This window comes from Pelobates fuscus, chromosome 6, assembly GCF_036172605.1.
Source record: "Pelobates fuscus isolate aPelFus1 chromosome 6, aPelFus1.pri, whole genome shotgun sequence".
In the NCBI taxonomy this organism is placed as follows: domain Eukaryota; kingdom Metazoa; phylum Chordata; class Amphibia; order Anura; family Pelobatidae; genus Pelobates; species Pelobates fuscus.
In genome coordinates, this window is record NC_086322.1 from 22,380,850 (window position 1) to 22,452,772 (window position 71,923).

Below are 71,923 nucleotides of genomic sequence, written 5' to 3' on the forward strand. Positions count from 1 at the left end.
CTTAGTATTATCACACTTGCTGTGTTTCCTGGGCTATTCTCCCTACCACGATTTTACAGAATGGATAGTATAGTAGGTTTGCAGTCAGCTGCTGTAGATTCTTCCACCCAGCACCATGTGTGAAGGTAGTAGGGACAACGTTGCAAATTAACCCCCAAGCCAGAACCCTTCCCAATAAGGGACACAAGATGTGTGCGTGTGTGTATGTATATGTATATGTATATGTGTGTGTATGTGTATGTGTATATTATATATATATATATATATATATATATAGTGAAGATAGGCCTCAGCATTCACCAATAATTTAACTTGTTACTGTATATAATACATAACATGTCATTGCCAATAAATAACAATCCATAAATTAACACAATAATGATGATACCCCTCCCCATCGTCTTACCCTTGGTGATATCCACACCATTTTGAGATTTGGGGAGGGACAAACCCTACTATACCATCATATCCATTTAGTTCCTCTACACCCCACCCTACGCCCTGCTGTTTTAAACCTCAAGCTCCACCACCCAAGCTATGGCCTAGATTGATTAAGCCAATCTCTGTAAGATTAACACTATCACTGCTAAAATAAATGATCACATCCCTTCAAAACTGCAGTGGTTGACACATTTAGAAACCCTCTTATGGAGCTTGATACTGCAACTTTCTATAACCATTTGGCTATGCGCACACCTCCAATCATTTATGAGTACCACACCAGACCGGCAAGTATCGGGGAAAATAAGTACTAGGCGAGCTATGTCCTGCCTAAAACCAGGGCCGGACTGGCCCATCGGGATACCGGGAAATTTCCCGGTGGGCCGTCGGCACCTGGGGCCGGGCAGACACCTGGGTCTGCTGGCGGCCGCTGGGGAAGGTCTGCTGGCGGCCGCTGGGGAAGGTCTGCTGGCGGCCGCTGGGGAAGGTCTGCTGGCGGCCGCTGGGGAAGGTCTGCTGGCGGCCGCTGGGGAAGGTCTGCTGGCGGCCGCTGGGGAAGGTCTGCTGGCGGCCGCTGGGGGAGCTGCGCTGCTGAATGAGACTGGTGCCGGAATATGACGTCATATTCCGGCCCCGGTCTCATTCAGCTGCACGCTGGGGGAGCAGAGCCAGCGCAGCTCCCCCAGCGGCCGCCAGCAGACCTTCCCCAGTGGCCGCCAGCACAGGTGCCCCTGCCCCAGCAGCCTCCTGCACTACATGACCCCCTGGCAGGTAGGAGTAATGTGTGTCAGTTTGTCTGTATGTCATGGTGTGTGTGTCTGTCTGTGTCATGGTGTGTGTCTGTATGGTGTGTGTGTGTGTGTGTCTGTGTCTGTCTGTGTCATTGTGTGTCTGTCTGTGTCATGGTGTGTCTGTCTGTGTCATGGTGTGTCTGTCTGTGTCATGGTGTGTCTGTCTGTGTCATGGTGTGTCTGTCTGTGTCATGGTGTGTCTGTCTGTGTCATGGTGTGTGTGTGTCTGTGTCATGGGGTGTGTGTCCGTCATGGGGTGTGTCCGTCATGGGGTGTGTGTCTGTCTGTGTCATGGTGTCTGTGTGTATGGTGTGTGTCTGTCATGGTGTGTGTGTCTGTCTGTGTCATGGTGTGTGTCTGTCTGTCTGTGTCATGGTGTGTGTCTGTCTGTCTGTGTCATGGTGTGTGTCTGTCTGTCTGTGTCATGGTGTCTGTCATGGTGTCTGTCTGTCATGGTGTGTGTGTGTCTGTCTGTCATGGTGTGTGTGTCTGTCTGTCATGGTGTGTGTGTGTGTCTGTCATGGTGTGTGTGTCTGTCTGTCATGGTGTGTGTGTCTGTCATGGTGTGTGTGTGTGTGTGTGTATGTCTGTGTCATGGTGTGTCTGTCCGTCATGGTGTGTGTGTCTGTGTCATGGTGTGTGTGTAATGGTATATGTGTGTGTGTCTGTCTGTGGCATGGTGTGTGTGGGTCTATCTGCATCATGGTCTGTCATGGTGTGTGTATCTGTCATGGTATGTGTGTGTTTCTGTGTCTGTCATGGTGTATATGTGTGTTTAAAAATAGTGTTTTTGCTCACCTTTTTTTTTTCCACGCAGCGAGCTGGTCTCCCCTCGACTGGCCCTGCCTCTCTGGCTGAGATCATCAAGCTTGATGATCTCAGCCAAACCAATGCTTTGCCATTGGATTGGTTGCAAAATGTTACACCAATCAGCCTCTCCTCATAGAGATGCATTGAATCAATGTATCTCTATGGGGAACGTTCAGCACCTACAGAGTGTGGAGGCCCTGAATGTAGGTGCACTGACACAGGAAGCACCTCTAGTGACCGTCTGAGTGACTGTCACTAGCGGTGTCACTTTGAAGCAATGTTAGCACTGCCTTTTCTCTAAAAAGTCAGTGTTTACGTTGAAAAGCCTGTAGGGACATGCATATATATATTACTCAATCATCTGTCATAGCAAGACATAGCCTTACATGTTACACGCGACAATATATGGCGCAGTGACTTATGGGGCTGGCATAATTTTTTTATCCAGGGCTGCTTTGTATCCCCAGTCCGGCCCTGCCTAAAACTGTCAGCCAGTGCCCAAACGGGAATATTACCGAGATCATTCCCTGCCTGGTGAATAACATAAAGGTCTAGCATACCCAATAGCCTGGATAACAGACAGGCTTGGAAGTTGAGCCCAATAAGTACATTTTAATACATAGGAGTGGCTGATCAGCCACCCCTCTGGAGGGGGTAGAACCCAGGAAGGGAAAGCAAACAACCCAGATAGGTGTACAAAAGACTGAAACCTCCTCGATTCCCACTTCCAATCTGATGTATTATCCCAATTGTAAATCCAATGCTTAATGCTTCTGTTGTCGTTCCTATCCAGAAAGAGTGGCCCCTGAAGTTCCATCTGCAGATACCCATGGCATATGTAGTTTTCCGGAAGACACTAAGAAAGTGTAATCTGGCTAGTCAAAAGGGGGCCATTCTGATGAGTGAACATAAGGGGGGCCCTAGAACCTCAGATGGACATGACAAAACAGGTCCCTGGGCATACTGACCCCAGGATGTCAAAATCCACCACCTATGCACCATTGCCCAGTACGTCAGTTTCGTAATGGTGCATTAGGAAGCGGACAAACCCAGGTTCCCTGGGAACTCCAGTAAACCTCAGCCCCCTCCAAGGACTTGTGTGCTAGGGCTAACCAAGTCACCCACCTCATGACTCCAGAAAGGCAAGAGAAAAATCTCCTCAAGGCATGTTTTCAAACCCACTGACCTACAGCAGTCCTCGACCCAGTCAGGGCTTGCCAGATCATAAACTCTTAGTGACATCCAGAATGCTGAGAAATTTAAACCAAAAACAACCTGATAGCATTGTAGAAACCAAACACTCTGCTAAAGACCTTGAAACCTCGTCCCATCATCCTGGAATCCGTATGACTCTTGTGGGGTTCCAGTTAATATTGGGGCTGCTTTTGAGGTGTTCGAAGAATACGGTTTCTCTGTAATGTAGAGATAATTAAGTTAGTGTGACCCAATTATCTCCCAGACACAGGTAATGTTTGTAACGGATCACTTGGCACCCCAACTGGGTACCTCCATTGAAGGATGCTCCTAGAGCTTACAGAGGGCTCCAAGCGCTCCACCAGACAGCACAACCACCGCCGCAGCTTGGTTGGGGTCTCACCGTCTCCTACCCACCCTGGACCTACGGCAAGGCTCCAGGTTCCAGTGGGAGAACCTCTGCAAGAGAGTGAAGCAGGAACAAGCTTTTACAAGAGCTTAGAAGTGATTATCCAAGGGAGCATGCAGAGCATAGCAATCCCTTGTAGTGATATAGCAATTCCCCCAATAAGAGACAGGACTCTAGATTGAGGGTGAAGAAGAAATCTGGTTTAATGACACACTCTGCTTTTATGCAATTCTCCCATGCAAGGGAGATGCCCACAGACAATTATACATTAGCCAATCACACAATGGTTACATCCCACACATCTCCTCTTAGCCTGAGAGGTAACCCAATTATCCATACAGTTTAAAAACATGCTTTTTACCTAGCTTTCATAACTCTAAAACTATACATTCACTCTTCAGCACACTTTACTTACAAACATATCCAAAATTCAACCAATTCCATCCAGGGGTTAAAGAGTTAGCTGGAAGTCTTTATGACCGACTGCAAGCACATTTTCCTGCCCAAAACAGTTCCATAGATTTGGGCTGTGCGGTCGGTCAATTCCACACTGAAAAAACTTACTAAGTCCCATTCGAACGTACGTTCGAATCTTCGAACGGGTCTTAGTCTCTGTGGCTTAAAACTCGGTACAGGAGAAGGCAAGGGTCAGCGGGGTTCGTTGAAATGTGTAGCCGATTTCAGTTCCATGGATTTGGCTACACATACCGCTGACCTCGTTCGAATGAACAAAGATGGCCGCCACGTGTGTGTTTGTCGAATGGCGGCCACTTCGGCTGTATCCGAAGTGCCAATTTAGATTTGCAACACTGCTCCAATGTAATTAAAGGGCCAGGAACAGCATTATAAAAATCCATTATGCCCAAATACAGTTCTTAAAGGGTCAGTAACAGTATAATATCAGTCCATAAGCCCCAACTCAGTTCCTTAAAGGGCAATACATCTCAGGGCCATAGTCGCAGGGCAGGAGGCTGGCAACCAGGCCCCTCCAAAAACAGTGGCGAGGTTACTTTCGCCACAATGTCTTGTTATGTTTTGGTATGGAGACCCCCTGCTTGGGGTCGGAGTATAAATTGAGAGGGTCTGACCTGAATAATCCAGATGACTCCCAGAACCATGTTTTGGTAAGTTCCTGCGGGAATACAAGCTTAATCACAGTGGTTACAATCTGGCTAAGAGGAGAACTAGCTAGCCAGTCACCCAGAGTCCACCACACAGAAAACATGCCCTGGCGATCGATCACAAGAAAACCCAGACAGGCAGTGGGCCCCTTGGTCAAGTCAGGGACAAGGGAACACCAAAGATAGGGTGACTCCCTGAATTGAAGGGGGCTCTAAAAATTAATGCAGAACCAGGACAATAAGTAGCCGCCCTTCTGTTCCTATAATGCTTAGCTAGGCATCCACATTTCCCTTGTTCCCTGGCCTGGTGCACCTGGATATGGTTTGAGAGCTACCACACTCCAAGCACTAGTGTTTGAATGTGGCTCTAAATTTAATCTTCCTGGCGTGACATGGGTTGAGTCATAATGGCTAACCAGAGGAATACAGTCATCTGGTGCCAACCCATGGATGGCCGCACAGCCATCCTTTGGAGGAATTACTTGTCATCATAGGCGTGCGCAGCCTATTGCATTAGGGTGTGCACCCTAAAGCACAAACACACACGCCGTATATATATATATATATATATATATAGACAAAATTCCAAAGCCAGGCACTCCTCCGTTCATATAATATTGAAGTATTATGGGCCCAGGTGCAATCCCGCGTTATATATATAGATAAGTAATGAAGGGAGCACACTAGGTCTTGAAAATCGTGCAAAATTATTTACTGCATTCAAAAGAATACATCGCTGTGGTATACAAAACAAATCAACGTTTCGACCCTGCTGGGTCTTTATCAAGATCACAGTGCAAACTGAAAATTACTGGCAATTTATACATAAACATATGTTAAGCTTACCATTAGGATGATCGGACAGCCTGTAGACTGAAAACCCGGAAGTGAGAACCACCACGTGACATCGTGCATGTGACGTATTGCGTATTGCGTGAATAGCGTAGTTACTAGGTAACTACGTCTAAGGAGTGAAAGCGTATTACATATTACGTAAATAGCGTAGTTACTAGGTAACTACGTCCGAGAAATAAAAACAAATGCCCGAAGAGGGCAAAACGAAAACAAAGAGGCTACACCAGCCTACCAGCTTATATATACAGAGACCTTAAGCCCATGTCCCAAGAGTCCACATGTGTACATCTATGTGTGTACTGAAATTGGGTGCAGTGAAACAAAAGTGTAAGAAAATCAAAGTGCAAATCTTAAAATGTGCGAACAGTGTACATTTAGTATCACATGTAGATAGGGATCGGGCTAGATCATATATCACAGGTTAGTTACAAGGTCACATTATGGTATCTACCAGTACAAGGTATATGGGCATTGTAATATATACCCCTCCAGGGTGTATGAATTTAATCTTTATTGCTGTACCATAATGTAGGCATTGAGCTGGAAGCATGACATTTATACTGTCACTAATCTTACTATATTCATATACGTGTATATAATTATATCCCACATACAGATCTATTCTGTGACGATCTGGACCTATTTTTACTTAATCTATGATTTCTGCCCTCTAAGTTAGGGACTCTTTACTAACTCGCATTTAAATCTATTCCGTGTATGTAACCGTCAAGGATCAGACTGTGGTAACTGGTTTACTTATGGCAGAATAGATTGTGTGGGATTTTTTTCATTATAAACTAGTGAATTGTTCTATCGTATAGAGATCGGGAATTACAGCTTAATTATCCAGTTTAATGTACAGTGTACTATGGGGCTGCAGTAATGATTTTTAACATACTAGATGATATCCTATATGAGCATAATTCAATTTATAGCTATAGAAATCCTAATTTAGAGAAACATGGACAATACAAGATGTTCATTAAGTCCATTCGGGGTCACTGTGTTGAGGTGATGAATCCAATAGGCCTCGCGTTGTAGAAGCAGCTTGGATCTGTCACCTCCTCTCGGTTGTGCCGGGACATGGTCAATTGCAATGAACCGTAATAAAGGTAAATGATGGTTACTGGCCAAGAAATGTTTCGCAACGGGTTTTACGGTCCGTTTGTCTCTGAACGCCGTCATTATTCCGGACCGGTGTCCCCTAATCCGGTTTCTCAAAGTCATATCGGTTTTGCCGACGTACGAGAGTCCACAGGGGCACGTGATCATATATATGACGTGTGTGGTCATACACGTAATATAATGTTTAATTGCCATTCTTTTGCCACTATGAGGATGAGCGAATGTTGATCCTGTTAGCATATGGCTGCAGGTAACACATCCGCTACATTTAAAACAGCCTTTTTTGTGGATAAAAGGTGGTTTGGCATAGCAGTGCCGAGGGTCGTTCCGAACCAATAGGTCCCTTAGATTACGGCCCCGTCTGTAGCTGATCATAGGACTCTGTTTAAATTTTTTAGGGAGGTTTGGATCCGATTGAAATATATTCCAGTTTTTATATATGGATTTTTTAAGTGACAAAGTTGCCGTGTTGTATGTCAGAGGAAGAAAGAGCTTATCCTTTGTATTTGACTTGGTAGTTTTGGCTTGTTTAAATTTACTCAAAGCTTTATCCTGTGCGGTGTCCAGTGTCCTGGGATGGAATCCCCTTGCTAAGAAGCGGTCACGGACTTCTTGTAGTTGCTCTTCGCATTTACTCGAGTTACTATTAAACCTTAGCACTCGTAAGAACTGTGATATGGGTAGAGAGTCCTTGATATGTTGAGGATGGAAGCTGGTAGCCGATAGTAGTGTATTGCGGTCAGTCACCTTTCTGTATAAGGTGAACCCCAGCCGGTTCTCCTCCTTAAAGATAGAAACATCTAGGAATTCAATGTTAGTATTATGCCAGCTCAGTGTAAGCGTTACCGGTATTGGTAAGATGTTGATATTTTCCACCATCTCCTCAAGTGTGGTGGTGGTCCCTTTCCAGATTATGAAGATATCGTCCACATATCTCAGGTATTTAATTATCTGGTGTTGGTATTTAGGGAGAATATACGTGTTCTCAAACCAATACATAAATCCATTGGCATATGCCGGTGCCATGGCCGCCCCCATGGCAGTACCGGAGGTTTGCAAATAGAAATGCTCCTCGAATTTAAAGTAGTTGCAAGTTAGAGCAATATCAAGCCATTCCATTAAATATGGAATCGGAGGGCCTTGGTATGTCTCATCTTGTTGTAGAATTTCACTGATGGCTTCCATACCTTCCTTTTTTGGTATTATGGTGTAAAGACTTTTGACGTCCATAGTAGCTAAAATGATTTCTGTATTAGTTAGCTTTATATTTTCTATCAGACTGATGAAGTGCTGAGTATCAAGTAAGCACGTCGGTAATTTTCTTATACTGCTGTTAATATGAAAGTCGATGAATTGAGCAATGGGCTCTAGTAACCCTTCTTTCGCCGACACAATGGGCCGGCCCGGTGGATGCTCAGCATCCTTATGTATTTTTGGTAGGGTGTACATCACCGGGTGTTTAGGATGTTTTACATATAGGAATTCAGCAGTATATTCATCCAAATAGCGATGTGCCAATCCTTCCTCAATCAATGCTGTAATCCTCTTCTGGAATTTCAAAACTGGATCAAATGTGAGTTTAAGATATGTTGACTCCTCTTGTAGTTGTTGTAGAATTTCATTCCTGTAAAACCTCATAAGCTTGGATTACCACGGCACCACCCTTGTCCGCAGGTCTAATTATTATTTTGGGATCTTGCATTAGGTCTTTGAGTGCTGTATGTTCTTCTGGTGACAAATTATCCCGATGGAGAGATGGTATGGTGCATGGCAATGTAATTTCATGTCGTATAGTTTGCATGAAGGTTTTAATTGAGGGATTAGGTGTATATATGTCTTTTTTGTTCCGTGTTGGGAACCCATATGCTTTACTTGTAGGCCTCTCTTTCATGATCTCGTTGCTATAGAGAGTTCTTTGAAGTTTATACAAATCGATTGCCATCTCGAATGGTTTCGGGTGAGTAACTGGTATAAATGTAAGTCCTTTCTGTAGAACCGAGAGATGATTATGGTCCAATGTTTTCTGGGATAGATTAAATATCGGTATTACCTCCGTTGTCTGGGAGGTTTTCCCATGTTGCCTGTATTTCTTGTGACCCTTTTGTCCACGTCTGGGGTGTCTCTTACGTCTCTTCCTTCCCGTCTGTTGGTATTGTATATCCGTGGTGGATCGTTTGAGTGTTCTCCTGTTTTTAAAAAAGTAACCTGTTTCGAAGATTGTTGATCGATACGGGTATCACCATCCGAGGCTGATTCCCCTGAGCTTACATCTACCGTTTGTAGTGATGGCTTCCTTATGCGTGTGCGAAATCGTGGAGGCGGATTGCGCATGTTTGAATCGGAACCGCTGAGCCAGCGGTAGACCTGATGAAACTTATAATCATGGTTTACCTTTTCCAATTTTACCTTCTTAAAGCGGATCAACTCATCCTGGTATCTTTGTATATCATCCTGGAGTTTTAATACAAAATCTGTAGACGGTATGGACTGTAAGGCGCTTACATGTGTAAGTTCAAAGTCCTGTATAGATTTTTTTTAACTTGCACGAGTTCTGTTCCAACTTCTTCAATTACAATCACTAACCAATCTAAAGAACATTTATTGGAGATGTTCATCCACTTTTTGCAGAATTCAGGGTTTTGTCTCCCTATAGTGGGAGCATTTTTAATACGAAAGCCCCTGGGGATCCGTTTGGATCTGTAATAGTCCGACAAGAACACACCATGCAGGTCAAGGTCCACCTCTCGTTTTTTTAGTCTGGATAAGTCGTTGTAGAGATCTTTAGCTGTATGTCTATGTGGTAAATCCTGTGAGCTGCGTGGCCATAGTACAGATTGAGCCTTTTCGTCTGTAATGGATAGTGTTTCCGCTGTCTCTGTTAATGCCCCAGCTCTTTGTAGAAAATCCTCCATGTATATATATATATATATATATATATATATATATATATATATATATACACACACACACACACACACTACAGTGTGTAGGGGGTACAGTGTGTGGGGGGGGTACAGTGTGTGGGTGCAGGGGGTACAGTGTGGGTGCATATAGGGTATAGTTTATAGTATAGAAGGGCTGGATAGGGTTAAATAATAAATTTTGATTGTTTTTTTTAAATAAAATAACCCTACACATTTACTCCCCTTTCCCCTTGTTACCTTACTTTGCAGGGTAAGATGGAGCACGCTGCTGATCATCCCTGGTGATCCAGTGGACTAGTGATGTGGTCTGTACCTCCGCAGGGTACAGACCATGCGTTCCTCTCGCGAGAGCTGGAGTTTCAGAGCGTTGCCATGGGTTACCACGGCAACGCTCTGAAAATATCGGAGATCGCGAGAGGGCTGCCCTGCGTGCAGCCTGGAGGCTGTTAGCTCCGTATCCAAACAGAACTGAGCTCTTCAGAGCCTCTCTCGGGGCTAATTGGTAAGCTTGAGCCGGCAGGGAGATTTTTTTGATCTTCCCTGCCGGCCTCGATCCATATGCGGCGCGTGGGGATTAGGGTGTGCCCAGGCATACCCCGTGTGCACGCCTATGCTTGTCATACTGCCATCAGCTTAAACCCCACTAGATGTTACATGAGGTCCCGGTAACTGATAGTTGAAGTAACTTTCCCCACTAAGGGTCGCCAGGATCACAAAGTCCAGAGCCAACACCCAGACATCGTAGGGATCTTCCCGAACCAGAGTTTCTTTGTCCTTATTGGACTCCTTCCCCTCCTCAGGGATGCCAATGAGGCAAAATATATTTCTAAAACCTGACAGTTTAAAATCTTGCCCTTCTTTTCCTGCTTTAAATGCCAGCCCAGAGGGCCCGCTCAGCACATTATAGGCTGCCCCATGAGCAACATTCTTTGCTATAAAGAAGGACTGAGCCACATTGTACCCACCTGTCCACATTGTACCCGTAGTGGGAGGAGGGAGTACAATCCCAGAAACAGTCCCAGGCAACAAGCATAGCCACCTGGTCTTAATATGGTTATCCACTGAATGTGCTGAAGTTAGAGCCCTTTAAACACATTCCCATTGTGGGAAGATAATTTATGCATGGTCCCAAGTAGGCTGCCCAAGTGCCCCTGTGCAGCTTGCAAAGGATTTGATGTTGTATAAACATCGCAGAGGGCCCTGCAGGACAGGAGAGCAGAGTAGGATCAAACGTGCTGGATATGCAGGACAGGTCTGGAAATCTGCAGTGAAAGGATCCTGATTAGAGGAAGCCAGCCACCAGGAGGGAGGTGCTGTGGAATGCAGCAGATGCTGTCGTAGGTAGCATTGCTGCAGTGGAAGCCTGCAAGTGCACCATCTGTACCTGCCATCATCATGCAGTACCTTAGCCCTCAGGGCAGCATGCATGCTTCCTATGCCAAGGAGGCAGTGTGATTATATACTCCAACAAAGCCAAGAGCTGTTGCTGAGTAGATTATGGAAGTAAAAAAACCTGTAAGAAACACCCTTATATATCCTGAACCTAGCTCCCAGCCATGCACTTAACATTAACTATTCAGTGCTCCCCCAAAAGGGACTTGACCTTCCAGCTTTGCTTCCCTCCCAAGGGTCAAACCTGTAACAGAGCACGAGTCTACTGAGGAACATTCATATAGCCAGAATGTGGTAGATTCCATATAGACAAGCATTTCAAAGTTAGAGACAGACTGAAGATTCTAAAACACATTTTATTAACCAAAACATGACGACATTTCAGATAGACGTTCACATTCTACCATGAACAGAACTGTTGCCATCATGCCCGGATCAGGTTCCATGCAGGAGGATCCCATGGCAGCATTAGAAGTCGTATCCATCTCATGGTTTGTAGTCTTCCTGGCTAACCATCAGATTATAGTAAGTGACCCCTTTCCATGTTCCCTGGATGGATGTCTCATAACCAAACAAGGTGCGGATCTTGGCACGGTATGGCACATCCATTTCTCCCTTTGTCACGGATGCCACCATACGTATTGAATGCCCACCTGGTACCGCCACATCTGTGCTGGAGGTGAAGGTAGTCTGCAGAAGTCAGATATTTGACACAGTTTTAGGACAAAGACATTTAATATGAGGTCATCTTTCTATATTTGAAAATGCACAGAAGAGTTATTAGCTAGATCCTGGATTTCATGCAAGACATTCTAGGCCTAAGACCCATGAAGAATTTGACAAATATCAGACCATTGTTGTTCCATATGCATCTTCAAACTGCACAAGAGAAACTGTTCTGAAGTCAGTAGAATATTTTGATGCCATTTACCCACACAAGACCATATAGATTCACATCACTGGATTACATGTCTGACAACCTGTAGGAACACTTGACTAAAAGCCTAAACACACCACATTGATTGTCAATACTATGGTGGAGAGGTATTACAGCCATCTTTCATTTGGGAAGTCTTCCGTAATTTAGATCCAGTTATTACAAAGGATGCTACATTAGGGCACTGAAACATTGCACATGCAAAGTTCTTAATTATGTGCTGGGGCTAGTTGCACTCTGATCTGGACTGCTGAATGTCAGTTTGATGCATGAAAAACAAAACATCTGTCACCAGTGTGTTTTGCTGACAGATGTAAGAGTCTTGCACACAAGCTGAGTGGTGAAACAGACCAATCACAAGCTTCTCTATTGGACGTGCCAGAAGCTTCACCTTGTGCTGGGTTCAGCAAAGTTTAACCTTTTTTAAAAGGCATTACCCATTAGTCACGTCAGTGATTTTGTAATAAAAAGTATATTTTTATTATGGAGTAACCTTTCAGTCATACCAGATGTCCTTCCATTTTGATTTCTTGGCCAATAATAGCAGCATTTCTAATGCATAGCTCCACCCTCACCCAGATCAGGAAACAATTGAACAACTAGACTGTAGGCATCAAAAGGTCCCTCCTCCTTACAAACAGTCGTTCTGTCCGCAGTCAGACAACAGGAATTGTATTATATAATGAGTTTTGCTTTAATTATTCTTCCTGGCTATTTATCATGACAGAACCAGATATCCGGCCTGGGTGTTATCTGAGCTTTTTTTAAGTGGACTGAAGTTTGGAAGGAGGGCATTGAAACACATTATCATCGCCATTTATATAGCGCCAACAGATTCCGTAGCGCTTTACAACACTTGCAAAGTTCATGGTTAATTCTTCCCTGTCCTGATCCGGCTGAGGGTGAAGCTACCCATAAGTGATGCTTCCATGATAAATAGCCAGGGAAAGAAATCTACTGGCAAGTATGAAATACCATTGTGGTATTGTTAGTCATTTAATACAAGATTTTTTTAATTAGCTATCCTTAAGTGGAACTAAAATATACAAGAAGGAAAATATGGGAGACACCAGCAAATAAATGCCCTCTCCTAAATTTGCTCAATTAGAGACCCTAAATACTAGCCTTATGAAAACAATTGATTGGAACAAAACAAAGTGCATATGTCCATCTCCATACATTCAGAGTATAAACTCTTTACCTGGGTTTCATTGGTCTTGGAGAAGTTCCAGGTATGAGTTGTGCTTGTGTTGATGGAAATCTTTGACTCTGTTTCTCCTATGAATGGGACTCCAGCTTTAAAGCTCATCTCTGCACCAACAGAGATTGTGAATCCATGTTGCTGGCTGAAGGTGCTGCTCTCAGTCATGGTCTTTGAGAACCTAAAAGCAAGAATGCACATAATGCCCCCCATCCATGAATGATTCATGCCCCACAGGGTGAGTGGCATGGTTGGGGGGGGAGGATTATGACAGAATTGGAGGGGTTAATGTGATCGGGTGAGTGACAATGCTAGGGAAGGGGAGTGTTCTAGGGAGAGTATGGCATGGGTGAAAGACAGGATTGGGGAAATTAGACAGTTACACCATATAACATGCACACATACTGATACAGACAGACACGTCATGACAAGCATTTAGATGCATAGCATGACTCATGCAGATACAGTGACAAATACAGAGCATGGGTCACCTGATCGGCTCTTGAACACGCTGCCTAGGTTGTTGCACCATGCAAGCTGCAGTGCACCATATGGCAGTCATACACCCCAGTCACAGGGCGGCATGGTAGGTCCACCACTGCATGGGGCAGCAGTTCATGCACTCTACATATTTCCCATTATATGGTTATACTCACGAGAAGGTGTGCTTTAATGGGGTGCTGCTCTTGTTCACATAGATCTGGCTCTGCACCACCTCTGTGCCTTGGGATAGGACTTTCCCTGAATCTGGAAGGAATTCAAGGCTCACAATGCTTTGGATGGTTTTATCAATTGCGAAGGAAAGGAGGGGGTATTGATTGTAATCCCAGCCCAGATTCTGTGCATTCTTCAGATAGCTGGTATTATCAACGGTCGGGGCTCGACCTTTATAGATGTTGCCATTCATTGAATCCACACACCACAAGTCAAACTCTGGGGAGAAAGCCATGAAATGTGTCAGAATCCGCCAGCCTCCATTTCCAATAGTTGTGCTGGATCGAAGCCATTCATCATTTGCTTTGGTTGGAGGGCTTCGCATCACAAGCTTGTCATCCTTTGTCACTGCATACAAGATGCCTTTAGGGTCAAAGAAAAGGGCGTAAAAGTCATTCCATCCGTCGGTTCCTATTTTGGTGGCTTGGCCATAAAGCCAGGACACATTTTCATTGCTTGGTGCTGGACCCTTGTAGAACTCCCCATTCTTGGTAGCTGCATACAGAAGACCATTTGGATCAAAGAAGACAAATTTAAACCTATCCCAGTCAGATTTGCCAACTCTCTGGGCAGTAGAGAACCAGTCCAGGTTTGGATTTGAAGGCATAGCTCCCGTGAAGAGTTCTGTACCACGCACAGCAAACAGCACCCCTTCTGGGTTAAAGGCAAACTTACTGACATTATTCAGCTTCCCTACAATGTTTGATCTGGCCCCAAAGCTATCCAAGCGATCTTTAGGAGGTAATCCAGCTCTGGCAACATAATCCTTCACAGCAAACAGGAGGGTATCTGGAGGTCAATAGAAGGTTATAGCCACTATCAGACAGTTAATAATACAACAGTATGAAAGTACAACATGGGGTTTGTGCCATAAAATATTGTAATCTTTGGCACTTCAGATGTTATGGAGTGCATTTCCCAGAATGCTGGCAGAGCATCAGGGGAGATTTAATCTCCAACATCTAGAGTGCTGTAGTTTGCCTATCCTGGTTCTAGAGGAGTGATTATATAGAGTTTGATTCTTGAAGAGCAAGTTTTTAGATGACATTCTTAGAGAAAGTCTATTGCGAGATAATATCAAGATTGACAGTGATGCAGACAAGACTAAATTCATATTTACAGAACTGAAGGTATCTATCTGGAAGTCTATTTAGCTGTCACAAGTCTGAAACAGAAAAACACACTATTCCAGTTCGAACACAAACTTCACATGTGGAGAGAACAGAGTACATAAGAGGCTCCCAATTCCCATTAGGAGAGCCTACAATATTATTTTGCTAATGTTAGACCGAGGGATTTGAGAAACCACTTGAGGCTCCAGGCACTGTGTTAGTAACACACCTGGCTAGCAGTCATTTCACAGCCAATATAGTATTGACAACACTCCCACCTGCAGTGATGAGAAGTAGTTCCAGCATGAAGAATTTGCATTTCAACCCTACATTTCCCATATGTCCCAACAGGCCAAGGCTCTTTTAACCCCTTAAGGACACATGACATGTGTGACATGTCATGATTCCCTTTTATTCCAGAAGTTTGGTCCTTAAGGGGTTAAAGTCCTATCCATGGGTGTAGGAACCCCCCAAAAATCTGGCGGGGGGAGATAGCATTTTTACTCGCCGGGTATATTCTTATTCCGTAAACTAGGAGTTTGTCCCATTGTACAGCGTTACAGAATTTGCAGTCGCTATATAAAATGATTAAATAACATTAAAGGGGTTTTACTTACCCAGATACAGAGCCGGGATCCTCCTGATGCTGCGCCCCCTATTTAGTCAAAAGGACGAAATAGGAGGATGCGAGCAGGGAGCAATAAAACACTTCTATTCAGAAGCGTCATTGCTCCCTGGTGTGCATGCGCAGCTTTGCCGCACATGCACAGATACTTCATAGGGCGGCATTCATGTCTCGACTAGAAAGCACCCATAGTGGCCATCTGAGTGTCCACTAGAGGTATTCCTCAGCAGTATTGTAAATACTGCCTTTTTACGAAATGGCAGTGCTTACATTAAAAAGCCTGCAAAGACATGCTATAGACACCAGAACTACTACGTTTAGCTGTTGTGATATATTTTGAATATAGAGAAGAAAAAAGAATCATCACAAAATTTAAGAAATAAGATGTCTATCATTATTCTAAAAATTAAAAAAGTGCACATTCCTAGCTTAATTTTTAGCATGACGCAAACATTTTGTACTTTGTAGATTACGTTTTATATTTTTTTTTATACAAGGTGCTCCCCTTCCCAGTCTACAGTGCGTGTGGTTCCCTGATGGAGCCGCACGCAAGCTGAGGGCACCCAAGGCCGGCAGAGCTGGGGGGGGGGGGGGGGGGGATTTCTCTATAACCTGTCCCCCGCATGATTTGCTGGGGGGGGGGATGCGTCCCCCTCATCCCCCCAGTTCCTACGCCCATGGTCCTGTCCTAGTATCGCTTCCTGGCATCCAGAAATTACTCTGCATGCGGTTCAAACTCCGCTTAAAGAGAGACATCAAGCAGCAAAACCAATACACCAGGCTGTGTTAGTTATGGTGTGTTCCTTTAAAAGGTTACACCACCCACCATGACCACTTCAGTGATTGCGATGATAGAAGCTGAATACCACCCACCATTAGCAATCCCAGAATAGGACACTGGTGGGAGTGGAGTAATTTCATTACTGACTACACTCAAGTGGCAGGGCAGGACCCGAAATAAGTACACAGTTTTTCTAGAGTCGTGACAGTTAGGAGGCATGGAGGAAATATTTCCAGCATTTCAGTTTATTTGTAAAGTGAGAGCAAATGCTACATTTAAGAAAGCCAGACAGGAAAAGGGCTATGGCATTAACGGAGATTCCATATTGCTACTATTGAAAACATGAATTGCAGACAGTTGTCCCTTCAGTTAGTAAACCTATACGATTAATTCAGAGAGTTTGTTTAGTATCCTGGATGACATTCTTCTAACAAACAGTAGCAGAGAGTCAGCGAGGAGCTACAAAGAATGTTACAGAAATGGTCAGCTATAAAGAGAAACAGGAGGATTTGATTCCTCAGCACCTCAATATTATAAAACACACAATTTAAGAGTAAGTGGAAAAGGTCAGTGAGGAAAGACTTCTAATCCATGGAGAAACTAGCAAACATTATTCTCTGCTCAAAATCACCACAATTAGAGAGTAGGCTTGTTTAGCATCCCTTACCTGGTGTATCCATTATAACAGAGAGATCAGAAATCAAGCTCCCAAATCTCTTGTCTCCCAGAAAAAAATCCTTCTTGTTTCCTCTAGGAGTCTCTGGCTTGTGTAGATCAGGTATAAATTGATCTGCCTCGGTGCATTAGCTTTATAGCCAGGAACCCTCCCTAAACACAGCTGTACCTGGTTAAATGAGTGTGAGAATGATTATCTGGCAGGGCAAGAGTTAACATTTTACACATGTGTGAAGTCATCCCATTACAGCTAAACTCATTTGGGAAGATATGTATAAAAAATACTTCATTGTCTTCATTGTCTTCACTGTTGCTACAGATTTAGCGAATACATCTATTTCTTAAAGGAACACTTCACAGTAAAAAAAAGTTAAACCATTTAAAAATTGCTATGTAGTGGATATACTTCCAATGATTAGAGTATACCTTAAAAGAGCTTGCGAAAGTTATTATAATTGGCTCACCTTTCAGAGTTAATCCATCCATGAATGGTTTAACCCCTTAAGGACCAAACTTCAGGAATAAAAGGGAATCATGACATGTCACACATGTCATGTGTCCTTAAGGGGTTAAAGGAACACTATAGTCACCTAAATGACTTTAGCTAAATAAAGCCGTTTTAGTGTATAGATCATTCCCCTGCAATTTCACTGCTCAATTCACTGTCATTTAGGAGTTAAATCACTTTGTTTCTGTTTATGCAGCCCTAGCCACACCTCCCCTGGATATGATTGACAGAGCCTGCATGAAAAAAACTGTTTTCACTTTCAAACAGATGTAATGTACCTTAAATAATTGTATCTCGATCTCTAAATTGAACTTTAATCACATACAGGAGGCTCTTGCAGGGTCTAGCAAGCTATTAACATAGCAGGGGATAAGAAAATCTTAATTAAACAGAACTTGCAATAAAGAAAGCCTAAATAGGGCTCTCTTTACAGGAAGTGTTTATGGAAGGCTGTGCAAGTCACATGCAGGGAGGTGTGACTAGGGTTCATAAACAAAGGGATTTAACTCCTAAATGGCAGAGGATTTAGCAGTGAGGCTGCAGGGGCATGTTCTATACACCAAAACTGCTTCATTAAACTAAAGTTGTTCAGGTGACTATAGTGTCCCCAAGGTCTGTGTTCCAGTTCCAGAACTCTCAGCCAATCTGTCCTTCCTCTTGCTCACATTCTGGGCAGTGATGCATTGATTGGCTGAGAGTGGCTAGAAAATCAGTGAGTCCCCATTCATAAAACCGGTTTGAAAAAGGTACATTCCTTTTCATGCTATTTTTATGAGAGAACAGTTTAAACCTTAAAGGTTAGTAAGACCCAGGGACATCCTGGCACCATAACAACTTCAATTCAATTAACTTGCCCAAACTGGTCCTATAATAGGAAAAAAATAATGCATTTAAAAAAATATATAATATGAACTGTGATGGAAATTGTGGTGGAAAGGGACTGTTACACCTCTTTTTTTTTACATCAACAACCCCCACTATTTCAACTGACGGTGAGGGATGGTGGGGGACGAGCCCACACATGCCAGGAGCGTCTTAGCCCTGGCAGGAACTCTACTGATTCTGGAACAAGCAGCAGATCTGGCGCGGCACAAGGCCACATAGCAGGAGGCCTGCACAATGGCCACACATCTCTGCCTCTGAGATGCAGTGGACAGTGGAACAGGGGGCGGCATGATCGGAGGCCAGGTGGACGGGAAGTGCAGCTCCGGCCCCCAACAGACCTGCACCTGGTGTGCAGGCTGCCACCGTCAGCAGCGCTGGCCTGGGACAAGGCCACAATTCAGCACTGCGCCCCCTGGCAGTGGATGAAGGAAATTGAGTGGGGTTCAGTTCCTCTGCGGCCCAGTGGGCTGAGTACCTCCCCAGTAGTGATGTCGCGAACACGGATTTTTCGGTTCACGAACGGCGAACGGGAACTTCCGCAAACGTTCGCGAACCGGCGAACTGGGCGAACCGCCATTGACTTCAATGGGCAGGCGAATTTTAAAACCCACAGGGACTCTTTCTGGACACAAAAGTGATGGAAAAGTTGTTTCAAGGGAACTAACACCTGGACTGTGGCATGCCGGAGGGGGATTCATGGCAAAACTCCCATGGAAAATTACACAGTTGATGCAGAGTCTGGTTTTAATCCATAAAGGGCAGAAATCACCTAACATTCCTAAATCCTAATGGATATGGATTGACACCTGACATATGACATATTGACACCTTGACATATGGATTGACACCTTGACATATGGATTGACTCCTGTCCTCAGAGACCCTGATACACACTGACACAGAGCAGAATAGGGACTGTTCCCCCTACATAGGGTCACTTGGCAGATATGGATTGACACCTATCCTAAGGATCCCTGATACACACTGACACAGAGCAGAATACAGACTGTTCCCCCTACATAGGGTCACTTGGCAGATATGGATTGATACCTGTCCTCAAAGCCCCTGATACACACTGACAGAGAGCTGAATAGAGACTGTTCCCCCTACATAGGGTCACTTGGCAGGTATGGATTGACACCTGTCCTCAGAAACCATGATACACACTGACACAGAGCAGAATAGAGACTGTTCCCCCTACATAGGGTCACTTGGCAGATATGGATTGACACCTATCCTAAGGATCCCTGATACACACTGACACAGAGCAGAATAGAGACTGTTCCCCCTACATAGGGTCACTTGGCAGATATGGCGTGGTCGTGGGAGGAGAAGGATGACTTTCACCTCTTCCCCTGTTAGATTCCCGTTGAGCTGTGACATCACCCTTATACGCTGTGTAAAGCATACTTTTTAATTTATTTTGCAAATGCTGCATCCTTTCCGACTTGTAATTCGGTAACATTTCCGCCACTGTCTGCTTACACCGGGGGTCTAGTAGCGTGGACACTCAGTACAGGTCGTTCTCCTTCAGCCTTTTTATATGAGGGTCCCTCAACAGGCACGACAGCATGAAAGACCCCATTTGCACAAGGTTGGATGCCGAGCTACTCATTTCCCGTCCCTCCTCCTCACACAGAGCACAATAGGGACTGTTCCCCCTACATAGGGTCACTTGGCAGATATGGATTGACACCTGTCCTCAGGGACCCTGATACAAACTGACACAGAGCATAGTAGGGACTGTTCCCCCTACATAGGGTCACTTGGCAGATATGGATTGACACCTATCCTAAGGATCCCTGATACACACTGACACAGAGCAGAATAGGGACTGTTCCCCCTACATAGGGTCACTTGGCAGATATGGATTGACACCTGTCCTCAGGGACCCTGATACACACTGACACAGAGCAGAATAGGGATGTGGAATAGTACCTGGGGAGCTGGGGAGGTGCCGTTGATGTGGAGCAAGACGCAGCAGCAGAAGAGGACTCAGCCGAGGAGGTTATGGAAGAGGATGGAGTAGGAGGAGTAGAGGAGGTGGCAGCAGGCCTGCCTGCAAGTCGTGGCGGTGTCACCAACTCCTCTGCAGAGCCACGCATTCCATGCTTGGCAGCCGTCAGCAGGTTTACCCAATGCACAGTGTAGGTGATATACCTGCCCTGACCATGCTTTGCAGACCAGGTATCAGTGGTCAGATGGACCCTTGCCCCAACACTTTGTGCCAGACATGCCATTACTTCCTTTTGCACAATCGAGTACAGGTTGAGGATTGACTTTTGTGAAAATAAATTTCGTCCGGGTACCTTCCACTGCGTTGTCCCAATAGCTACACATTTTTTGAATGCCTCAGACTCCACCTGATTGTATGGTAAAAGCTGGCGGGCTAGGGGGGCGTGTCCTAACTACTGAAGCGAGAAGTCGCCATGCGTACGCCAGGCATACCGTACAATTTCGATGCCCAGAAAGCTCAAGCACGTGACCGGACCCACCGTCTTGTCGTGCGCCAGCGGGACCCCGAAGCGCTGAAACACCTCCCCGAGAACCCGCAGCAGGAGAGCACAGACGTGCGACTCCGCCGGGCCTACACACAGGAAATCATCCAGGTAGTGCAGGAGGGAAGCGACCCCCGCCTCCCTCCGCACCACCCATTCCAGAAAAGTGCTAAAGCACTCAAAATAAAAACAGGATAGCGAGCAACCCATGGGGAGGCACATGTCCACAAAAAACTGGCCCTCAAAGGCACACCCCAAAAGATGATGGCAATCCGGATGCACCGGGAGCAGCCGGAAAGCGGATTCCACATCCGCCTTAGCTAGCAGCGCCCCCGGGCCCGCTGCTCTCACCATGCGAACCGCCGCATCAAAGGATGCATAGGAAACCCTGCAAAGTTCCGTGGAAATGTCGTCATTCACCGATCCACCACGAGGGTATGACAAATGGTGAATCAAACGATATTTCCCGGGGTCCTTCTTGGGCACCACACCCAAGGGAGAAACCCACAAATTCGCCATCGGTGGGGTGGAGAAGGGGCCGGCCATCCGACCCAAGGAAACCTCTTTATCCAATTTTTCCCGCACCACCTGGGGAAAAGCCCGCACGGACTTGAGGTTCCGGACGGAGAGCATAGGAGGGCGCTCCGCGAACGGGATCCAAAACCCCTGCTCAAACCCCTCCACCAAGATACGCGCCGCAGCCCGATTCTCATAAAGGTCGAGCCACGGGCGCATCGCGTTTACGAGGACCGGTGTCGTCGCCCTTTGCCCCCATGTCCCCTTTCTCCCCCGTTTTGCCCCGCTTGAAACAGCGGGAGGCAGGATGGGCCCCACCGCAGCCGGAGCATTCGTGCTTAAACCGGCACGAGGACCCCCACTTACAGAGACTGTCATTAAATTTCCAACAACAGCCGGACCTCGGACTGGAGGCCGATGAGGAGGAGGATGCGCCCCCACCGGCCCCCCCGAGAAAAGACAAAAACGCACCCTGTTGAGGGGCAGGACGAGTCATGATGGAAAGCCATAGACCGATATCCATCTGGTCCCATGACAGCGAGGGACGCACTGCCAGCCGCTGTCGAAACTGCTCGTCGTACCTCCACCAACCTAATCCCTCATAGGTGCGACAAGCGTTCCAAATCGTGTCCTGATAACAGAACAGAGCGGAACACTTCTGGGAAGACTTCTCTCCCACCACGCTGGCCAAAATAGAGAAAGCCCGAATCCAGTTCCCAAAGTTTTTGGGAATTTTGCGATAACGGTACTTCTCCCTATCCTTTTCTGACTCCTTGCTGTCCTTGTCTGCCACGGGAGGAGCCTCCTCCAGCGGCAGAAGGGAAAATATTTCTACAAACTCCCCCTTCCAAATTTTTTCCTTAGTCTCCTGCTTCAAGTGCAAGCCCAGGGGGCCGGACCAGCACATGTAAGCAGCACCCCGCGCCACGTCCGCGACCGCGAGACAAGCATCGTCCGCGGCGGAACCAACACTGGCCACCGTGGGCGCCGGGGAACCCAGAGGCACCGCACCGCCACCAGACCCGGGAAGGGACCCAGTAGTAGGAGAAGACTGAACCTGAGGAGGGAGCAGGACAGGGGACCACGCTGACCGGAGCTGACCATCAATAGCATTACCGCTAACCGCCACCCCCTTCTCCCACTGATCCAAAAAAACCCTAAGACCTAAGAGGAACCTCCCCAACCTGGGACCCGCAGCGCCAGAAACGGAAGGAATAAGGTACTCACCGGTCGCAGACTGGAGATCCAAGCCCGGTACTGCGCTCACAGAAGGCTGAGGCAAGGAAACTGCAGTTCCAGCATCCACTGAAGACGTCAGCTGGGATCCAGACGCCACCTGCTGGACGGATCCATGAAGTGCAGCAGTATCCTGAGAAGAGAGCAGCAGAGAGGACGTGAGCCCATGCCCCAGCGGAGATGGCCGAGGTAAGTGACTTGCAGGGGGGGGAGGGGGGCCAGGCAGGGCAGAGGAGGCAGGATAGGAAGGAGGGGGGATAGACAGGGAGGAATGGGAACCAGAAGGAGGGGAAGAAAAGACAGGAGGAGCAAGAAAAGAGGGGGGAGGGGTAAGAAAAGAAGGGAGAGGGGGAGGAGGCCCCCCAGAGGAGGAAAGGGGGGGCAGAAACCGGGCAAGAGGGAGGGGGACCAGGGGGCCCAGGAAAGGGTAGACTGGGCCCCCTGGAAGAGACAGTGGAACGAGCAGAGGAAGGAGGGGAGACAGAGCCCTGGGAGCCTTCCTCACTGGCAGAGGAGGCTCCCGACGGGCAGGGAGACCCCCCACGGACCCCCAACGGCGGTACAGAGGTACCCCGTGCGGCCCGCGAGGGCCTACTCACTGCCCTACCGCCCCGCCGGCCGCGGGGGGACCTGGATCATTGCCGGGCGGCCGCCTGCAGCCCGGATGGTACATTCCGCCGCCCACCGCCCCCGGACCGCAAACCAGCACAGGCGGCCGGGGCGGACGGTGTAGAGGGGGATCCACGAGTAGGCCGCGCGGCACCCGCACCAGGGGGCCGCGCGGCGGAAGCAGGCCGCATCCCCGGCCTAGTAGTGATAGGCCGCGCGGCTGCGGAGGCAGCAGGCCGCGCGGCGGACGTAGGCCGCATCCCCGGCCTCGAGGTAGAAGGCCGTGCGGCAATAGAGGCGGCTGGCCGCGCGCCAGTGGCAGGCCCCGTGTCTGAAGGCCGTGCCATGCGCGCGGCCGCAGAAGGCCGCAAAACGCTCCTCCTAGTAGTAGGCCGCGTGTCTGGAGCCCCAGACACGCGGTTCCGGCGATGACTCGGGCCCGGGCTCCCAGTCCTCAACCGGGCCCGAGGAGTAGGATCAGGGGAGAGCCTGGCAGGCGGCCGGGAACGCCTGCCAGTGCTGGTGCGGCCCCCAGGGGCAGGGACCGCAGAAGGAGCAGCAGGGGGGACCACAGAGGATACCCCAGGGGAGGGTAGGCCACGGGGGATGCCCACACCGCTAGCCATACCTCCAGTAATGTTGGCAAATTGCTCCCTCAGTTGCCGGCCACCATCCAGCGCAGCAGCAGCCCTGAGGGACGACAGGATCGCCTCAACATCCATCCCTCAAGCTGTGGAGACTAAAGGCCCAGGCAAACAGGAGCAAGAGACAGGAAGCTGTTCACTGGCCCGAATCCCAAGTGGCACTGAGGTAAGACCTCCCCCCTGCTAGCTCACATAGCCCTAACCCCACCCACACAATACACCCACTATCAAAGACCCTCCCCTGCATCTATCCCCACACTCCTACATGTGCCCTTGTCCGCTTAGCTGCGCTATCTCCCCAGGGCCTTATCAACGAAAAATGCTTTTCCTAGCTGTTATGGTATTGAAAGCCAGCTGTGATTTCCATATGCACAATTAGCAATGCTAACTGCTGTATGACGCCCCTGGCTGTGTACACATAGTTTAACTTTTATAAGTTTTATTCCAACTAGGTACTACTATACTAATCATCAGTCAGCTGTTAATTACTTTTCAATGATTTTCCTGTGCCTAGTCAGGGTAACAAGATCTTTGAATATTTTATACTATAGTTAGCGATGTTACATTTGTATTCAAGTGTCCTAGATCAGTTAGATAATCCAGTGCCTAGATTGAATGCTCCATAAAGTTTTGTACCGACAAGCAGGGGCGTATTAGCCGCGAGGCAAACAAGGCATTTGCCTTGGGCGGCATTTTCCAGGGGGCGGCAAAAAAAGCCGCCCCCAAATGCCCAAGGCAAATGTCTTGTTAGCCTTGCGGCTAACAGACATGCCGGCGGGCTACTGGGCGATCGGGCGGCACTGCCTGGCTGGCGGGCGGCCGGCCGGCGAGGGAGCACTTCCCCTGAGCTGTCTGCTCAGCTCCCTCGCCAGCCGCAGAGTGAGGCTGGGAGGCGGAGCCGGAATATGACGTCATATTCCGGCTCCCAGCCTCACTCTGAGGCGCGCGAGGGAGCTGAGCAGACAGCTATGGGGAAGTGCTCCCTCGCCGGCCGGCCGCCCGCCAGCCAGGCAGTGCCGCCCGATCGCCCAGCAGCCACTGGACCACCAGGGAGAAAGAGACACCCCCCTCCCCAGCATTCCCAAAGGTAAGGAGGCTGGGGGGGTGTTAACTGAAAAAAAAAAAAATGTGTTAAAAATAAATTTTAAAAAAAATGTGTTACAAATAAATTTAAAAAAAAAGTGTTAAAAAAATAAATAAAAAAAAATGTGTTAAAAATAAATTTTAAAAAAATGTGTAAATGTGGGTGGGTGAGTGTGTGTCAGTGTGTGTGTCTATTAGTGTTTGTGTCTGTGTCTGTTAGTGTGTGTGTCTGTGTCTGTTTGTGTGTGTGTCAGTGCCTGTTTGTGTGTGTGTGTCAGTGTGTGTGTCTGTTAGTGTGTGACTGTGTGTGTCTGTTAGTGTGTGTTTGCCTGTGAGTGTGTGTGTCTGCTAGTTTGTGTCTGCTAGTGAGTGAGTGTGTGTCTGTTAGTGAGTGTGTTTGTTAGTGAGTGTGAGTGTGTCTGTTAGTGTGTGTGTGTTTCTGTTAGCGAGTGTGTGTGTATTTAGAATGCGGGGCGGGGGGAAAGGTTGGGTGGGGGTGGCGCGGGGGGAGGGGGGGGGGCGTCTGAGTTTTGTCCTGCCTAGGGCAGCACAAAACCAGGATACACCACTGCCGACAAGGTTTCGTTAGACCTGCTCAGCTAAACTAGGACCACATTTTAATTGTATACTCAGTGTAATGTGTAAACGTGGACAATCTCGACATAAATAACTAAAAAATGTGCACGTATTTATGAAAAAAACAATTGTTAAAAATGTTGATGCGTGAGGAATGCTATTGGGGCACCACACGCCTGCTGTTATGATTTTTTGCACTGCAAAAATAAAGAATAAAAAAAAAAAAAAAAAGCTGGCAGGCTAATAGTTCGGACAAGCCAGCTGTCAGACGCTGGGCAAGGGGGTGACTTTCTGACATTGGCTTCTTACGCTCAAACATGTCCTTGACAGACACCTGACTGTGGGCAGATGAGCGGGAACTGCTCAAGCCGAGAGACGGAGTGGCGAATGGTTGAGAGGGGGCAAGGAGGACAGCAGTGGTTGACGTGGCTGAAGATGCTGGACCAGGAGGAGGATGGCGGCTTTGAGTTTGTGTGCTGCTTGTACACATGTGTTGATCCCATAGGCGTTTGTGATGTGCGATCATGTGCCTACGCAAAGCAGTTGTACCTAGGTGGGTGTTGGACTTCCCACGACTCAGTTTCTTTTGGCACAGGTTGCAAATGGCATCGCTGTTGTCAGAGGCAGACACACAAAAAAATGCCACACTGCTGAGTTCTGCAATGACGGCATTCTGGTGGTGGACACAGCATGCGTTGATTGGCGTGCTGTCGGGCTGACCCCGGGTGCCGATGCATGCTGTCTGACTGTGCCACTAGCTCCTTGCGACGACCTCCCCCTGCTTCCAACTCGTCTCCTCCTCCTCCTCCCTGTCTCCCCATCTGAACTTTCGTCCTGTTCTTCTTGCCGAGCGGGCACCCACGTGACATCCATGGACGCATCGTCATCATCAACCGCTTCACTTGTATCTGACAACTCAGCAAAGGAAGCAGCAGCGGGTACAACATCATCATCATCACACCGTACGTCCATGTGTGTAATGCTGCCTGCCTGAGACATAGACCAGATATGAGTGGCACTGTGCAGTGGCAGAGGTTGGCAGAGTACACGCTGTTGGCCTGACACACCCGCTTGAAGACAACTAACTGCTATTCAATCTATAACAGTGAAAAAAGTTTTTTGTTTTTAAATGCACGCTATTGTGACAACAGATATGAGTGGCAAAGTGGACTGGCAGAGGTTGGCAGAGTACACGCTGAAGGCCTGACACACCCGCTTGAAGGAAACTGACTGCTATTAGCTTACAGTGAAAAACTTTTTTCTTTTTAAAGGAGCGCTATAGTCACACCAGATATGAGTGGCAAAGTGCACTTGCAGAGGTTGGCAGAGTACACGCTGAAGGCCTGACACCCAGACGCTTGCAGACAACTAACTGCTATTCAATCTATTACAGTGAAAAAAATTGTTTTCTTTTTAAATGCAAGCTTAAGCTATTGTGACACCAGATATGAGTGGTGGCACTGGGCAAGTGGGCACAGTATCCACTGTGAGCCTGACACAGAAGCTGGCAGACAACTAACTGCTATTCAATCTATTACAGTGGAAAAACTTTTTCTCTCTTTAAAAGCACGCTATTATCACACCTGATATGAGTGGCAAAGTGGACTGGCAGAGGTTGGCAGAGTACACGCTGAAGGTCTGACACACCCGCTTTAAGGACACTGACTGCTATTAGCTTACAGTGAAAAACTTTTTTTCTTTGTAAAGGCACACTATAGAGACACCAGATATGAGTGGCAAAGTACACTTGCAGAGGTTGGCAGAGTACACGCTGAAGGCCTGACACCCAGACGCTTGCAGACAACTAACTGCTATTCAATCTATTACAGTGAAAAATATTTTTTTCTTTTGAAATGCAAGCTTAAGCTATTGTGACACCAGATATGAGTGGTGGCACTGGGCAAGTGAGCACAGTATCCACTGTGAGCCTGACACAGAAGCTGGCAGACAACTAACTGCTATTCAATCTATTACAGTGAAAAAAAATAATTTGTTTTTAAATGTCAAGCTTAAGCTATTGTGACACCAGATATGAGTGGTGGCACTGGGCAAGTGGGCACAGTATCCACTGTGAGCCTGACACAGAAGCTGGCAGACAACTAACTGCCATTCAATCTATTACAGTGAAAATAAAAATTTTCTTTTTAAATGTCAAGCTTAAGCTATTGTGACACCGGATATGAGTGGTGGCACTGGGCCAGTGGGAACAGTATCCACTGTGAGCCTGACACAGAAGCTGGCAGACAACTAACTGCTATTCAATCTATTACAGTGAAAATAAAATTTTTCTTTTTAAATGTCAAGCTTAAGCTATTTTGACACCAGATATGAGTGGTGGCACTGGGCAAGTGGGAACAGTATCCACTGTGAGCCTGACACAGAAGCTGGCAGGCAGGCAACTGCAAATACATTACACAGGAAAAAAATCAGACTGATGTTCTAGCCCTAAAAAGTGCTTTTTGGGGTGATGTTCTTACAGCAGAGATCAGATGAGTCCTTCAGGACTGTAGTGGACACTGAATACCCTAGCCTAGCTATCAATTTCCCTATCTAATGAGCAGCAGCTACACTTTCCCTCCTCTCACTAAGAATGCAGCTTCAGAATGAATCTAAAATGGATGCTGTACAGGAGGTGGGAGGGTCTGGAAGGGAGGGTCTGCTGCTAATTTGCTGGAATGTGTCTGCTGACCGTGAGGCACAGGGTCAAAGTTTGCTCAATGACGACGAATAGGGGGCGGATCGAACCGCGCTTGTGTTCGCCCGCCGTGGCGAACGCGAACACGCTATGTTCGACAGGAACTATTCGCCAGCGAACAGTTCGGTACATCACTACTCCCCAGTATTTCAACTGGGCAGTGGAACAAGGGATGCTGCGGAAGGAACCTTAACCGGGGGTACCTTCCCAATATCACAACCAGGCAGCAGAAAAAGGGGTGCTGTGGGGAGACGCTCGGAGGTGGGCGGTAACGGGTATTGTGCCCAGGGTAGTGTTCTGACGGGCGCCTTAGCAGGTCAAGAAGGTGCGCTCAGTGAACGAACTCCAGGATTCCCATGCTGTGACAAGTCGTGTATGGACGGGAGTGGAGCAACGGGCCCCTATATGGTGGGCTGTATGGCACAGGGTGGAGGACCCTTCTGCTCCACCGTTCCCCAAGGAGAATACTCCTCAGAGGGATGGTGATGGTCCGCAGGTTTCCAGGTGGCCGTTTGAATGATCACATAGTGAAGTTGGCATACCGGACATAAAGTGGGCTTGTATGGTGGACGTACGACAAGCAATTTCGGCAGCGGCTGTCGTCTAACCCAGATATGAGGTGGGCCAGTTACCGCTATTACCGATATTGTGGCTAAGCCACTACAGTAACAAGGAGGATGCAGAATTGCTGAAGTTGACTTTCCTGCAGGGGGATTTTATTCCTATTTGGCAACAGGGAGTTTGAGAGGGTGGGTTTCGGAATTTAAAGTCCATTTTGGAGTTAGCTGGGTTGGTGTGGGATTAGGTCTTGAAGGAGGGGGAGTTGTGTAGGATGGAAGGTCCCTTTCGGGACCCCCCCATTGGCTAGGCTGAGGTGGTCACCACTGGGGATTGTGCCGAAGAAGGAACAACAACACATGGCATATTACACCGTGTCATGATTTATTTTACAAAAGTAAAGCCAAAACAGAGACGACATGCGTGAAAAACACCTTGTGATTATATAGGTTGTAGACCCACCTTCCTGTCCCTAAGCAGAGGCCCCCAAAGCGAGAGAGCCACAACCAGCGGGAAAAGTTTGAGAAATGCCAAGTTGCACATCACTGGATTATCCAACCACAATGCCAGTCATGATTCTGCACAAGACCTGCCTCCGAAATACACATTTTTGAAATGTTTTAACTTTTTTTTCTGTGGAGTGTTCCTTTAAGAAATAGATGTATTCGCAAAATCTGTAGCAACAGTGAAGACAATGAATTAATTTTTATACATAACTTCCCAAATGAGTTTAGCTGTAATGGGATGACTTCACACATGTGTAAAATGTTAACTCTTCCCCTGCCAGATAATCATTCTCACACTCATTTAACCAGGTACAGCTGTGTTTAGGGAGGGGTCCTGGCTATAAAGCTAATGCACCGAGGCAGATCAATTTATACCTGATCTACACAAGCCAGAGACTCCTAGAGGAAACAAGAAGGATTTTTTTCTGGGAGACTAGAGATTTGGGAGCTTGATTTCCGATCTCTCTGTTATAATGGATACACCAGGTAAGGGATACCTGTAGAATAAAGTGAATTTTAAGGGATGCTAAACAAGCCTACTCTCTAATTGTGGTGCTTTTGAGCAGAGAATAATGTTTGCTAGTTTCTCCATGGTTTAGAAGTCTTTCCTCACTTACCTTTTCCACTTACTCTTAAATTGTGTGTTTTATAATCTTGAGGTGCTCAGGAATCAAATCCTCCTGTTTCTCTTTATAGCTGACCATTTCTGTAACATTCTTGGTAGCTCCTCGCTGACTCTCTGCTACTGTTTGTTAGAAGAATGTCATCCAGGATACTAAACAAACTCTCTGAATTAATCGTATAGGTTTACTAACTGAAGGGACAACTGTCTGCCATTCATAATGTTTTCAATAGTAGCAATATGGAATCTCCGTTAATGCCATAGCCCTTTTCCTGTCTGGCTTTCTTAAATGTAGCATTTGCTCTCACTTTACAAATAAACTGAAATGCTGGAAATATTTCCTCCATGCCTCCTAACTGTCACGACTCTAGAAAAACTGTGTACTTATTTTGGGTCGGGCCCTGCCACTTGAGTGTAGTCAGTAATGAAATTTACTCCACTCCCACCAGTGTCCTATTCTGGGATTGCTAATGGTGGGTGGTATTCAGCTTCTATCATCGCAATCACTGAAGTGGTCATGGTGGGTGGTGTAACCTTTTAAAGGAACACACCATAACTAACACAGCCTGGTGTATTGGTTTTGCTGCTTGATGTCTCTCTTTAAGCGGAGTTTGAACCGCATGCGGAGAGTAATTTCTGGATGCCAGGAAGCGATACTAGGACAGGACCATGGGCGTAGGAACTGGGGGGATGAGGGGGACGCATCCCCCCAGCAAATCATGCGGGGGGACAGGTTATAGAGAAATCCCCCCCCCTTCCCCCCCCCAGCTCTGCCGACCGCGGGTGCCCTCAGCTTGCGTGCGGTTCCCTGATGACTGGGAAGGGGAGCACCTCACCCTCCGTGCCGGGTGTCACGTGACTACCCGGCACTCAGTCTGACACTGCCCGCCAGACGTCCAGAGGTACCCCTGATATGTCAGGTAAAAGGGGGGACAACAGTTTGTAGGGGGGAGAAAAGAAAAAAAAAAGCTGCCTGATTTTTATATTTTTTTGTGTTCATTAATGGAAGGGTTAAAGAAAGGGGGAGAGGGGGAGGTAGAAAAAGGAATGTAAGCGGTTAAGGGGGCTACTAATATGGATGGGAAGTAGAAAAATTATTGGAAGGGGTTAGGGGATACTAATATGGATGAGGGAGAGGGGTAGGGTGGGTTCTAATATGCAAGGAAGGGTGGGGGGGGGGTTAATATACATGGAAGGGGTGGTGGGTTAATAGGCATGGAAGGGGTGGTGGGTTAATAGGCATGGAAGGGGTGGTGGGTTAATAGGCATGGAAGGGGTGGTGGGTTAATAGGCATGGAAGGGGTGGTGGGTTAATAGGCATGGAAGGGGTGGTGGGTTAATAGGCATGGAAGGGGTGGTGGGTTAATAGGCATGGAAGGGGTGGTGGTGGTGGGTTCTAATAGGCCTGAAAGGGGTGGTGGTGGTGGGTTCTAATAGGCCTGGAAGGGGTGGTGGTGGTGGGTTCTAATAGGCCTGGAAGGGGTGGTGGTGGTGGTGGGTTCTAATAGGCCTGGAAGGGGTGGTGGTGGTGGTGGGTTCTAATAGGCCTGGAAGGGGTGGTGGTGGTGGTGGGTTCTAATAGGCCTGGAAGGGGTGGTGGTGGTGGTGGGTTCTAATAGGCCTGGAAGGGGTGGTGGTGGTGGTGGGTTCTAATAGGCCTGGAAGGGGTGGTGGTGGTGGTGGGTTCTAATAGGCCTGGAAGGGGTGGTGGTGGTGGTGGGTTCTAATAGGCCTGGAAGGGGTGGTGGTGGTGGTGGGTTCTAATAGGCCTGGAAGGGGTGGTGGTGGTGGTGGGTTCTAATAGGCCTGGAAGGGGTGGTGGTGGTGGTGGGTTCTAATAGGCCTGGAAGGGGTGGTGGTGGTGGTGGGTTCTAATAGGCCTGGAAGGGGTGGTGGTGGTGGTGGGTTCTAATAGGCCTGGAAGGGGTGGTGGTGGTGGTGGGTTCTAATAGGCCTGGAAGGGGTGGTGGTGGTGGTGGGTTCTAATAGGCCTGGAAGGGGTGGTGGTGGTGGGTTCTAATAGGCCTGGAAGGGGTGGTGGTGGTGGTGGGTTCTAATAGGCCTGGAAGGGGTGGTGGTGGTGGTGGGTTCTAATAGGCCTGGAAGGGGTGGTGGTGGTGGTGGGTTCTAATAGGCCTGGAAGGGGTGGTGGTGGTGGTGGGTTCTAATAGGCCTGGAAGGGGTGGTGGTGGTGGTGGGTTCTAATAGGCCTGGAAGGGGTGGTGGTGGTGGTGGGTTCTAATAGGCCTGGAAGGGGTGGTGGTGGTGGTGGGTTCTAATAGGCCTGGAAGGGGTGGTGGTGGTGGTGGGTTCTAATAGGCCTGGAAGGGGTGGTGGTGGTGGTGGGTTCTAATAGGCCTGGAAGGGGTGGTGGTGGTGGTGGGTTCTAATAGGCCTGGAAGGGGTGGTGGTGGTGGTGGGTTCTAATAGGCCTGGAAGGGGTGGTGGTGGTGGTGGGTTCTAATAGGCCTGGAAGGGGTGGTGGTGGTGGTGGGTTCTAATAGGCCTGGAAGGGGTGGTGGTGGTGGTGGGTTCTAATAGGCCTGGAAGGGGTGGTGGTGGTGGTGGGTTCTAATAGGCCTGGAAGGGGTGGTGGTGGTGGTGGGTTCTAATAGGCCTGGAAGGGGTGGTGGTGGTGGTGGGTTCTAATAGGCCTGGAAGGGGTGGTGGTGGTGGTGGGTTCTAATAGGCCTGGAAGGGGTGGTGGTGGTGGTGGGTTCTAATAGGCCTGGAAGGGGTGGTGGTGGTGGTGGGTTCTAATAGGCCTGGAAGGGGTGGTGGTGGTGGTGGGTTCTAATAGGCCTGGAAGGGGTGGTGGTGGTGGTGGGTTCTAATAGGCCTGGAAGGGGTGGTGGTGGTGGTGGGTTCTAATAGGCCTGGAAGGGGTGGTGGTGGTGGTGGGTTCTAATAGGCCTGGAAGGGGTGGTGGTGGTGGTGGGTTCTAATAGGCCTGGAAGGGGTGGTGGTGGTGGTGGGTTCTAATAGGCCTGGAAGGGGTGGTGGTGGTGGTGGGTTCTAATAGGCCTGGAAGGGGTGGTGGTGGTGGTGGGTTCTAATAGGCCTGGAAGGGGTGGTGGTGGTGGTGGGTTCTAATAGGCCTGGAAGGGGTGGTGGTGGTGGTGGGTTCTAATAGGCCTGGAAGGGGTGGTGGTGGTGGTGGGTTCTAATAGGCCTGGAAGGGGTGGTGGTGGTGGTGGGTTCTAATAGGCCTGGAAGGGGTGGTGGTGGTGGTGGGTTCTAATAGGCCTGGAAGGGGTGGTGGTGGTGGTGGGTTCTAATAGGCCTGGAAGGGGTGGTGGTGGTGGTGGGTTCTAATAGGCCTGGAAGGGGTGGTGGTGGTGGTGGGTTCTAATAGGCCTGGAAGGGGTGGTGGTGGTGGTGGGTTCTAATAGGCCTGGAAGGGGTGGTGGTGGTGGTGGGTTCTAATAGGCCTGGAAGGGGTGGTGGTGGTGGTGGGTTCTAATAGGCCTGGAAGGGGTGGTGGTGGTGGTGGGTTCTAATAGGCCTGGAAGGGGTGGTGGTGGTGGTGGGTTCTAATAGGCCTGGAAGGGGTGGTGGTGGTGGTGGGTTCTAATAGGCCTGGAAGGGGTGGTGGTGGTGGTGGGTTCTAATAGGCCTGGAAGGGGTGGTGGTGGTGGTGGGTTCTAATAGGCCTGGAAGGGGTGGTGGTGGTGGTGGGTTCTAATAGGCCTGGAAGGGGTGGTGGTGGTGGTGGGTTCTAATAGGCCTGGAAGGGGTGGTGGTGGTGGTGGGTTCTAATAGGCCTGGAAGGGGTGGTGGTGGTGGTGGGTTCTAATAGGCCTGGAAGGGGTGGTGGTGGTGGTGGGTTCTAATAGGCCTGGAAGGGGTGGTGGTGGTGGTGGGTTCTAATAGGCCTGGAAGGGGTGGTGGTGGTGGTGGGTTCTAATAGGCCTGGAAGGGGTGGTGGTGGTGGTGGGTTCTAATAGGCCTGGAAGGGGTGGTGGTGGTGGTGGGTTCTAATAGGCCTGGAAGGGGTGGTGGTGGTGGTGGGTTCTAATAGGCCTGGAAGGGGTGGTGGTGGTGGTGGGTTCTAATAGGCCTGGAAGGGGTGGTGGTGGTGGTGGGTTCTAATAGGCCTGGAAGGGGTGGTGGTGGTGGTGGGTTCTAATAGGCCTGGAAGGGGTGGTGGTGGTGGTGGGTTCTAATAGGCCTGGAAGGGGTGGTGGTGGTGGTGGGTTCTAATAGGCCTGGAAGGGGTGGTGGTGGTGGTGGGTTCTAATAGGCCTGGAAGGGGTGGTGGTGGTGGTGGGTTCTAATAGGCCTGGAAGGGGTGGTGGTGGTGGTGGGTTCTAATAGGCCTGGAAGGGGTGGTGGTGGTGGTGGGTTCTAATAGGCCTGGAAGGGGTGGTGGTGGTGGTGGGTTCTAATAGGCCTGGAAGGGGTGGTGGTGGTGGTGGGTTCTAATAGGCCTGGAAGGGGTGGTGGTGGTGGTGGGTTCTAATAGGCCTGGAAGGGGTGGTGGTGGTGGTGGGTTCTAATAGGCCTGGAAGGGGTGGTGGTGGTGGTGGGTTCTAATAGGCCTGGAAGGGGTGGTGGTGGTGGTGGGTTCTAATAGGCCTGGAAGGGGTGGTGGTGGTGGTGGGTTCTAATAGGCCTGGAAGGGGTGGTGGTGGTGGTGGGTTCTAATAGGCCTGGAAGGGGTGGTGGTGGTGGTGGGTTCTAATAGGCCTGGAAGGGGTGGTGGTGGTGGTGGGTTCTAGTAGGCCTGGAAGGGGTGGTGGTGGTGGTGGGTTCTAGTAGGCCTGGAAGGGGTGGTGGTGGTGGTGGGTTCTAATAGGCCTGGAAGGGGGGGGGTGGTGGTGGTGGGTTCTAATAGGCCTGGAAGGGGGGGGTGGTGGTGGTGGGTTCTAATAGGCCTGGAAGGGGGGGGTGGTGGTGGGTTCTAATAGGCCTGGAAGGGGGGGTGGTGGTGGTGGGTTCTAATAGGCCTGGAAGGGGGGGTGGTGGTGGTGGTGGTGGGTTCTAATAGGCATGGAAGGGGTAGGGGGGGTTTCTAATAGGCCTGGAAGGGGGGGGGTGGTGGTGGTGGGTTCTAATAGGCCTGGAAGGGGGGGGTGGTGGTGGTGGGTTCTAATAGGCCTGGAAGGGGGGGGGTGGTGGTGGGTTCTAATAGGCCTGGAAGGGGGGGTGGTGGTGGTGGTGGTGGGTTCTAATAGGCCTGGAAGGGGGGGTGGTGGTGGTGGTGGTGGGTTCTAATAGGCATGGAAGGGGTAGGGGGGGGTTTCTAATAGGCATGGAAGGGGTAGGGGGGGTTTCTAATAGGCATGGAAGGGGTAGGGGGGTTTCTAATAGGCATGGAAGGGGTAGGGGGGGGTTTCTAATAGGCATGGAAGGGGTAGGGGGGGGGTTTCTAATAGGCATGGAAGGGGTAGGGGGGGGTTCTAATAGGCATGGAATGCATTTCTGACAGTGTCACTGAATGGCAGCTAGGAAATGTGGTCACCCTAACTCAGGGGCAGTATTACACAATCTGTATATGTATAAAAAAAATATAAAAAGTAATCTGCAAAGTACAAAATGTTTGCGTCATATGTCGTGCTAAAAATTAAGCTGGGAATGTGCATATTTTTTTTTAAATTTTTAGAATGATAGACATCTTAATTCTTAAATTTTGTGATGATTCTTTTTTCTTCTCTATATTCAAAATATATCACAACAGCTAAACGTAGTAGTTCTGGTGTCTATAGCATGTCTTTGCAGGCTTTTTAAAGTAAGCACTGCCATTTCGTAAAAAGGCAGTATTTACAATACTGCAGAAGAATACCTCTAGTGGACACTCAGATGGCCACTATGGGTGCTTTCTAGTCGAGACATGAATGCCGCCCTATGAAGTATCTGTGCATGTGCGGCAAAGCTGCGCATGCACACCAGGGAGCAATGACGCTTCTGAATAGAAGTGTTTTATTGCTCCCTGCTCGCATCCTCCTATTTCGTCATTTTGACTAAATAGGGGGCGCAGCATCAGGAGGATCCCGGCTCAGGCCCTGGGGAGATAGCGGACAAGGATGCATGGGAGTGGTTTGGAAAGTCTGTGGGTGGGATTATGTTCTGTGTGGGGGAGGTCTTACCTCAGTGCCACTTGGGATTCGGGCCAGCAAACCGCTTCCCTCCCGCCCGCCCTATTAGTATATTTAGTCACAGCTAGCCGGGGGTATGTCCTTGCCAATTGAGTTTGAGGTTACGTTTAAGTATATGGAATGAGATGAACAAGTTTTTAAGGTCTCAAACCTCCCCTGCTTCAAAGGTTAAACTTTAGGTTGCCTGAGGTCTCGTGCCCATCGAGCGTGGATAAGGTCGGCTGATGGCAGGCATTGGAAGGATTTTTTTATGACGAGGGGGGAGGTGAGAGGAAGTGGTGATTAGGAACCACTCTATGGTTTTATTGGCCAGAACGGTTGGGTCACTGTATAACACTATGGGTGGAGTTATATATGTATATATGTTAATTTATGCTTATTTATGTCTAATGTTTTGGTTACAGAAAGGTAGAGATTTAATAAATAAAGTTATGGATGTGTTATGCAGTAATTTGGTTTGTGATAATAAATGCTGTGGCCTGGTTCATCCATACTAAGTGGTCTGTCGTTACTGGGGGGTTGAATGGGGTTAGATTTTGTTCTAGGCTGCATCGCGATTCCCCACTACGTACATGCATGTATCTGGTTAAGTAAAACCCCTTTAATGTTATTATTTAATCATTTATATAGCGACTGCAAATTCTGTAGCGCTGTACAATGGGACAAACTCCTAGTTTATGGAATAAGAATATACCCGGCGAGTAAAAATGCTATCCCCGCAGATTTTTTGGGGGGGTTCCTACACCCATGGATAGGACTTTAACCCCTTAAGGACCAAACTTCTGGAATAAAAGGGAATCATGACATGTCACACATGTCATGTGTCCTTAAGGGGTTAAAAGAGCCTTGGCCTGTTGGGACATATGGGAAATGTAGGGTTGAATTGCAAATTCTTCATGCTGGAACTACTTCTCATCACTGCTTAGTTGTTATAACTGCAGGTGGGAGTGTTGTCAATACTATATTGGCTGTGAAATGACTGCTAGCCAGGTGTGTTACTAACACAGTGCCTGGAGCCCCAAGTGGTTTCTCAAATCCCTCGGTCTAACTTTAGCACAATAATATTGTAGGCTCTCCTAATGGGAATTGGGAGCCTCTTATGTACTCTGTTCTCTCCACATGTGAAGTTTGTGTTCGAACTGGAATAGTGTGTGTTTTTCTGTTTCAGATTTGTGACAGCTAAATAGACTTCCAGATAGATACCTTCAGTTCTGTAAATATGAATTTAGTCTTGTCTGCATCACTGTCAATCTTGATATGATCTCGCAATAGACTTTCTCTAAGAATGTCATCTAAAAACCTGCTCTTCAAGAATCAAACTCTATATAATCACTCCTCTAGAACCAGGATAGGCTAACTACAGCACTCTAGATGTTGTAGATTAAATCTCCCCTGATGCTCTGCCAGCATTCTGGGAAATGCACTCCATAACATCTGAAGTGCCAAAGATTACAATATTTTATGGCACAAACCCCATGTTGTACTTTCATACTGTTGTATTATTAACTGTCTGATGGTGGCTATAACCTTCTATTGACTTCCAGATACCCTCCTGTTTGCTGTGAAGGATTATGTTGCCAGAGCTGGATTACCTCCTAAAGATCGCTTGGATAGCTTTGGGGCCAGATCAAACATTGTAGGGAAGCTGAATAATGTCAGTAAGTTTGCCTTTAACCCAGAAGGGGTGCTGTTTGCTGTGCGTGGTACAGAACTCTTCACGGGAGCTATGCCTTCAAATCCAAACCTGGACTGGTTCTCTACTGCCCAGAGAGTTGGCAAATCTGACTGGGATAGGTTTAAATTTGTCTTCTTTGATCCAAATGGTCTTCTGTATGCAGCTACCAAGAATGGGGAGTTCTACAAGGGTCCAGCACCAAGCAATGAAAATGTGTCCTGGCTTTATGGCCAAGCCACCAAAATAGGAACTGACGGATGGAATGACTTTTACGCCCTTTTCTTTGACCCTAAAGGCATCTTGTATGCAGTGACAAAGGATGACAAGCTTGTGATGCGAAGCCCTCCAACCAAAGCAAATGATGAATGGCTTCGCTCCAGCACAACTATTGGAAATGGAGGCTGGCGGATTCTGACACATTTCATGGCTTTCTCCCCAGAGTTTGACCTGTGGTGTGTGGATTCAATGAATGGCAACATCTATAAAGGTCGAGCCCCGACCGTTGATAATACCAGCTATCTGAAGAATGCACAGAATCTGGGCTGGGATTACAATCAATACCCCCTCCTTTCCTTCACAATTGATAAAACCATCCAAAGCATTGTGAGCCTTGAATTCCTTCCAGATTCAGGGAAAGTCCTATCACAAGGCACAGAGGTGGTGCAGAGCCAGATCTATGTGAACAAGAGCAGCACCCCATTAAAGCACACCTTCTCGTGAGTATAACCATATAATGGGAAATATGTAGAGTGCATGAACTGCTGCCCCATGCAGTGGTGGACCTACCATGCCGCCCTGTGACTGGGGTGCATGACTGCCATATGGTGCACTGCAGCATGCATGGTGCAACAACCTAGGCAGCGTGTTCAAGAGCCGATCAGGTGACCCATGCTCTGTATTTGTCACTGTATCTGCATGTGTCATGCTATGCATCTAAATGCTTGTCATGACGTGTATGTGTGCATGTTATATGGTGTAACTGTCTAATTTCCCCAATCCTGTCTTTCACCCATGCCATACTCTCCCTAGAACACTCCCCTTCTCTAGCATTGTCACTCACCCGATCACATTAACCCCTCCAATTCTGTCATAATCCTCCCCCCAACCATGCCACTCACCCTGTGGGGCATGAATCATTCATGGATGGGGGGCATTATGTGCATTCTTGCTTTTAGGTTCTCAAAGACCATGACTGAGAGCAGCACCTTCAGCCAGCAACATGGATTCACAATCTCTGTTGGTGCAGAGATGAGCTTTAAAGCTGGAGTCCCATTCATAGGAGAAACAGAGTCAAAGATTTCCATCAACACGAGCACAACTCATACCTGGAACTTCTCCAAGACCAATGAAACCCAGGTAAAGAGTTTATACTCTGAATGTATAACCATTCACCTTTTTCACAAAACCACCAAAACTGTAAACTCTGATGCTTTGTGACCCACTACAAAGATTGAGCTCTCCCTTTAAGGAATCCCCCAGCTCATTCGCTTGCCTACTAACCTTCCTACCAGAGATGGTAATGTGGCCACCAATGTTCTAATACAGCAGTAGGTAACCTTCAGCACTCCAGATGTTGTCGACTAAATTTCCCCTCATTTGCAAGCAATATGTAGTCCACAACATCTGGAGTGCTGAAGGCTGCCTACCCCTGCTATAAATCATGCTCCCACAAAACCAATTGGACCTACATTTTCCAAGCACTACTGGAAATGAGGGCAGTCTCTACATTTAAATAAATGGAACCCCATATCTTTAAGTACTTCAAAAGTCTTTAAATAATAAACCTGTGTTCCTGACCAAATCTCTTGGCATGTGTGCATAATGTATGGAGATGGACATATGCACTTTGTTTTGTTCCAATCAATTGTTTTCATAAGGCTAGTATTTAGGGTCTCTAATTGAGCAAATTTAGGAGAGGGCATTTATTTGCTGGTGTCTCCCATATTTTCCTTCTTGTATATTTTAGTTCCACTTAAGGATAGCTAATTAAAAGAAATCTTGTATTAAATGACTAATAATACCACAATGGTATTTCATACTTGCCAGTAGATTTCTTTCCCTGGCTATTTATCATGGAAGAATCACTTATGGGTAGCTTCAGCCGGATCAGGACAGGGAAGAATTAACCATGAACTTTGCAAGTGTTGTAAAGCGCTACAGAATCTGTTGGCGCTATATAAATGGCGATGATAATGTGTTTCAATGCCCTCCTTCCAAATTTCAGTCCACTTAAAAAAGCTCAGATAACACCCAGGTTGGATATCTGGTTCTGTCATGATAAATAGCCAGGAAGAATAATTAAAGCAAAATTAATTGCTGCAAAACTCATTATATAATGCAATTCCTGTTGTCTGACTGAGGACAGAGACTGTTTGTAAGGAGGAGGACCTTTTGATGCCTACAGTCTAGTTGTTCAACTGTTTCCTGATCTGGTGAGGGTGGAGCTATGCATTAGAAATGCTGCTATTATTGGCCAAGAAATCAAAATGAAAGGACATCTGGTATGACTGAAAGGTTACTCCATAATAAAAATATACTTTTCATTACAAAATCACTGACGTGACTAATGGGTAATGCCTTTTAAAAAAGGTTAAACTTTGCTGAACCCAGCACAAGGTGAAGCTTCTGGCACGTCCAATAGAGAAGCTTGTGATTGGTCTGTTTCACCACTCAGCTTGTGTGCAAGACTTTTACATCTGTCAGCAAAACACACTGGTGACAGATGTTTTGTTTTTCATGCATCAAACTGACATTCAGCAGTCCAGATCAGAGTGCAACTAGCCCCAGCACATAATTAAGAACTTTGCATGTGCAATGTTTCTTTCCCTAATGTAGCATCCTTTGTAATAACTGGATCTAAATTACGGAAGACTTCCCAAATGAAAGATGGCTGTAATACCTCTCCACCATAGTATTGACAATCAATGTGGTGTGTTTAGGCTTTTAGTCAAGTGTTCCTACAGGTTGTCAGACATGTAATCCAGTGATGTGAATCTATATGGTCTTGTGTGGGTAAATGGCATCAAAATATTCTACTGACTTCAGAACAGTTTCTCTTGTGCAGTTTGAAGATGCATATGGAACAACAATGGTCTGATATTTGTCAAATTCTTCATGGGTCTTAGGCCTAGAATGTCTTGCATGAAATCCAGGATCTAGCTAATAACTCTTCTGTGCATTTTCAAATATAGAAAGATGACCTCATATTAAATGTCTTTGTCCTAAAACTGTGTCAAATATCTGACTTCTGCAGACTACCTTCACCTCCAGCACAGATGTGGCGGTACCAGGTGGGCATTCAATACGTATGGTGGCATCCGTGACAAAGGGAGAAATGGATGTGCCATACCGTGCCAAGATCCGCACCTTGTTTGGTTATGAGACATCCATCCAGGGAACATGGAAAGGGGTCACTTACTATAATCTGATGGTTAGCCAGGAAGACTACAAACCATGAGATGGATACGACTTCTAATGCTGCCATGGGATCCTCCTGCATGGAACCTGATCCGGGCATGATGGCAACAGTTCTGTTCATGGTAGAATGTGAACGTCTATCTGAAATGTCGTCATGTTTTGGTTAATAAAATGTGTTCTAGAATCTTCAGTCTGTCTCTAACTTTGAAATGCTTGTCTATATGGAATCTACCACATTCTGGCTATATGAATGATCCTCAGTACTCATGCTCTGTTACAGGTTTGACCCTTGGGAGGGAAGCAAAGCTGGAAGGGCAAGTCCCTTTTGGGGGAGCACTGAAGAGTTAATGTTAAGTGCATGGCTGGGAGCTAGGTTCAGGATATATAAGGGTGTTTCTTACAGGTTTTTTTACTTCCATAATCTACTCAGCAACAGCTCTTGGCTTTGTTGGAGTATATAATCACACTGCCTCCTTGGCATAGAAAGCATGCATGCTGCCCTGAGGGCTAAGGTACTGCATGATGATGGCAGGTACAGATGGTGCACTTGCAGGCTTCCACTGCAGCGATGCTACCTACGACAGCATCTGCTGCATTACACAGCACCTCCCTCCTGGTGGGAGGCTTCCTCTAATCGGGATCCTTTCACTGCAGATTTCCAGACCTGTCCTGCATATCCAGCACGTTTGATCCTACTCTGCTCTCCTGTCCTGCAGGGTCCTCTGCTATTTGTATACAACATCAAATCCTTTGCAAGCTGCACAGGGGCACTTGGGCAGCCTACTTGGGACCATGCATAAATTATCTTCCCACAATGGGAATGTGTTTAAAGGGCTCTAACTTCAGCACATTCAGTGGATAACCATATTAAGACCAGGTGGCTATGCTTGTTGCCTGGGACTGTTTCTGGGATTGTACTCCCTCCTCCCACTATAGGGGGACAGGTGGGTACAATGTGGCTCAGTCCTTTTTTATAGCAAAGAATGTTGCTCATGGGGCAGCCTATAATGTGCTGAGCGGGCCCTCTGGGCTGGAATTTAAAGCAGGAAAAGAAGGGCAAGATTTTAAACTGTCAGGTTTTAGAAATATATTTTGCCTCCTTGGCATCCCTGAGGAGGGGAAGGAGTCCAATAAGGACAAAGAAACTCTGGTTCGGGAAGATCCCTACGACATCTGGGTGTTGGCTCTGAACTTTGTGATCCTGGCGAGCGTTAGTGGGGGAAAGTTACTTCAGCTATCAGTTACTGGGACCTCATGTAACATCTAGTGGGGTTTAAGCTGATGGCAGTATGACAAGTAATTCCTCCAAAGGATGGCTGTGCGGCCATCCATGGGTTGGCACCAGATAAATGTGTTCCTCTGGTTAGCCATTATGACTCAACCCATGTCACGCCAGGAAGATTAAATTCAGAGCCACATTCAAACACTAGTGCTTGGAGTGTGGTAGCTCTCAAACCATATCCAGGTGCACCAGGCCAGGGAACAAGGGAAATGTGGATGCCTAGCTAAGCATTATAGGAACAGAAGGGCGGCTACTTATTGTCCTGGTTCTGCATTAATTTTTAAAGCCCCCTTCAATTCAGGGAGTCACCCTATCTTTGGTGTTCCCTTGTCCCTGACTTGACCAAGGGGCCCACTGTCTGTCTGGGTTTTCTCGTGATCGATCGCCAGGGCATGTTTTTTGTGTGGTGGACTCTGGGTGACTGGCTAGCTAGTTCTCCTCTTAGCCAGACTGTAACCACTGTGATTAAGCTTGTATTCACCCAGTAACTAACCAAAACATGGTTCTGGGAGTCATCTGGATTATTCAGGTCAAACCCTCTCAATTTATACTCCGACCCCAAGCAGGGGGTCTCCATTCCAAAACCTAACAAGACATTGTGGCGAAAGTAACCTCCACTGGTTTTTGGAGGGGCCTGGTTGCCAGCCTCCTGCCCTGCGACTATGGCCTGAGATGTATTGCCCTTTAAGGAACTGAGTTGGGGCTTATGGACTGATATTATACTGTTACTGACCCTTTAAGAACTGTATTTGGGCATAATGTATTTTTATAATGCTGTTCCTCGCCCTTTACATTGGAGCAGTGTTGCAAATCTAAATTGGCACTTCGGATACAGCCGAAGTGGCCGCCATTCGAGACACACACACGCGCGGCCATCTTTGTTCATTCGAACGAAGTCAGCGGTATGTGTAGCCAAATCCATGGAACTGAAATCGGCTACACATTTCAACGAACCCCGCTGACCCTTGCCTTCTCCTGTACCGAGTTTTAAGCCACAGAGACTAAGTCCCGTTTGAATGGGACTTAGTAATTTTTTCAGTGTAAAATTGACCGACCGCACAGCCCAAATCCATGGAACTGTTTTGGGCAGGAAAATGTGCTTGCGGTCGGTCATAAAGGACTTCCAGCTAACTCTTTAACCCCTGGATGGAATTGGTTGAATTTTGGATATGTTTGTAAGTAAATTGTGCTGAAGATTGAATGTATAGTTTTAGAGTTATGAAAGTTGGGTAAAAAGCATGTTTTTAAACTGTATGGATAATTGGGTTACCTCTCAGGATAAGGGGAGATGTGTGGGATGTAACCATTGTGTGATTGGCTAATGTATAATTGTCTGTGGGCATCTCCCTTGCATGGGAGAATTGCATAAAAGCAGTGTGTGTCATTAAACCAGAGTTCTTCACCCTCAATCTAGAGTCCTGTCTCTTATTGGGGGAATTGCTATCACTACAAGGGATTGCTATTCTCTGCATGCTCCCTTGGATAATCACTTCTAAGCTCTTGTAAGAGCTTGTTCCTGCTTCAGTCTCTTGGAGAGGTTCACCCACTGGAACCTGGAGCCTTGCCATAGGTCCAGGGTGGGTAGGAGACGGCGAGACCCCTACCAAGCTGCGGCGGTTTGTGAGGTCTACGGTGGTTGTGGTGTCTGGCGGAGCGCTTGGAGCCCTTTGTAAGCTCTAGGAACATCTTTCAATGGAGGTACCCAGTCGGGGTGCCAGGTGATCTTTTACAAACATTTCCTGTGTCTGGGAGATAATTGGGTCACACTAACTTAATTATCTCTCCATTACAGAGAAACCGTCTTCTTCAAACACCTCAAAAGCAGCCCCAATATTAACAGGAACCCCACAAGAGTCAGGTACTATGTATTGGATCCCGTCGTCCCTAGCCAACAAACTGTTGAGTTGGGGACCGGTATATGGGGTCAGGGCGGTGGTACCAGTTCCACCTAAAGTATGGGCTTGAACCCTTGTAATTACGTATGATTTGCAGAGAAATATGTAGATTGGATGGTTCCCCTTTAAACGGAGATAAGGGGAAACTCCCAATCCGACTGGTATTTGAAAAAGAACACTAGTTGTACAAAAAATATATATATACCTTGGGTAAGTACCAAAAAGAAGTAAGAAAGGTATTTTATAGGGAAAGCATAGTAACACTAGATAAATATGTATCCTAGCCTAAACAGTGATACACTGTAACTTTATTGAAAAAAACTGTAGAGAGGATACAATATAACTGTGTCCAAGATATGCTTGAGGCCCTTAGAAAAACTCCCCTTTAGTGAAGTGGAGAAAATCTCAGTATCCGAATGACAATGAAGGCATTAGAGTGCTAGGATATAGAGATAAATTACTATTGAGTAATCCACAAAAAGGAGAGAAAAACAATTTGATACCTTAAATACATATAGAAGTTAGATAGATGGGGTAGTAGGGACAGTATAGCATAGTCTAAAAAGAGGTGCCCAGGCTGACCCTTAGTAGAGAGTCTGGGGTAACTTATGGTAAGAACGAGGGATAGTAGGGTAGAATATAGACAGTAGTATCCACATTTGTATAGAGGAAAAAAACCTCTGATAATCGCCACTGTTCTAAGACCCTATTCACTCCCCAAAACACCTTCATGGGTGTTCTATTCCTTGTAGATAGTGAACGTTGCCTAACACAGCTGAGGATAGATGGGATAGAGTAGAAGTGGTGGTATAAACAGTTCAATAAGGGGTTGAAAATTCCCAATCACCACTATACTGAACTCCTAAAAACTCCCCCCAACACCTTCGTGGGTGTTCTATCCTTGTTAGGTCGCTGTGCTCTGTCCCCTTAGAATACCATTATCCAACTAATCCAGCTTCTAAAAAACAGCCAGCAAACATTACTTTAACGAAAAAAATATATAAGTGAATAAGTGTCAGAAAAAAGGATTCCCTCGTGCATCTTAATGTGCTCCGTGAGTGAGTGGAATCCACAACATAGACCCGACGCGCGTTTCGGAGTACTAGACTCCTTCGTCAGGGGTAAGAAATTGCCGCCCGAACCCCCCCGGTATTTAAATGTGGGCTAGCCAATCAAATGCGACGAAAGGGGGGGGGGGGGGGGGTTTCGTCATCAGTGACGTGTCGCCGTGCGGCCACGTGGACTTACTTGTAGGCGGCGCATAAGCCGCTGCGTCATTGGTGACGTGTCATCTTGCGACCACGTGGGGTTAGCTATGGGCGGAGTATCAGTCGCTGTGTCAGGATGATTGGCATCTGGTTTGCCTCAATGTCCAAACTATCAGCGATCTCGGAAAGAATTGTATGCGCTCCATATTAAATACAATGATATTGGTTATTACCTTGCTATCTTTGTTGTATAAATTTATAAGGGGATATATGGAGATAGATTCCTACTTAGGGATATATTTACCGATCGCTAGAGTGATAGTGACATAAGCTACCCAATTATTTCTATCTCAATCATTAGAAAGAGATATCTTACATTGTATTTTAATTTTGGAAGAATAGACTCACTAGTTATTTTGTTAGCTTGAGATACTAGAGACAGATATCTTCTGTAGTCTCTAGTAGCTAAATGAGTATATACAAATTTAGACAATGTATATATTTTATTGTTATTTAGTCTTTCAGATGAGAATGGGAGAGGCAGCTTAGAGGGAAAAGGGGGGGGGGGGGGGCAATTTCAATACATGAATATATTAGTGATTCGAAGGTGAAACAACCTGTAACGTTAAATAAAAAGAGAAAAATACATTCGCAGATGAATTGGACCGCCCAAGTATAGCGGTAATATTGTTAAATGTTCTAAAAGATGTTATTTTTAGAGGTTTTGTTAAATAAAAGGAGAGTATGAAAATCCTTCGTTAAGTCCCCTGGGGGACAGTGTCCTTAGGCGGTATATCCAGTAGCATTCACGTCGTCTAAGACGTTGATCCCAGTTGCCTTTTCTTTGGTCCGGTCTAATTAGTTCAATGCCCGAAAATTTGAGGACATTGGGGTCCCCATTATGGGCAATTTTGACGTGTCTGGAAACAGGAGTTTCAATGTTCCTTGCTGTTTTGACCGAATTGATATGCTCAAGAATCCTCTTTTTCAGGGGTCTGAAGGTTTTTCCCACATACATGAGTTGACATTGACATGTGATCAGGTAGACCACCCCCTTTGAATTACAGTTAAAAAATGACAGGGAGTCAAAATTTTCTGTGTGAGTGCTGTTGCTGAAGGTTTTTGAGCTCGAGCTTATATGGCTACAGGCTTTGCACCTTCCGCATCTGTATGTACCCTTGATTTTATTTGACAGCCAATGTGTTGGTAGTTTCTTTGGTTGGAAGTGGCTGTGCACTAGCATATCTTTTAGATTCCTACCTCTCCTAGCTGTTAAGGAGGCATGCGCTGGAAGAACATCCTTCAATTGTGCGTCTTGTTTTAAGAGAGGCCAGAATCGGTTCATGATTGTCCTAACCTGCTCCCAACCGGCGTCAAACGTAGCGATGCATCTTAGTTGTTTCTGCTCTGTTTCCTTTGTAGTTGAGGAGGAGGTTATGTCTTCCCTAAGTAGACTTTCCTGTTCCGTTAGGAGGGCCCTATGGTAAGCCCTCTTGAGACATTTGTTGGGGTATCCTTTTGACCTAAACATCTGACGCAATTCCTTTGCTTTTACCTTAAAGTCATCTGTATCTGAGCAATTGCGTCTTAGGCGCAGGTATTGACCAATTGGGATCCCCTTTTTCTGTTGAGTTGGGTGATGACTTTTCCAATTCAACAAACTGTTCGTTGCTGTGCTCTTCCTGAACAAGTTTGTTTTAATCCTACCTTGTTGGTCTGGGGATACAACAAGATCTAAAAAGCTTAATGAGGGGGTACCAACAAGATCCTACTCAAATATTTTTAGGTAAACTAAAAAATATCTTGACACAAGGCCTTCATGACAATGTTATCTCGAAAGATGAATTCAATTATATGACCATTGGCAGTCCCCGTATCTCTACTTTTTACAGTTTACCCAAAATCCATAAACTGTATAAAGTACTAACAGGTAGACCCATCGTCTCAGGAAATGACAACATGACTCAAAATGTGAGCGTATATTTGGATCAAGTTCTGAAACCTCTGGTAATTAAACTCCCATCATACTTGAGGGATACCAAACAGACGCTATCAGTCCTGACTCAGGTTCAACTACCAACCAACTCCCTAATTTGCAGCTTGGACGTTGAGTCCCTTTATAGCTCCATCCCACACCCTTTAGGCATCAAGCATACAGAATACTTCCTGAGGAAGAGAGGTGCACATCTGGACAAACATACAGATCTTGCATTGAATCTTTTGAAATTTGTGCTAACCCACAATTTTTTCCTTTTTGATGGGGTGTTTTACCACCAGGTGCAGGGGACGGCTATGGGGACATCGTGTGCACCCTCATATGCCAACCTGCACCTGGGTTGGTGGGAGGAGCAAGTTGTATTTTCATCCCCCCCTAAGAATCCCCTGACCCAGTACATTCACCTTTGGAAAAGGTATATTGACGATATTATAGTCATCTGGACTGGGTCAGGGGATCAGTTCCTCCATTTCGTGCAAGATCTTAATACCAATGATCTTAACCTTAGATTCACCGCCGAAATTGGTACCCCCTCATTAAGCTTTTTAGATCTTGTTGTATCCCCAGACCAACAAGGTAGGATTAAAACAAACTTGTTCAGGAAGAGCACAGCAACGAACAGTTTGTTGAATTGGAAAAGTCATCACCCAACTCAACAGAAAAAGGGGATCCCAATTGGTCAATACCTGCGCCTAAGACGCAATTGCTCAGATACAGATGACTTTAAGGTAAAAGCAAAGGAATTGCGTCAGATGTTTAGGTCAAAAGGATACCCCAACAAATGTCTCAAGAGGGCTTACCATAGGGCCCTCCTAACGGAACAGGAAAGTCTACTTAGGGAAGACATAACCTCCTCCTCAACTACAAAGGAAACAGAGCAGAAACAACTAAGATGCATCGCTACGTTTGACGCCGGTTGGGAGCAGGTTAGGACAATCATGAACCGATTCTGGCCTCTCTTAAAACAAGACGCACAATTGAAGGATGTTCTTCCAGCGCATGCCTCCTTAACAGCTAGGAGAGGTAGGAATCTAAAAGATATGCTAGTGCACAGCCACTTCCAACCAAAGAAACTACCAACACATTGGCTGTCAAATAAAATCAAGGGTACATACAGATGCGGAAGGTGCAAAGCCTGTAGCCATATAAGCTCGAGCTCAAAAACCTTCAGCAACAGCACTCACACAGAAAATTTTGACTCCCTGTCATTTTTTAACTGTAATTCAAAGGGGGTGGTCTACCTGATCACATGTCAATGTCAACTCATGTATGTGGGAAAAACCTTCAGACCCCTGAAAAAGAGGATTCTTGAGCATATCAATTCGGTCAAAACAGCAAGGAACATTGAAACTCCTGTTTCCAGACACGTCAAAATTGCCCATAATGGGGACCCCAATGTCCTCAAATTTTCGGGCATTGAACTAATTAGACCGGACCAAAGAAAAGGCAACTGGGATCAACGTCTTAGACGACGTGAATGCTACTAGATATACCGCCTAAGGACACTGTCCCCCAGGGGACTTAACGAAGGATTTTCATACTCTCCTTTTATTTAACAAAACCTCTAAAAATAACATCTTTTAGAACATTTAACAATATTACCGCTATACTTGGGCGGTCCAATTCATCTGCGAATGTATTTTTCTCTTTTTATTTAACGTTACAGGTTGTTTCACCTTCGAATCACTAATATATTCATGTATTGAAATTGCCCCCCCCCCCCCCCCCTTTTCCCTCTAAGCTGCCTCTCCCATTCTCATCTGAAAGACTAAATAACAATAAAATATATACATTGTCTAAATTTGTATATACTCATTTAGCTACTAGAGACTACAGAAGATATCTGTCTCTAGTATCTCAAGCTAACAAAATAACTAGTGAGTCTATTCTTCCAAAATTAAAATACAATGTAAGATATCTCTTTCTAATGATTGAGATAGAAATAATTGGGTAGCTTATGTCACTATCACTCTAGCGATCGGTAAATATATCCCTAAGTAGGAATCTATCTCCATATATCCCCTTATAAATTTATACAACAAAGATAGCAAGGTAATAACCAATATCATTGTATTTAATATGGAGCGCATACAATTCTTTCCGAGATCGCTGATAGTTTGGACATTGAGGCAAACCAGATGCCAATCATCCTGACACAGCGACTGATACTCCGCCCATAGCTAACCCCACGTGGTCGCAAGATGACACGTCACCAATGACGCAGCGGCTTATGCGCCGCCTACAAGTAAGTCCACGTGGCCGCACGGCGACACGTCACTGATGACGAAACCCCCCCCCCCCCCCCCTTTCGTCGCATTTGATTGGCTAGCCCACATTTAAATACCGGGGGGGTTCGGGCGGCAATTTCTTACCCCTGACGAAGGAGTCTAGTACTCCGAAACGCGCGTCGGGTCTATGTTGTGGATTCCACTCACTCACGGAGCACATTAAGATGCACGAGGGAATCCTTTTTTCTGACACTTATTCACTTATATATTTTTTTCGTTAAAGTAATGTTTGCTGGCTGTTTTTTAGAAGCTGGATTAGTTGGATAATGGTATTCTAAGGGGACAGAGCACAGCGACCTAACAAGGATAGAACACCCACGAAGGTGTTGGGGGGAGTTTTTAGGAGTTCAGTATAGTGGTGATTGGGAATTTTCAACCCCTTATTGAACTGTTTATACCACCACTTCTACTCTATCCCATCTATCCTCAGCTGTGTTAGGCAACGTTCACTATCTACAAGGAATAGAACACCCATGAAGGTGTTTGGGGGAGTGAATAGGGTCTTAGAACAGTGGCGATTATCAGAGGTTTTTTTCCTCTATACAAATGTGGATACTACTGTCTATATTCTACCCTACTATCCCTCGTTCTTACCATAAGTTACCCCAGACTCTCTACTAAGGGTCAGCCTGGGCACCTCTTTTTAGACTATGCTATACTGTCCCTACTACCCCATCTATCTAACTTCTATATGTATTTAAGGTATCAAATTGTTTTTCTCTCCTTTTTGTGGATTACTCAATAGTAATTTATCTCTATATCCTAGCACTCTAATGCCTTCATTGTCATTCGGATACTGAGATTTTCTCCACTTCACTAAAGGGGAGTTTTTCTAAGGGCCTCAAGCATATCTTGGACACAGTTATATTGTATCCTCTCTACAGTTTTTTTCAATAAAGTTACAGTGTATCACTGTTTAGGCTAGGATACATATTTATCTAGTGTTACTATGCTTTCCCTATAAAATACCTTTCTTACTTCTTTTTGGTACTTACCCAAGGTATATATATATTTTTTGTACAACTAGTGTTCTTTTTCAAATACCAGTCGGATTGGGAGTTTCCCCTTATCTCCGTTTAAAGGGGAACCATCCAATCTACATATTTCTCTGCAAATCACCCCACAAGAGTCATATGGATTCCAGGATGATGGGACGAGGTTTCAAGGTCTTTAGCAGAGTGTTTGGTTTCTACAATGCTATCAGGTTGTTTTTGGTTTAAATTGCTCAGCATCCTGGATGTCACTAAGAGTTTATGATCTGGCAAGCCCTGACTGGGTCGAGGACTGCTGTAGGTCAGTGGGTTTGAGAACATGCCTCATCTTGAGGAGATTTTTCTCTTGCCTTTCTGGAGCCATGAGGTGGGTGACTTGGTTAGCCCTAGCACACAAGTCCTTGAAGGGGGTTAAGGTTCACTGAAGTTCCCAGGGAACCTGGGTTTGTCCGCTTCCTAATGCACCATTCCGAAACTGACGTACTGGGCAATGGTGCATAGGTGGTGGATTTTGACATCCTGGGGTCAGTATGCCCAGGGACCTGTTTTGTCATGTCTATCTGAGGTTCTAGGCCCCCCTTATGTTCACTCATCAGAATGGCCCCCTTTTGACTAGCCACATTCCACTTTCTTAGTGTCTTCTGGAAAACTACATATGCCATGGGTATCTGCAGATGGAACTTCAGGGGCCACTCTTTCTGGGTAGGAACGACAACAGAAGCATTAAGCGTTGGATTTACAATTGGGATAATACATCAGATTGGAAGTGGGAATCGAGGAGGTTTCATTCTTTTGTACACCTATCTGGGTTGTTTGCTTTCCCTTCCTGGGTTCTACCCACTCCAGAGGGGTGGCTGATCAGCCACTCCTATGTATTAAAATTTACTTATTGGGCTCAACTTCCAAGCCTGTCTGTTATCCAGGCTATTGGGTATGCTAGACCTTTATGTAATTCACCAGGCAGGGAATGATCTCGGTAATATTCCCGTTTGGGCACTGGCTGACAGTTTTAGGCAGGACATGGCTCGCCTAGTACTTTTTTTTTTCCCCCGATACTTGCCTGTCTGGTGTGGTACTCAGAAATGATTTATAGGTGTGCGCGTAGCCAAATGGTTATAGAAAGTTGCAGTATCAAGCTCCATTAGAGGGTTTCTAAATGTGTCAACCACTGCAGTTTTGAAGGGATGTGATAATTTATTTTAGCAGTGATAGTGTTAATATTACAGAGATTGGCTTAATCAATCTAGGCCATAGCTTGGGTGGTGGAGCTTGAGGTTTAAAACAGCAGGGCGTAGGGTGGGGTGTAGAGGAACTAAATGGATATGATGGTATAGTGGGGTTTGCCCCTCCCCAAATCTCAATGGTATGGATGTGTGCACTAAAGGCCAGTGTGCTTAAGGTTTGGATGGCACACAGCTAGTGTGTGCATAGTGGATATCACCAAGGGTAAGACGATGGGGAGGGGTATCACCCGGGAATTGTGTTAATTTATGGATTGTTATTTATTGGCAATGACATGTTATGTATTATATACAGTAACAAGTTAAATTATTGGTGAATGCTGAGGCCTATCTTCACTATATATATATATATATATATATATATAATATACACATACACATATACATATACATATACATATACATATACATACACACACGCACACATCTTGTGTCCCTTATTGGGAAGGGTTCTGGCTTGGGGGTTAATTTGCAACGTTGTCCCTACTACCTTCACACATGGTGCTGGGTGGAAGAATCTACAGCAGCTGACTGCAAACCTACTATACTATCCATTCTGTAAAATCGTGGTAGGGAGAATGGCCCAGGAAACACAGCAAGTGTGATAATACTAAGCCAAACACCAACTAATAGTAAAAAAAACTCCATGTCCTGCAAGTTTAATTGATTCTTCCTTCACTAACTTGTACAATGTCTGGTCAAGAACACCCAAACTATCACTGTGTATCCCTTCTCAACCCTGCTATTTAGTAAACCGTTGTATTCATTCTATACCACCCAGCTATGGTGATAAATGGACAGGGTTGCCATCTTCACTTACACAATGACATTCTCACTGTGGCAAATTATAGAAATGTTTTCTGATTTGTATTTGAACAAAAGATGCATCAATGGATAGTTATGTCTTCTTGGCGCCTGACTGACTAAACCCAATGGACTCACTAAAATGTTTGAAATGTGGGGACGAGGCAGGCTTATTTCTTTGTCTTTGGAATTGTTCTTAGATAAGGGAATTATCGAAAGTAATGTTGCTGAAGTTGTACTTTTTTTTTCCTTTTGAAAGGGAAGAGTTCAGATTATGGAGGTAAATATGAGGTAACTGATGGCGACTCCAAAATAGGAGTTTGCAGAGTGTTTTGAATAGTGAAATACCCATTGGGAGAACTGTGTAAGCTCATAATGTGTATTTTTTGAAGGGGACTAATGCATTGTCTGGTGTACCATGTGTCTTGTATCTTCAATAAATGTCTCTTTCGTATAAAATGGCTGGCTACTTAAAGGACCACTCTAGTGCCAGGAAAACATACTCGTTTTCCTGGCACTAGAGTGCCCTGAGGGTGCCCCCACCCTCAGGGACCCCCTCCCGCCCGGCTCTGGAAAGGGGAAAGGGGTAAAAACTTACCTTTTTCCAGCGCTGGGCGGGGAGCTCTCCTCCTCCTCTCCGCCTCCGTTCCTCCCCGTCGGCTGAATGCGCACGCGCGGCAAGAGCTGCGCGCGCATTCAGCCGGTCACATAGGAAAGCATTCACAATGCTTTCCTATGGACGCTTGCGTGCTCTCACTGTGATTTTCACAGTGAGAATCACGCAAGCGCCTCTAGCGGCTGTCAGTGAGACAGCCACTAGAGGAAATAGGGGAAGGCTTAACTAATTGATAAACATAGCAGTTTCTCTGAAACTGCTATGTTTATAAAAAAATTAGTTAACCCTAGAAGGACCTGGCACCCAGACCACTTCATTAAGCTGAAGTGGTCTGGGTGCCTAGAGTGGTCCTTTAATGGATAGACCTCATTTACGAACAAGATTAAGGAACTGCACTCTTTAAAATGAGCAAATATAGGGTGCAGCCAAGCCAGGGCTTAGCACAATCCCCACAAGGTTAGATTCACAAAATCAGAGCCGTCCAGGCAGTGACATATTAAGGATGGGGGGCAGTCTGCCCTGGGTGATAATAGGTGGCATACCTTTGGGCCAGTGCACAAATTCCTATGGCACAATGGTTGGATGGCCCATGGTGCAATAGCAGGGTGACCAATCGGGGGGGGGGGGGGGGAGGAGAGAGAGAGAGAGCGCGCTCCCCACATGCTTGTCACTGAATGTGGTTTGGTGGAGCCACTGACCATAACCGAGGAGATTCTGTTCTCTAATCCAGTCTGAAAGAAGTGCTCACAGAGAGTACTGCTTCCTGTCAGTCCAGAGAGGATCTCCTCCATCATGGTCTTCGGCTTGACCATGGGGGGGATGTGTCAATGAGAGACATGGGGGGGTGAATGAGATGCACGGAGGGGTTGGGTGGGTTGATGAGATGCTTGGAGTGGTTGTGGGGGTGAATGAGACACCTGGAGTGGCTAAGGGGGGTGTAAGTGACACATGGAGGGGCTGGTAGGAATAAGGGACAGAGGGACAAACAGTGAGGCTGAAGAGCAAAACAACACGCAAAGAGAGACCCAGAGGGGCTTTTGGGGGTTGGCAAAGAGACACCCAGAGGAGTTTGGGGGAAGGGACACAGAAGGGAAATGGAAAATAAGACAGTGCCAAATTGGGGGGGGGGGGGAAGACACATGAAGGGGTTGAGGGAAGAAAGAGGCCAGTCAGTCACACCAGTCTGTCAGACACAGCTACGGCCAGCCACACCATTCTGCCACAGCAGCCAGCCTGCTTGTCTGCTAGCCAGCAACCGTAGGTAAGGTGAGAATAGCTAACTTGGGCTGTGTTTCAGAGATTATATATTTCTATATTGTGAATGGGGGCTGGCATGTTAGAGAGACCCCCTATCCAGGGCCAGCCAAATACATTATCTTTCCCAGGCGCCAAATGTTCTAGGTACACCAGGTCTAGGCACTCCAAATCTCAGCAAGCCAAATTTATTGCAACAAAGTTTTCAACAACATTTTCATCCTACAACGGGTCTTTGTCAAGTTGACACCCAACGTAAAATACAACCAATTTATAGGCAATACAATTATAGTGAAGTGACATACATTATAAAATCGATGAACAAAATTGACATAAATATAAACTACATTTTTATAGAGGCAACCATAATCATGGGGTGTATACAAGGAAAAATCTCTTTAATTACAAAAACACCTGTAGCTGGTCCTGGGTAACCCGGCTGGTTACCCTCGCTAGTAAGGGAGAACAAGACCCATTTTTCCCTTCAGATTAGAGGCAGTGCTTTACAACAGGGATTTCTAATCTGGAGGGAAAAAACAGGCAGGCAATCCCCAAAACTTTTTTAAATACCTCCCGCAATTACATTTTGCACTATAAATCGCCACTTGCCCCAAACAGCCCCAGAAAATACTAAAGTCGGGTAAATTTAGTTTATTAGAACATCAGGTGGTAAGTAAGCACTGCCTCTAATCTTCCGGAAAAATTAATTTACGGTAAGTCAATTTTTTTGCTTTTCCCTTCAGATTAGAGGCAGTGCTTTACAACAGGGACATTCAAAGCAATCCAGGGCGGGACTCATTTCACAACTGCTTGTAACACCTCGCGCCCAAAAGATACGTCTTCCGAGGCCAGTATGTCTAATTTGTAATGTTTAGCAAACGTATGAAGAGATTTGCGCTGCAGAACAAATTTGAGAAGGCGTAGCTGAAGCCTTCCCCAGTAGTAAGGTAAGAGGGCTGAGGCTCGGGAGGCTCTGCTTAATTTTTTTGGGAAGATCGGCCAGGGGTAAGCACGGCAGATGCCTGCATCTCCACTGTTTTTGTTTTATTCCGTCTATACCGTGCCCGGTGTGCTAGCTGGGAGGGAGGTCCTGGCGGTGGAACACACGTACAGACTGTGATGCGTTCCACTGTGGAATCGCGGCGTGCATTTCGGATGCGCAATGGGATTTCAAAATTCAGGTGCCAACATTTGAAATTTTTTTTTTTTTTTTGGTTTCCAGGACTTAGTTGCTGCTGGTTAGATTGCCTCTCTAACGGTTTGCCAGGTGCACTCAGAATCTGGTGCAAGTGTGTTCTCACCGGCACTCCAACACACTTTGAGGCCATTTAAGGTAAGATTCTTTGCTTTTATCTTAAGTGTGTCTAGCCTGAATTGTAGAGTTTTATATTTTGTTCAGCTTTTCTCTTTTTTTCTTCAGTATGTCTAATCCTGAGACTGCAGAGAGAGGGAAATGTTCTGCGAAATGTAAACATTTAAACTGTGCTGCATGTTCCCAACCCATGCCAGATGGATATAAGCGCAAAATCTGTTCCATTTGTACTAAAGAGGCTTCTGAGGAAGCAAAGAAATCGGAAATTACTACTTTCTTATGTTGGTTCCAGCAAGGTCTGCAATAAACAAATTGAAATGCAGACGGCAGCCATTCAGGTCGCTCAGTCCTCTTCTTCCCAGGATACTCCAGTAATAAATGCCTAGATCCTGGAAATTGTCTGACGTAAGCTCTGCTTCTTCTATGTCAGAATCAAGAGATGAGGATTCTAGTGATTCTTCCTGTGGTGTATCACCAAATGAATATATATATTACACAAGGTTCGTCTACATTAAAAGGTATTTATTTAGAAGGCAACAACACAATATTATAAATGTATCACAAACAGACAGCCCAGACCCACGGAGCAACAACCCTTTTAAATCTATCTATCTATATAGTAATCCCCTTCCCCACAAGCTTGATCTCACCCACGGTTAGGCCTTCACATCTAGTAATTGCTCACTGCTGCAAGTCCAACATCACATCCACCAAGGAAGAAAAGGGTATAACATGGTTCACCATGATAGCACATGGCGTCTGCACATCTGCTGAGTAGCACAGCCAAGAAGGAACAGAGAGAAAATGAGGATAGTGGGGGGAGTGGTTCTCTCTTTCCTGACTTTACCATATCAAAGTAAAGCTTATCCCCCTGTAAGAATGATCTACATGAACTTGATCACATGACCCCTGGTCACCATGCTAGTTTGATGACAGAATGTCACCACACTTCCGAGGAAGAATTTTCCTTTCCAGAAGAATCTATTGGAAAATTGGAAAGGAAGTCCAGTGCCTGATGGGTGATAAGGAACCACTCAGGAGCAAAGGAAAGAAATCCAAAGCTTTACCGTTTCATCCACAGTTAAAGGATTTGATTCTAAGTGAATGGAAATTCCAAGGAAGGAAACCTTTTATTTTTTTTTAAAGCTCTCTTGCCATCAATGAGGATCCGGAGTGCCTCCTGGATCCTTTACCATCAGTGGACGTCCCTGTAGCTCAGCTGGGAGAGAAGACCACTTTACCTATAGGGGATTCGAGTGGCTTGAAAGATGCCATGGAAAAACTTATCGATTCTTCCTTAAAGAAACTGTTTGTCTCCTCAGCATCTCAATCCAAAGCACTGATTGCAGGTACTTCTGTGGCAAAGGCACAGAAATATTGACTGGAAGAAAAGTTTATGTGGGTGAATCCAAAGAAGATCCAGTTAAGTCGTTACAAAATATCAAGATGGCATCTGACCTTCTAGTTGATTCCTCTTCAGAAAGTCTGAAGATCTCGGCTAAGACTATGGGTTTATCTACAGTGGCAAGAAGAGCAGTTTGTCACGGCAAGGGCGTATAATTTATTATTACACCCTTGGAATATTATCCTTTAATGTAATTTGTGTAGTAAATGGCACAAATTACAGAGATGCTATTGCTGAGGTCAACAGGGGTTACATCTTTTGAAGCTGGGACCCCCACAGAGGTCAGCTGACAGTTGACAGTTGGCTCCCAGACTGGGTGTCGTCTAGTCCTTGGGGAAGAGGGATTATTATTACGCTGCCTGTGTTTTTACCTGCTTTTATCCTGACTACCAGCGGAGATACCGTGACTATACTGCTACTCCGCTACAGTAAGTAATTAGGACTTCTGTATTTTATCCTTTTTGTTTTTTATCTGTTGTTAGTGTAAATAACATGTTTATCATATATTGTTATATGCACTGTGACTATTCTTTGTTCATAATAAACATTCATTTATTAAGTTCTGCCTTTGTCTGGTAAAGAATCACGTTACCTGAAGAGACTAGTTAGTACTTTTGTAATTCCTTAAATATTGTACTAAGTAATATTTGGTGGGATAGTAATAGTTATATTATTATGTTTTGGTGTGTGTGGTGGTAAAAAGGGGGATTTTGTCATTATTTCCAATGTCCAATTTCAGTGAAGCATACCTTTTATTATATTCCCCTAGTAAAAGGAAAAGAGAGAAAAAAAGGACTGTACTCAAAATAAGCAGAAAAAAAATTCCTTCCTTCTCTACAAAAATAGTATTATTTTTATGCAGTTTCTATATTTGTCTCTCTTAGTCATGCTTTCAACTTTTCCAGGGACTTAAACTGCAGCCATTTAGATTCATAATTCAAATTGCGCTGTGTTGGAAAGCCTCATTTATATTTTATGTCATTGTCTCTCAAAATTTCTGTTTGCGTAGAAAATGCTCATTTTTTTGTTCTGGTATAATAGGAGAGGTCTGAAAATTCTTTAACCCCTTAAGGACCAAACTTCTGGAATAAAAGGGAATCATGACATGTCACACATGTCATGTGTCCTTAAGGGGTTAATCTTGTCATATGGAGTCGACATTGAAGTTTCTCTTCCGATCTTCATTATATTTTCTTTAATTTGATATGAGGAGCAGCAGATTAGGACATCTCTTAGTATATTATCTGGAAGATGTGTGGGCCTTGAAGTCCTGTGCCATCTTTCTAGGTAATGTGGGTATCCTTCGATTGGTACTCCTGAGGTCAGGTAGATATTTTCCTAGATGTTCGTTATGTTCTTCTGTCTCGCTCGTTTTGTTTTGTTTATGTAAGTCTTGCTATGTGTGCAGCAAGAATTCTAGATTCTCTGTCTTTTCTTCATTTATAATTACTCTTTTGTTTAGATGTATTAGCTCAGTTTTAACTTCTTTGATATTCATTTCTATTTCATATTTATTTTTTTCAAACTGGCTGTACAGTAGTTGTTTTTGGGATACTGGATTTTGTTATTATTATTATTATTATTGCCATTTATATAGCGCCAACAGATTCCGTAGCGCTTTACAATATTATGAGAGGGGGATTTAAATATAAATAGGACAATTACAAATAAACTTACAGGAACAATAGGTTGAAGAGGACCCTGCTCAAACGAGCTTACATTCTATAGGAGGTGGGGTGTAAAACACATTAGGACAGGAATTTACAATCAAATAAGGTGGGCTGCCCTTTAGGAGAGGGCAAGAGACAGGTATGTGAGGTAAGGGTTAGTCTTGGAGGCCATAAGCTTTCCTAAAGAGATGGGTTTTAAGGCACTTCTTCCTTTCTTGTTCTTCCACACCCGAATACTTAACATTTGATCTTCCATCATGGATTGCTCTGTGCTTTTGATGATTGAGGCGAAAAAAAGAAACGTTTCTCAGTTATTGTATCTTTACCTTTTTGTCTTTTTTTTTGTATTTGTTTATTTTCCTTTCCTTTTTTGTAGCCATTTTCTTTTTTTTTTTTTAGAGCTAATTTTCCTTTTTCTTTAAAGGGGAAGAGGAGAAATGGCAGGCGACTGGAGGTAAAGTCAAACGCTTTCCTTTCTTTCTTGCCCAGTGAAAGTATTAATGCTTTAACCAATGTATAGCAGTATTTGCCTCTTAGGTTTTCAAGAGTTCAGAGTTAAGATTCTCTGATATTTCAGTCAAGACTTTTCTTTTTAGGCTTTTTAGACTTTGATTGTTTTTAGGTTTTTAGACTTTTTAGGTTGGCAATATTCTCCTGTTTCCCTTTTTTGTTACTATTTCCTTTTCTTTCCTTCTTATTTTACCCAGCTCTTGGAGTTCTATGTACCAGAATAATATTTCCAGAGCCTAGCTATTGTCAGACAGCTATTAATACTAGACAATTATATATTTTTTCCTTCACCCTTTCTTTTGTATGTCAGATGTCATATCAGATGTTTTTTTCTAATAAATCAAAGTCTTTTAGGATAATCGCTTTACTTATCATTTTAGCTGACTTTGTTTACTGTGTGCAGGTTTTGCCTCCATGTGTTTTCTGGCAACTTAGTCTCCTCCAGGATCAGGAGCTCCAGTCCTGACGTCAAACGCTGCTCTCACTCCCTCACTAGTCCGTGCTTCAGTAACTCTTCACAGTTCTTTCCAACCGTGTTTGTTTTTGCAGCTTGACCTCTGACCGTTTCAGCTCTGTATCAGTAGCATGTTCAGTCCATTCCTCTCACTCAATCGCCCAGGCTTCAAACACCACGGTGCGTGTTACGTCATTGCTCCTCCCCCAACGTAGCCAATGTTCAGGCTCAGGGTGCAGCAATGGGCTTTGTGGGTCAGTTGTGTGGTACTTGGGTGGCGCTTTGCGCCGGATTGTTTGCTTGCATGGTGACATCTGATTGAAGCCCTTGCAGTTTTCGGCTTGGGTAAGCAGCGTGTACCTGGATTTGAAGCCTGCAATGGTTTTCTCACTGAGTGCGCCGTGTTACAAGCAGGTTTCCCATACTGGATGTGTCTTTTAGGAGGCCCCTGCTCTAGCCATTGTTGGGCTCCACAGCCTCCTGGCTGGTTGTTGGCTTTGGAGGCTGAGAGTCATCACTGTATCTTCAGCCAGAAGTGCTGGAAGATGTCCTCAAGCTTCTTCAGGGAATCTGTTGTTGAGTCATTCGGTCTCCTCTGCACGGGGCCCTTGCCATGGGTTTGCAAGGGATTGGCATCCGCCATTTTGGAGCATCGGGTCTGGAGCGGTGCAGCCTGGATATTAGGGTGAGTGTGGGTCAAGTCTCTGAGTTGTCCTGTGGGGACCGGGATAACCCCCACCGGTCTATAGGGGGGATGCTGGAGTGCCACAAGACCAGATGCCGGGCCGAAGCACAAGAGGAGCGACCGCTTCCCTTCAGTCCGCTCCAGGTAGGCTGCAGCAAAGATCCCAGGTTTTCCTTGTGGGAGACACTTGGTTGAGGTATCCACCGGTGTGCTAGAGTCATCTTGACCTTTGGTACATGGATAGGTTTGGTCTGCACTTTTAAATATATAAAATCAGATATTTTTTAGCACTTTAGAGCGTTTTTACTAATCTATGTCTTTATAAAAAGTTGCTAATTAAATGTATATGTCGTGAAATATATGTTAAAATGTATGTGTCTTTATTTTTTTACAGTTGCACATTAGTCTTTATATATTTATATACATAACTGTACATATGGTGTATGGTGGGACCGCTACATGCTAGTGAATTGCTGTTTGACATTCCCCGTGTTTCCGGGGAAATGAACGGGGACCACCTCGATACCCCATTTAGAATGTTTCTTTGGAACGTTCACACCTCGTTTGAATGTTCGCACCTAGTCAACGAGGTGTGCAAACAACAAACCGCAAGGGAAGCCTTGGTGGCCCGTTCGTTAGATGAACACCATCCAGAGGGAGCGGCTCCCTAACGAGGACAACCCCAGTGCCCCTTGGAGTGTTCGCACAGATCAATTAGAATGTTGGCAACTTGCAACATAAGTGTGAAACCGCAAGGAAAGTAATTAATGAATGCGGCCAGGGGGGGATCATTCGCGTCCCGAACGGAGATGCTACCCTTGCTGAGTTTCACCCATGAATCCCGCAAATGGAGGCAGGTGCCATTTGGGGGGATCCCTGAGATTGATGAGGACACATTTTTTGTGGCTGGGAGTCACAGAAGCGGGAAGCTTTCCCGCGCTGGGACTCCCAAGAACAGAGGCTCATGAGAAGAAGACCCCCTGCCACGGGAAGTAGAAAACCCTGTAAGCAAGTGCCATGAACAGGGGACAAAGGGAACTGAGGTTCTGTTTCTGTTGTGCGACTCCGGGAGGGGGAAGACCCGGGAAGAGGACATTGTCTTTTTGTGTGTTCCACCCCCTTGCATGGGGAAAAGTATAAAGCAGAGTATGACGGTCTGAGTAGTTATCACCATCTAGCATTCCCTTATTCCATAAAATAATAATGCCAATAATCCAAAGGTTCCAATATCACTGGTGTTGCATAATAACCCAAACATGAGCCAAAGTTTAACGCTGGGACAAGACTGGTTTAATGGGAAAACGAGCATTCAATTTATACATCACATAACTCCTCCTCTGAGCCAGCGAGATAATGGAGTTTTGAGAACGTACTAAACTCAATTATCTGCTGGTCAGAAAAAGTTAAACTTTTAAAGATTTTCAGAAATACCCCAAAACTACATAAAAAAACCCATAAGAGTCACATCTCTGGGTAGCTGGTCTCTGTGGGAGCAACATATCCAAATTTCAGCCAAATACATTTGGTAGTTCCCGAACGCCACCGTGGAGAGAGTCTGCCACGAGGTTGAATCCGAGAAACTGTTCCAGAGGATTTGTAGCAAAAGTCGGTCTCCATTCGTGGAGATTCATACAAAAACCGCAGTAGGTAGAAAAAAAGCTCCTTGTGTTCGTCTGTTTCAAACTCCCGAACGCCGTTCGTCTAAAGTGCTGGGAAATAGAACATAGCGGAGTTTCATATAGACCGGTGTTCATGCGAGTGCATTGCTGAAAACAGTTCCAGGCACTCAACAACCGAGTCCGGCTGGCCGCGTTCGGGAGACAAGATGGCCACTGTGACAAACTGCCTTTTGCCACTGGACATTGGAGAGGGCTTATCGCTAACCTCCTGCCCTGCGACTATGGTCCCGGGACATATTGCACTTTAAAAACTATATCTGGGCTTAATGGATTTTTATTATGCTGTCTCTGGCTTTTTAATTGGGCTGTACAGAGACTATGGACACCTGGAAAATGGGTAACTGCCTTGCTGAGATTCAGTATTAAATTCATGTCTTTTAACATTCCCTTTGTCTCAGTGTCTGGGTGGCCGCCATTTCGGGACTTTACACATGTTCGCGGCCATCTTGCGCACGAACAGCGGTGTTTGCCTTTGGTCGCGTGGAACTAAAAACGGATATGCAAACAGGCGAACACCTCCAGAGTCCTCCAGACCTCCGTAAATTCGTACTGAAACTACCGAACGTTCCGCCGTTCGGTAGAAAGACTTAATAGACTATGGGGATTCTAGCGACCACCAAGATTCGACTGGATGGCACGAATTTCATATCCTTTCACAGTACAAACGGGGACCGACCGCAAGGCCAAAACTTATGGAACTGTTTTCGGCTAGTTGGTCTGTGCGGTCGGTCAAATCTTTGGAACCCTATAACTCCCGAACCGTTTATCCGAATGAACTGATTTTTGGATATGTTGTCCCCCTGAATAAGAGCTATCAAACAGTGTTAGATTTAAAGGTGTACCCCCTGTTTTTGGGGTACATCCAGAACTTGGGTAAAAATGTGTACAGTATAATTGTGTTAACTGGTTATCTGAGGGGAGGGGATGTGTGGGTTGAACCTTGTATGTAATTGGTTATTTTCAACCTCCCCCCAGTTGTACCTGACTGTAATAAAAAGCAGGCTGGGTATTCCAGACCTCAGTTCTTCTTGACCCTTCAAAACGTAGCCTCGTCTCGTTCTTGGAAGGGGATTATTTGGGAATATTATTCTGCTCCTTTTTTAGAGCTGAACCTGACTCTCGCTCTGGATATCGTGGATGGGATTATACCAGCTTTACTTCTCCACAGCAGCTTGCAGGGAAAAGGGCGTCTCCAACGGCTGATACCCTCTCACTACCTGGGTAGCCGTTACATTGGTGGCAGCGGTGGGATGGTCCTTTTCATCCACAAAGCAAGGGCTGAATAGAGTTACAGAAGCATGGCACCCAACTACACTCAGGAGGTGTTTGACAGAGAGGTTACCACGCTGCTGGATTTCAACAGTCCCAACCCTTTGGAGAAAACCATACAGTTCGTGAGGAAAATAGTGGAAGGGTATTTGCCGTTGGAATCAGAGCGGGCAAGGGGGTGGGCCGTCCTTCCTCCCCAGCGGCAGTGTGTACCCCAGGGAGCAGAAGGTGCCGTCCTTCCTCCCCAGCGGCAGTGTGTAGCCCAGGGAGCTGAAGGTGTCGTCCTTCCTCAGCAGCGGCAGTGTGAACCCCAGGGAGCTGAAGGTGTCGTCCTTCCTCCCCAGCAGCAGTGTGTATCCCAGGGAGCAGAAGGTGTCATCCTTCCTCCCCAGCGGCAGTGTGTACCCCAGGGAGCTGAAGGTGTCATCCTTCCTCCCCAGCGGCAGTGTGTACCCCAGGGAGCAGAAGGTGTCGTCCTTCCTCCCCAGCGGCATTGTATACCCCAGGGGGCCGAAGGTGTCGTCCTTCCCCCCCAGCGGCAGTGTGAACCCCAGGGAGCAGAAGGTGTCGTCCTTCCTCCCCAGCGGCATTGTATACCCCAGGGAGCTGAAGGTGCCGTCCTTCCTCCCCAGCGGCAGTGTGTACCCCAGGGAGCTGAAGGTGTCGTCCTTCCTCCCCAGCGGCAGTGTGAACCCCAAGGGGCCGAAGGTGTTGTCCTTCCCCCCCAGCGGCAGTGTTTACCCCAGGGAGCTGAAGGTGTCGTCCTTCCTCCCCAGCGGCAGTGTGTACCCCAGGGAGCAGAAGGTGTCGTCCTTCCTCCCCAGCGGCAGTGTGTACCCCAGGGAGCAGAAGGTGTCGTCCTTCCTCCCCAGCGGCAGTGTGTACCCCAGGGAGCAGAAGGTGTCGTCCTTCCTCCCCAGCGGCAGTGTGTACCCCAGGGGGCCGAAGGTGTCGTCCTTCCCCCCCAGCGGCAGTGTGTACCCCAGGGAGCTGAAGGTGTCGTCCTTCCTCCCCAGCCGCAGTGTGTACCCCAGGGAGCTGAAGGTGTCGTCCTTCCTCCCCAGCGGCAGTGTGTGTTACAGGGAGCTGAAGGTGTCGTTCTTCCTCCCCAGCGGCAGCCTGTGTTTCAGGGAGAGGAGTGCAGCACCCTCTCTCCCCAGCGGCAGCTTACCATAACAAGGGGAGACACCAATCTCCCCGACGGCGCAGATGGAACCACGGTCTCTGTGCCTGACCTACCGGGATGCTGGACAGTGTGGTGACATTCTGTCATCAAACTAACATGGTGACCAGGGGTCATGTGATCAAGTTCATGTAGATCTTTCTTACAGGGGGATAAGCTTTATCCTTTGATATGTTAAGTAGGTAACTCAATACCTTTTACAAGTCAGGAGAGAGATAGCCACTCCCCTCTATCCTCATTCCTCTCTGTTCCTTTTTGGCTCTGCTGCAGAGCAGATGTGCAGACGCCACGTGCTATCTTGGTGAACCCTGTTATACTCTATTGCTTCCTTTTCTTCCTTGGTGGATGGTGAAGGCCTAACCGTGGGTGAGATCAAACGTGTGGGGAAGGGGATTACTATATAGATAGATAGATTTAAAAGGGTTGTTGCTCCGTGGGTCTGGGCTGTGTGTTTGTGATACATTTATAGTATTGTGTTGTTGCCTTCTAAATAAATACCTTTTAATGTAGACGAACCTTGTGTAATATTTATATTAATTTGGTGATACACCACAGACAGCCTATCCAGATCCCCAACTACCCTCACCGGGACAACAGGAGGAGGGGGTAAGTACCAACTCCGCTCCGCCGCTAACTCCTAGCGTGGCACCAGGGTTAACAGAGGCGATGGTAACCCCTACTGACTTCCATGTTCCCTTGGCTACGGAGCCGGACTATGGTCTCAGCACCCCAGCAGAAGAGCTGGCAGCTGGGCAGAGTGCAGTCGGCCTCTGCCCTCCCTCAAGTCCACACAGCATGTTGCCCCATCATCACAGCAAAATACCCAGGTGCAGTAATTGTTTCTTGTGGGTGGGTCACCCTTGTACCGGTTTGTTTTGGGAGGGCTACTCTCGCATTTATTTATTGTGGGTTGGTGGATCGACTAACGGAGGCACTGACCAACAGAAGGTCAGGTGCCTGGTTAGTCTTCCCCCCAAAGGGGAGATGTGTGACGAACTGCCTTTTGCCACTGGACATTGGAGAGGGCTTATCGCTAACCTCCTGCCCTGCGACTATGGTCCCGGGACATATTGCACTTTAAAAACTATATCTGGGCTTAATGGATTTTTATTATGCTGTCTCTGGCTTTTTAATTGGGCTGTACAGAGACTATGGACACCTGGAAAATGGGTAACTGCCTTGCTGAGATTCAGTATTAAAAACCGTTCATGTCTTTTAACATTCCCTTTGTCTCAGTGTCTGGGTGGCCGCCATTTCGGGACTTTACACATGTTCGCGGCCATCTTGCGCACGAACAGCGGTGTTTGCCTTTGGTCGCGTGGAACTAAAAACGGATATGCAAACAGGCGAACACCGCTGAGTCCTCCAGACCTCCGTAAATTCGTACTGAAACTACCGAACGTTCCGCCGTTCGGTAGAAAGACTTAATAGACTATGGGGATTCTAGCGACCACCAAGATTCGACTGGATGGCACGAATTTCATATCCTTTCACAGTACAAACGGGGACTGACTGCAAGGCCAAAACTTATGGAACTGTTTTCGGCTAGTTGGTCTGTGCGGTCGGTCAAATCTTTGGAACCCTATAACTCCCGAACCGTTTATCCGAATGAACTGATTTTTGGATATGTTGTCCCCCTGAATAAGAGCTATCAACGGTGTTAGATTTAAAGGTGTACCCCCTGTTTTGGGGGTACATCCAGAACTTGGGTAAAAATGTGTACAGTATAATTGTGTTAACTGGTTATCTGAGGGGAGGGGATGTGTGGGTTGAACCTTGTATGTAATTGGTTATTTTCAACCTCCCCCTGGGTGTGTTCTATTTGTACCTGACTGTAACAAAAAGCAGGCTGGGTATTCCAGACCTCAGTTCTTCTTGATCCTTCAAAACGTAGCCTCGTCTCGTTCTTGGAAGGGGATTATTTGGGAATATTATTCTGCTCCTTTTTTACAGCTGAACCTGACTCTCGCTCTGGATATCGTGGATGGGATTATACCAGCTTTACTTCTCCACAGCAGCTTGCAGGGAAAAGGGCGTCTCCAACGGCTGATACCCTCTCACTACCTGGGTAGCCGTTACAGCCACCACCCATTGTTCTCACCACATGTATTCGAATACACGAAATGGCAGCCACCTAGGAGCATTCAATTAGTCTGCGGTTTTCGTATTGCTACATAGTGTTCTACGTTCTAATTAGTCCCAGGGTGGTCTCCGTTTGGTAAAACGAATAAGTTAACGAATGGCCATGAAAAAGACACAAATAACTGAAGGAAGTTAATAGCAGGGAGTGCAAATAGCTGAACGGTGAAGGGGTATTCCTTCACAATTGCCCCCCCTTTTGCTCCCTGCTTCGGCAGGCACGGTTGGACCTTTTCAGGTCCATTAGGGACTGTCGGGACTCTCCAGTGGCTACTCAGGTAGCAAATCGGTCTGGCGGGAAAGTCCATCTGCGTTCCCATTTTGTTTGCCTGGGCGATAATGAATGGTGAAGTCGTGAGGCTGTAGGGCAAGACTCCACCGTAGCAGACGGGCATTATCTCCAGTGACCCGTTGAACCAGACTAGGGGGTTGTGGTCTGTAATAAGAGTGAAAGCGCGGCCATAAAAATAAGGGGTCAGTTTCTCGAGTGCCCAGACTAGGGCCAAACACTCTTTTTCAATGGCCACGTAGCTGACCTCCCTAGGTAGGAGTTTCCAACTCAGATAGGCCATCGGGTGTTCCCCACCGTCTTCTCTGATTTGGGTCAAAACTGCCCCCAGTCCAAACATGGAAGCTTCTGTATGGACGATAAAGCATTTGTTAGGATCTGGGGAAACCAAAACAGGTGCGTTAACAAGAGCTTGCTTTACATAGAAACATAGAAACATAGAATGTGACGGCAGATAAGAACCATTCGGCCCATCTAGTCTGCCCAGTTTTCTAAATACTTTCATTAGTCCCTGGCCTTATCTTATAGTTAGGATAGCCTTATGCCTATCCCACGCATGCTTAAACTCCTTTACTGTGTTAACCTCTACCACTTCAGCTGGAAGGCTATTCCATGCATCCACAACCCTCTCAGTAAAGTAATACTTCCTGATATTATTTTTAAACCTTTGTCCCTCTAATTTAAGACTATGTCCTCTTGTTGTGGTAGTTTTTCTTCTTTTAAATATAGTCTCCTCCTTTACTGTGTTGATTCCCTTTATGTATTTAAATGTTTCTATCATATCCCCCCTGTCTCGTCTTTCCTCCAAGCTATACATGTTAAGATCCTTTAACCTTTCCTGGTAAGTTTTATCCTGCAATCCATGAACCAGTTTAGTAGCCCTTCTTTGAACTCTCTCTAAGGTATCAATATCCTTCTGAAGATAGGGTCTCCAGTACTGTGTACAGTACTCCAAGTGAGGTCTCACCAGTGTTCTGTACAATGGCATGAGCACTTCCCTCTTTCTACTGCTAATACCTCTCCCTATACAACCAAGCATTCTGCTAGCATTTCCTGCTGCTCTATTACATTGTCTGCCTACCTTTAAGTCATCAGAAATAATCACCCCTAAATCCCTTTCCTCAGATGTTGAGGTTAAGACTCTATCAAATATTTTGTACTCTACCCTTGGGTTTTTACGTCCAAGATGCATTATCTTGCACTTATCCACATTAAATGTCAGTTGCCACAACTCTGACCATTTTTCTAGTTTACCTAAATCATTTTCCATTTGGCTTATCCCTCCTGGAACATCAACCCTGTTACATATCTTAGTATCATCCGCAAAAAGACACACCTTACCATCAAGACCTTCTGCAATATCACTAATAAAAATATTAAAGAGAATGGGTCCAAGCTTGGAAAGCCACCTCACACTCCGGGGACCACAGGACCTGTTGGTGCAGCTTCTTTTTTGTCAAGTCGGTAAGGGCGCTATAGTCTGGTACAAAACACCTGTAATAGCCGTCAGTCCCTAGGAATGCCATGACTTGCGTCTTGGTACGCGGAGTGGGCCAGTTAGCAACGGCCTCGATCTTAGCCAGCTCTGGCTGTTGCTTACCACATCCGATACTGTGACCCAAATATTATACCTCTGCCATACCAATGTGACACTTGTCAGACTTCAAGGTCAAACCGGCACCCCGAATTCTATCTAACACAGTCCCTATCTATTCTAGGTGGGCCTCTCAGATGTTGCTATAAATAGCGATTTCGTCCAGGTATGCACAAGCATAGTCCTGGAGACCATCTAGGAGGCGGTCCACCATCCGTTGGAAGGTGGCGGGAGCGTTCATCCCAAATGGCATAACTCAAACTTGGTATAGGCTGAACTGGGTGATGAAGACTAACTTGGGGATGGCTTCTTCTGCTAAGGGGATCTGCGAGTATCCCTTGCAGAAATTTATAGTGGTCAGATATTGTCCCTTAGATATCCGGTCGAGGAGTTCGTCCACCCGGGACATCGGGTAGGCGTGTGTCACTATTTTGTCGTTGAGTCACCTGTCTACACAAAAATGGGTCATGCCGTCCCGCTTTGGCACCAAGACTACAGATGACGCCCAAGGACTCTCGGAGTGTTCTATGACTCACAGGCGAAGCATCTCCTCTATTTCCTTCTGCATCCCATCTTTAACAGCTCCTGGAATGCGGCATGGGGGTTGCCTTAAGGGAGCCTGTCCTGGGGTGTCTATCATATGAACTGCTAACGGGGAATACCCGGGTTCCTGGGAGAATGTGGCTTGTTTGGCTTCCAGCAGGAGGTTTGCTTGTGCCCGTTCGTGGTGTCCCAGCTGATCCCCTAGTTGGACCAACTCTATGTTCCTTGTTCCCCGGTCACCCCCTAACATGTCTGGTAAGGGTAAAGCTTCCGTGTCCTCCCATGCTGGGGCACATATGACACTTCTTCAGCCCTTTCCTTATAGGCTTTGAGCATGTTGATGTGAAACGTCCACCTCACATCCTCATCCATGCAACTCGCTATTATGTAGGTGGTATCACACACCTGCCCTATAACTTTGTATGGACCTTGCCAGGATTCCTGAAGCTTGTCTTGTCGGACCATGAGAACCATAACTTTTTGTCCAATTTGGAAGCTCTGGTGTCTGGCTCTCCGGTCGCACCATACCCTCTGGTGCTACTGGGTCGCTTGGAGGTTCTCTCGCACTGCCTGAGCCAATTCCTCCATACGGTCCCTCAGCTCCAGCACGAAGGGTACCTCGATCTCTGTCTGGCCCTCAATAAGTGGTCTTCAATAAGGTCTAGGGGTCCCCTCACGCGCCTCCCGTAAAACAGCTCAAAAGGGCGAAAATCCTGTGGATTCCTGGGGCACCTCGCGATACACAAAGAGGAGATGTGGCAGGAATCACTCCCAGTCTTTGTAGGCACTCATGAACGTCTACAGCATTTGCTTCAGAGTCCCATTAAAGCGCTCTTAGTCTGAGGATGGTACAGGGAGTTTGTCAGAGGTTTAATACCGCAGACCTTCCATAGCTGTTGGGTCAATTCTGCAGTGAACGGTGTACCCCGGTCAGATAAAATCACTTTGGGGAATCCCACTCGAGAGAAAATCTTGACCAAAGCATCAGACACAGTCTCAGCGTGGATGTTGTAGCGGGTGGCATAGTCCACTAGGGTAAGGATATATCGCTTACCAGAGCTGCTAGGCTGGGCCAGAGGTCCTATGAGATCTACCGCTACCCTCTTGAAGGGTTCCTCGATTATGGGCATTGGGACCAGTTTGGCTTTAGGGTTGTCTCCCTTTTTACCTACCCATTGGCATACCTCACAGGTTTGGCAATAATTCCGAATGTCATCGGATACCCCAGGCCAGAAAAAATTCTGGGTTACCTGGTGTATAATGTCCGGTGTATTCCCAGATGCCCTGCTAATGGTACTTCTTGAGAATTACCAGCTGGCGTTTTTGCCGGGGTCCGGGTGCGTTGAGCCAGGACTCCGTAAGTCTGTACAACCGGCCACCATCCCAGACCAACTGCTCCCCCCTAGCCTCCCTTGACCTACCCTAGCATTTTCCCTGTACTTCTCTGGTCTCCCACTACTTCCCTCACAAAATCTTCAGGGGAATCCCAGGGAAGGAGCTCTATAGTTAGGGACGGGATAGTTTGGCTTGCCTGGGTCTCGGTAGGAGGCGGATGGCAGTCAGCGGAATGTCTTTGGGCTCTGGTAGTCACGGCTTGAGCATCGTGGGTGGGTGTAGGTATAAATGAGGAGGTCAACGGGCCAATGTCATTGCCCAATAAGACCTCCACGGGCAAATCTTTCATGACTCCCACATTAACGTTGTCGGCTCCCGCACCCCAATCTAGGTGGACCTGGGCAGTGGGGATCCGATATATAGCTCCCCCGGCTAACCCGGACAGCAACGGATTTCCCAGGACGTTCCGAATTGTCAATCAAGTGCCTCTGGACCAAGGTGATGGTGGCTCCAGTGTCTCTGAGGCCTCGGGCAGTTTTTCCATTCATCAAGTGACAAGTGGTGTTTTTGGTTGTCAGTGATGGTTGACTGGACCAGATGTACTTCATAGAGCAATCCCAAAGGTTCCTCTCGGCTTAATTCCCTGGCATCCCAAGCAGTGGGTGTAGGGTAAATCCACGCAGTGTGCAGCAGCCCGGGTGTTGGAAAACCAAGGCCGGGTCCAGTTGGACCTGGGGGTTTCCAGTGGACAATTATTGCGTAGATGACCCAGTTGATTACAGCAATAACAGCGGGGCCCATTGTTAACTGGTTGGTTGGTGTGTGCCTGCTGGGGGTCTGGTATCTCCCTGCCGTTGGTTGCACTGGTGTCTTGGTCTGGGGTGGTTGGACCCGGGGTGTAGGACGATCTGCCTTGGGGGCATCAGTATACTCATCCGCAAGTCTGGCTGCCTCGGGAAGGGAGAGGGGTCTACGGTCCCTTACCCACTCCTTAACGTCTGTTTGGATGTGGTTATAATTTTTTTCTAATAGGATGAGCTGCAGGCT

At 46.6% G+C, this 71,923-nt stretch overlaps 2 protein-coding genes across 2 annotated transcripts; one reads left to right on the forward strand and one right to left on the reverse strand.

Annotated features, from left to right (window-relative positions):
* Positions 1 to 11,455: 11,455 nt before the first annotated feature.
* Positions 11,456 to 17,158, reverse strand: LOC134615301 (uncharacterized). The gene is made up of 4 exons (XM_063459796.1): positions 17,100 to 17,158; positions 13,857 to 14,703; positions 13,201 to 13,381; positions 11,456 to 11,752 (listed from the first exon to the last, which is right to left on the reverse strand). Exons 1-4 carry the CDS (start codon positions 17,110 to 17,112, stop codon positions 11,549 to 11,551), a joined length of 1,245 nt encoding a protein of 414 aa, XP_063315866.1. The 5' UTR covers positions 17,113 to 17,158; the 3' UTR covers positions 11,456 to 11,548.
* A 12,730-nt stretch (positions 17,159 to 29,888) lies between these two features.
* On the forward strand, positions 29,889 to 41,366 carry LOC134615302 (uncharacterized). Its single transcript, XM_063459797.1, has 4 exons — positions 29,889 to 29,907; positions 37,686 to 38,532; positions 38,992 to 39,172; positions 41,070 to 41,366. The coding sequence occupies exons 1-4, from the start codon at positions 29,895 to 29,897 to the stop codon at positions 41,271 to 41,273; spliced, it is 1,245 nt and encodes a 414-aa protein (XP_063315867.1). The 5' UTR covers positions 29,889 to 29,894; the 3' UTR covers positions 41,274 to 41,366.
* The last annotated feature ends 30,557 nt before the right edge of the window (positions 41,367 to 71,923 follow it).

Excerpts from the sequence above, each read along its gene's own strand:
- LOC134615302 (XM_063459797.1), top strand. Across the intron at positions 38,533-38,991 it reads CCATTAAAGCACACCTTCTC|GTTCTCAAAGACCATGACTG; the intron begins GTGAGTATAACC and ends TCTTGCTTTTAG. Across the intron at positions 39,173-41,069 it reads CCAAGACCAATGAAACCCAG|ACTACCTTCACCTCCAGCAC; the intron begins GTAAAGAGTTTA and ends TGACTTCTGCAG.
- LOC134615301 (XM_063459796.1), bottom strand. Across the intron at positions 13,382-13,856 it reads CCATTAAAGCACACCTTCTC|GTTCTCAAAGACCATGACTG; the intron begins GTGAGTATAACC and ends TCTTGCTTTTAG. Across the intron at positions 11,753-13,200 it reads CCAAGACCAATGAAACCCAG|ACTACCTTCACCTCCAGCAC; the intron begins GTAAAGAGTTTA and ends TGACTTCTGCAG.